The sequence below is a fragment of the Armigeres subalbatus genome, unplaced genomic scaffold (assembly GCF_024139115.2).
Source record: "Armigeres subalbatus isolate Guangzhou_Male unplaced genomic scaffold, GZ_Asu_2 Contig1748, whole genome shotgun sequence".
Classification (NCBI taxonomy): domain Eukaryota; kingdom Metazoa; phylum Arthropoda; class Insecta; order Diptera; family Culicidae; genus Armigeres; species Armigeres subalbatus.
In genome coordinates this window covers 92,429-164,517 of record NW_026942559.1, presented here as the reverse complement: position 1 = coordinate 164,517, position 72,089 = coordinate 92,429, and the positions used below count along the sequence as shown (strand labels likewise).

The following is a 72,089-nucleotide window of genomic DNA, read 5'->3' as shown; positions in this document are numbered from 1 at the left end:
GGTGCTTTCGGATGTTATAACGAAACGGTCTCTCTCACTCATGGGAGGCATAAATGGCCTATATGGTCAATGCAAAAGATCCCCAATCCTGGGAGGCTGCATGCTTTAGCCTTGAGCTAGGCCCAAATCAGACTCCGATCAAGTTCCATTATTTTCATTTGTTATTAATTAGATCCGAACCGATGTCACGGTGTCATTTCTTCGAATAACTGGTGGAAACATGATCTGAGACCAGCATAAGTTTGCAAATAAATGTTTAGAGAAAGCATAAATATTAATGAAACGCCATAAGCAGGGATTGAACTTATCATTTCATTATCATTAGTATTCAGCCAATAACTCATTCCATAGGCGGGATTCGAAAAAGCTTTGTATGGCGGATTCCTAGCGCTATTTTTCCTCTACAACATTGTCTAAGGGTACATTGCTCTTTATCTAATATTTACAGCGTGAAACCAAATATTATATATTAACAATATAGTCCACTCTTGCTCAAAACAGGCGAACACGACTCCAGCGCTACGACGGATGGCGGTCGAACTATTTCATCAAAGCAACGCGTGGCGCCGCATCGTTGCCTTCAATTCGACGCTTTGAGGCGCACCGTTGCGAAGTTCATCGTTGCTTCCGAAACAATCAAAACAAAATTAAATGCTAAACGTCATTATCTTTTCAATTTATTAGAAAGAGCTAACCTACCCTTCGAAAAATTAAATTTTTTTGCCGTTTTTTATTTGGGATAAAAATTCTGATGGATATACTCGTTTTTACGCACAGCCCATATAACAATTCAAAACTTATGAAAAATTAGTGCTTCTGGTGGCTACCTTCCCGAAAACCTTAAATGGCTGTACATGTTGTACAACTTTGACTCCGCCCTAGCAAATTTGGTTCGTTTCGAGTAAAGTTGGACCGTCTGTGGGCAAGCTGTACTGTTCAATAGTCATACAACTTTCCCACAGACTAGACGGTCTGACTCTACTCCGTCCGAACTGGATTTCCTGGGGGTGTCAAAGTTGTACAACATCATGTCGGAGCGTGTATGGGGCCCAAAAACCTAATGTTTTTCATATTTACTTTGTTGGGTCGTGATCGTTGTTGTTCTTAGTTTTAACACTTTATTTTTCAAAAACGTTGAGCTATCGCTATCTATTTTCTAACAAAAAAGATGCCTCCATTATCACCCAGTAGCCCTTCACCGAAATTATGTACTACATAAACAAGTTCATGAACATAATTTCATACGGAATATGCTATGAAGATTTGGTCAGCTCATGCAGCAACTTCTCAAAGGTCAGCTCTCACTTGCTTCTGGTGAACACACAACGGACCAAACCAATAAAAAATGGGATTATTACAATACAGTACTGAAAGCGGTACAAACCTAAGTACGAACACAGAAAAAGATTAAGTATTTATGAAATATTAATGTATTTGTACTTTTCAACAAATAGAAAAGCATGTGTCCTTTAGTTCTAAGGACGCCTCCCCATTAGTCCTTCCGGGGTTTTCAGAGCCGATCTTTGTCTGGGAATCCTCCTCGGGTAGCACTTGCCGAAATCGTTGCAAGGGGTCCAAAGCAATCAAATGGCGCCTGAGGTCCTGGCATCTGTTCCAGTTTCTCTATTTATAAGCTCGTGACCGAAATACTTCCATGAGTCAGAACCTTTCACAAATAATATTCTGACGAGTTCTGTCAACAATCAACATGTTTGTTGTTGTTCTTCAAAATAGGACAGCGAAAATTCAAGATTACTTTGATCGTTTTTACTAAAATAGTTAGACTTCTAATCATCAGTTGGCGCTGCACTACAGAAAAGTTGTTCGCTTGCGCATTGTATGGGATAATGAAGAGTGGGCTATCTTGTACTTGAAAATCTTTGGTGAAACGCTAGTATCACTTAATATACTAAATGATAAAAAGTGTTATTACATAGTAATAATATAAGAACCTGGTAACTGAGCGTCTATGTGAATTTCAGAAATTTAGTTATTATTTTTTACTGCCATTTCCTAAGTTAACTAAGTTATCGCAGAAAAACATATTGTAGAAACTCAAACAACGCAGCAAAGCTGAAAAAATAAAAATGACAGTTGTGCGTTGCTTCCGTATCGAATGGTGTGCTCTTGAAAACGCGAGTACTTTGAAAATTGGATTCCGTCAGGAGTGACCTTAAGGCTTTTGGGTATGAGATATGGTTTCTAACGTTGCGTGTGGTGACGACGATCAACAAGAGGAAAAACTAAGCATACCATTGACCATCATGACCAATGCCAAGCCTGATCCCCACCCACCCCCATCTGTGACGCATAACGTCTTACTAAAATTTCACAAAAATGATAAATTGGTATTTTTAGTGAACTCTTACTTAACTTCCTTCATAGTACATAATAATACTGTCCAATTTGAATTTATTTAGAAATTTTGTTTTTTATATTATTTTATTATCATAAATGTTACCCGTAACAGAACTAAGAAAACCCACCCACCCCATAGACAAACCGTAACATTTTGTAACGCAATATTGTGTACCAACCCACCCCTTGATGCGTTATGTAATTTGTGAATAAGCTAGTTTTTTAGCTGGACAAGCCAAATTGTGACGAAATAAGCTCTTTATCAGCCTCCAATACTCAGCTCATATGTCTTTCTAATCGCATAAAGTTTTTTTTTCTGGAATCTCATCTGCAAATGAAATTCGCATTTCCATTCCCATTCAACCTCCTGTGAAATGATGGTTCAGAGACGAACCGACAATGTGCCTGTCCAGTCATAGGCAAAATCAGAATTTTGAAAGAAAATTTCTTTTGTCTACTCTGAAATCAACGTCAGATGGTTTGCCATCCATGGAGAAAAAACTTCTGCAGCGTCGCCAAGCGATTATGATTTGCCCTTTGAAGTATGTTCGTCTCGGCTCAACCTCCTCTAGTGTATCTGAGAAATACCGATTTTTCTCAATAATGTTCCTTTCCAATTAGAAACAGAAATAAAATCTGAATTTTGAAAGAAAATATCACTTGACTGCTACTGACGCCAACGTTTCTTCAGCGTTGCTCTCCGACGAGCGTTTGTGATTCTGATACTGACGGAAACCCAGCAAGCATTGGAGGCTGATAAAGAGTTTATTTCGCCACAATTTGGCTTGTTCAGCTAAAAAACTAGCTTATTCAACTTAAATTGTTTGTTGGGAACTTTCTTCAGTTCCGCGGGAATGCAACCGACGCCATTGTTTGCTGACAACCCTTTCTTTTCATAAAATGCTGGTCCTGAAAAGAGTCGATTTTCAATCCACAATGCGTTTTTCGAATCACTCACAGGTTAAGGTTAATCCGAACCTTGGGTTAAAAATTCACTGCTGCTGCTGTCCGACGGCCACTCGATGATTTTCCGCTAGAACCCTAAGAATAAAAGTTCAGCACCACCACTGATATGCGGTCGTACACTTATTACGTAAGCAATTTTTCTGGGTTTTTCGACCTCCACTCCCCCCATGTATGATTTTTCCCATACAAATGATTTTTTATTTATATGGCGCGTAAGAAAACAGCAGACCCCCCTACCCCCAAAAGTGCTTACGTAATATGTGTCCGGCCGCTATCCCGAGACCACAATCGACGCCTAAGAAGAACAGATTTTCTTTTCACAAAGCGCTTTTATAATCACTGATAGAAGCGAAACGATAGAGTTCGTCGATCGATTGATACCAAAATGTCGAAAATCGGTACTTTTCGAGAAGGTCTCAAATTTTAATATGCAGAATTACCTCCCTATCTTCCTCCTAACCTCCTTCTAAGTGCCTCGAAAGCCTACTACTATGCAGCTCGAAAGTTCCAAGAGACTCTGAAATCTCCTTTGAAAAGGCTTCGAAGACTTCTTTCAAAAGGCTCCAAAGCCGTTCTTCAAGATGCTCCGAGTCCGCCTTTCTAGATGCTCTGAATCCACCTTTCAAGATGCTTCGAGTCCACCTTCTAAGATGCTCCGAATCCACCTTTCAGGATGCTCCGAATCCGCCTTTCTAGAGGCTCGGAAGCCTCCTTTCAAGAGGCTCGGAAGCCTCCTTTCAAGAGGCTCGGAAGCCTCCTTTCAAGAGGCTCGGAAGCCTCCTTTCAAGAGGCTCGGAAGCCTCTTCAAGAGGCTCAGGCCTCCTTCAAGAGGCTCCGGAAGCCTCCTTTCAAGAGGCTGGGAAGCCTCCTTTCAAGAGGGCCTGGAAGCCTCCTTCAAGAGGCCTGGAAGCCTCCTTTCAAGAGGCTCAGAAGCCTCCTTTCAAGAGGCTCGAAGCCTCCTTCAAGAGGCTCAGCCTCCTTTCAAGAGGCCTGGAAGCCTCGTTTCAAGAGGCTCAGGAAGCCTCCCAAGAGGCTCGGAAGCCTCCCTTTCAAGAGGCTCAGAAGCCTCCTTTCAAGAGGCCTGGAGGCCCTCCTTCAAGAGGCTCAGAAGCCTCCTTCAAGAGGCCTGGAAGCCTCCTTTCAAGAGGCTCAGCCTCCTTTCAAGAGGCTCGGAAGCCTCCTTCAAGAGGCTCAGGCCTCCCTTTCAAGAGGCCTCAAGCCTCCTTTCAAGAGGCCTGGAAGCCTCCTTCAAGAGGCCCAGCCTCCTTCAAGAAGGCTCAGAGCCTCCTTTCAAGAGGCTCAGAAGCCTCCTTCAAGAGGCTCAGCCTCCTTCAAGAGGCTCAAGCCCTCCTTTCAAGAGGCCCGGAAGCCTCCTTCAAGAGGCCTCAGGCCTCCTTCAAGAGGCCTCAAGCCTCCTTCAAGAGGCCTGGAAGCCTCCTTTCAAGAGGCCTCAAGCCTCCTTTCAAGAGGCTCAAGCCTCCTTCAAGAGGCCTGGAAGCCTCCTTCAAGAGGCCCAGCCTCCTTCAAGAGGCCTGGAAGCCTCCTTTCAAGAGGCTCAAGCCTTTTTCAAGAGGCTCAGAGCCTCCTTCAAGAGGCCTGGAAGCCTCCTTTCAAAGAGGGCTCAGCCTCCTTTCAAGAGGCCTGGAAGCCTCCTTTCAAGAGGCTGGGGAAGCCTCCTTTCAGGAGGCTGGGAAGCCTCCTTTCAAGAGGCCAGCCTTCAAGAGGCCTCCTCCTTCAAGAGGCTGGGAAGCCTCCTTTCAAGAGGCTGCCTTCAAGAGGCTAGGAAGCCTCCTTTCAAGAGGCTGGGAAGCCTCCTTTCAAGAGGCTGGGAAACCTCCTTTCACGAGGCTGGGAAGCCTCCTTTCAAGAGGCTCGGAAGCCTCCTTTCATGAGGCTCAAGCCCTCCTTTCAAGAGGCGCCGAAGCCTCCTTTCAAGAGGCTCCGACCCCCCCTTTCAAGACGCTTCGAAGCCTCCTTTCAAGAGGCTCGGAAGCCTCCTTTCAAGAGGCTCGGAAGCCTCCTTTCAAGAGGCTCGGAAGCCTCCTTTCAAGAGGCTCGGAAGTCTCCTTTCAAGAGGCTCGGAAGCCTCCTTTCAAGAGGCTCGGAAGTCTCCTTTCAAGAGGCTCGGTAACAGTACTAGCAACCAACATGGAACTAATCCGATCTACACACAATCGGATCTGATTTCAAATAACGTTTTGAATATGATATTTTTTTAAGTTGTTTTCTATTCAAAACTTTTGGTACCGGTTGCGTGATTTTTTGAGACCGAAATAAATCTAGACCTGGACATTTGAAAAGGGCGTAAACGAAATTTGTTGTTGCCAGCTGTTTGTGTAGATTGTATATAGCTAATAAAGCCGATACAAATTTTTAAAATCTATTTTGTCTCCCTCCACCTCGAATTTTTTTCCAAAAAATAATATAGAGGGCAACAAAATAAAATTCGGATATTTTGGAGGATCTTCAAAACAATCTGGCCATCCGCACTCGACGAGGCTGATTTTATGAATTTATTCAAAATACTCCACTATACTACACGTACACTTAATTGCATATCCGAATAGTAACTTATTTGTAAAATGATTGGAGTTGAAATTTTCGTCATCTTAACGCCAAGCAGCAAAAGGGCCTCCCCAGAAATTCTTAGATAGTTGTATCTAACATCATCATCCAGTTATTTCGGAAAACTAATCCCGTTAATCGCTGACAAAGCGTGCGCATCAGCCTGTGAGAGCATCATGTCAAATGTTAAACAAAATCATTTGGAACAGATGATGATTTATGTTTCTTCCCTTTGCCTATATGTAACATGTACCTTCAACGGCTGTAGCCGTAATAACAAATGTTGCTTTCCGTTCGTTATATCTAGGCGGCAAATGAGCAGAAGGCATGGCGTTTGTTGTAAAACGTTTAAAATTTTACGACTTTCTTGTCTTTGTGATGTCTAGTATGTTTGTTTATGATGTTTTAATACCCTTCATGGCACTGCTTACTTATGATAGAAAAAGAAATTTGGGTTTCCTCATCCTCGGAATAAAGTCAGAGGAAGCGATTTTTAGTCGGCAACATCAACATCTGCGCTACACCGTTGGTGGCCATTTCGCGCTCAACATGCACCCTTTAATTTCCCTCACGTTCTCTCGTTGTTAATAACTTTTTAATCAAACAAAATCAGCACTCACAGCAGGGCACATAATGCATAGATTTGATTCCGATTGAAACGCGATGGGAATGTCAAACGGTGCCGATTCCTGCTGATAATTTGTTCAATGTGATCAGCAGGAATTTTCCGTCAGGATCACGAGGCCTATAATTACGAATGTAACGATTTTTGTTTCGAATTCTATGAAGCAGTATACATTTAGAATCAGACCGTGAGTTCATGGAGGAAATTGTTGAGGTGTACGCCCCAGAAGGAACGCCTTTACGTGATGCCTGTAAAGACATGTTGCAGATTACAGGGATCCTGAAATTGATGGCAAAGTAGCAGTATGTTTGGCTTGTAGGTTGTAATGTGCTGACCAGAGGTCATACTGGACTGCGAAGTTATTGGTAAGGCTAATTGAATGCGCAGCGTGACGAAGGTGTTGTAAGCATATTAATTAAAATAATGATTATTATTTCCAAAATGGACTTCGTATATTCGACCAGGATATTTGACCTGATGTTGTTTGTAGGACAAATTTAAATGCTCACATAGCGTTACAAATGCTTCTGGACTTCATCTCATAGCTCCAATGGTTATCTTATCAAAAGCAAAACAATGAAAAGAAATTTGATTATTTTTTTCATTTGTGTGATTGTAAGGCTAAAATTAATTTAAAACTGAAACAACAGTTTTCTATGTCCTTTACCTTTCATGATCAGTACCACAACTAAATACATCTGGAACTTTCCAAATCATTGCAAATCTATACACATGCCCTAATTGAGTTTCATGTGCATTTCACGCTACATTTGGTTCTTGCAAAACTGTTTTTTAGAAGTATTTGAAAGAAACTATTAGGAAAACCTAAGCAGTGAAGGAATCTACCTGAACTTGCAATAATTGTGCTTTTGTTAGCTAGCAAAAGTCCGTTTGTAAAACATCATTCTTAACACCGACACATACTGATTGATGTTGTGCCGCTGTGATCCCGAACGATATCGGACCCCGGGGTTGCTATTTTCTCCGTTCGTAACAAGTAATAATCCGATTTGCCATCCTTCGCAATTGTACGGCCCTTCTCACTCTCGAATGTCTTCGTTACGGAATCAAGATCGATCTGAGTGAAGCGTTGCTGCAACAATATGCTCAAGTAAACAATGTGCAGGATTAGTTTGTTTTTTTTCCTCGTCCGTCACGCTTCTCTGGTAATTTATTCATGCGTTTATACAGGCCACTGTTTCGTATAGATTTCTATTAGAGCTTCGATGCGTCGTTATTTTGTGTAGTTTTGAAAGCGGAAGTTTTTTGAACATTGGAACCCCAGGACAGCCTCAAGCATTTTTGTCATTTGACTCCAAAACATGCCTGATGTACTTATTACAATAAACGTATCAGTCCCCTTCGTTTTGAAATAAAACACTAGAGACGAGGGCCTATTCAGTAGCTTTTCGAGAGATCCAGTTACATCAAAATATTTAGAGAAAATAAATTCGACACCTCTCAACGCTATTGCCCACCAAGAAAAGGCATCTGTTGATCAGTTGGCGCTGGCCCAGTCAGTATTACAGTTCCATCGACATGCACTCGATAACAGCGGGCAATCACAGTAGCGTAACCTTTCAGCGACGATTCCATTTATTAAGGGGTGAATTGCAATGGTTCCATTCAGCAACTCTTTCCTGTCGGACAAGGGAAAACAATTCAATTGAAATTTAAAGTAACAAAAACAAACCCAGCATGAGTCTGCCAGCTTCAATATAATGGCTTCACTAACAGAGTTGAGTCCTAATCTGATGAACCCTAGTGCTAAATCTGATTATTTTATGAGAAATTGAATTACATTTTGTAGTTGAAGGACGCGATTTTTTACGAGCGTCAGAAAGAGATTTCTCCATGGGAGTTGTCTTGGGAGTTGTAATCAGTGCTGTTTCAAAGCGGTAAGAGGTCTACCGCCGAATCGTAGGACGAAATGAAGTCTTTTTGTACATATCTGCTGATATCTTTATAGAAGTAAAATATCGTAGTGTGTCATGCGTATGTCATGATGCAAATAAATTTTCCTCAGTATTTTTATTAAAAAATTTCAACTTTTTTGGTATTAATGTTTGTTTTTTTCTGCTTTAGGGGAACTGGGGTAGGACGCCCACGTTAAGGAAAATGCCATTTTATCAATGAAAACCACCATTTCAGCCAGTTTTCATCAGCGCATACTGAAGAACAGCATATCTGCGACTGACTACCGATAACAGATATCTAATTGTCCATTTTATTGCACAGAAATTTGATTTTTAAGGGTGAGATGCGCCAGTGGATGGGTTAAAACGCGCATGTGCTTATCGTACTGATTTTCATTTTAATTGCCTACATTAAGGCAATTAACCGAATGTTTCAGCTGTTTCGGTCATACGAAATGAGCATGGGCGTAATGCCCCACACCGACCTCAGAAGTTTGAAGGCCCATAAAATCGTTTTAAAACCATTTTTGACGACGATTTCGTGTGGAACATAAAGAACACGAGTAAGCAGCATGGCTCATAGCTCAATTATTAATTTATCAATGTATAACAGCGACAGAAAGACTAAATTCCACCGAGCTAGAATTGCATCAAAACACGCAAAAATCGTTTTTTCGAGTTTTTCATGTATAACTAGAGAAAAATCATGAAATCTTGCTTAACTTTTCAAAAGGTCCTAAGTAACATTTTTTTCATGAATTAATTTGAGTAGTGCAATCAACAGATAAACATGAAATACGTTGATTGCATTATTCAGATTAAATCATGAAAAAATGTTACTTAGGACCTTTGAAAAGTTAAGCGAGAAATAGATGTATCCAATGGCAATATTTTTCATTGCTTTATCGTATATACTATTGAAAATAATCAAAATGGGGATATTTAACCTTATTCAGTTGTGGCGCGCTTCAACCCCTATGGGCGTGCTACCCCCACTTCCCTAGTTCATGTATTGCGGATCTTTTCAAAATTTTCCATTTTGCGGATTCCACAAAGTTCTTCCGCAGCTTTCAATGTTCTACTGCAAGCCTGCAAATCCTCTATACACTGAAACAAAAGCCTGATATTTGGCGTTGTCATCGTAGAATGTCATGCCAAACAGCAGAGAAAAATATGAAGTGACAGCTGCGGTAGTTTGGAAATTCAACCGGAAAGAGGAAAGTTTTCTCTGGAACAGCAATATTTGGGTGCGAAACATACCATTATTGCATTGTACCGCGTAGATCCAACTGGTGTTGAGGCCGAATACAAGGTTTTTCGCCAGAATCGGGTGTTCTTCCACCCTCTGTGAAAAAAAAAAACATGCACCTGAAGCAGAAAGCAATGACAGACGTTACGTGACCCAGCGAAATTTCTTTCCGAGAATTCGAAGATCGAAACACTTCGCGTAGGGTTTTTTGGTAACCCACGGCCCCGCTCAGAGTTATGATAGAGCCCGCGATTCCGAACTCCAACGCGAACCAAGGGGATCAACACCAGTAACTACGAACGTTTCACTTGGTGCTAGCAACTGCCATCCACGCCCAAATGAAACTGACCCTCACTTCCTTCCTTACTACCAAAATGCTCGAGGAATACGCACAATAACCAATGAACTCTTCCTAAAACTGAGCACTTGCGAATATGATATCATAGTGTTTACTGAAACATGGCTACGTTCGGATGTGGCAACTTCCGAATTTGCTGCCAACTATTCCGTTTTTCGTTGCGAATGTGACTCAGTTGAGCTGATCGATTGTGACAACTTGGAACAAACAGCTGTTCGGGTTAACCTGCAGAAAACGACGATATATGTATGCGGTATCTAGCTCCGACCTAACTCACAAACAATCCTTTACTCACAAATAACAGAGGACAGTTTCGATTTTATGCAGCCTGGCTAAAATTTTCGAGGAATTAGTACAGAAGTCTCTGTATGCGGCGTCTCAACAGTTCATCTCTGAATCTCAACATGGTTTCGTCAAGCAAAGATCGACCACAACAAACCAAGTTGATGCCATAAACTTCGATTTTTCGAAAGCGTTTGACAAGGTTCCGCCCGATCTTACGATTGACAAGCTTAAGTACCTCGGCTTCCCCGATTGGATAACTGGATGGCTACATTCTTATTTATCAGGAAGAACAACATCTGTGAAAGTCAACGGAGCAAGCTCCCGCAACTTTAGCATCATGTCAGGTGTCCCACAAGGTAGTGTGCTGGGACCACTGTGCTTTCGTTTGAAATCATGTCACCTGCTATATGCCGATGATCTAAAAATGTATAAGCTAATATCCTCACATCTGGCTCACCAGAACGATATCGAAGAACTTCAAACATGGTACACGGAAAACGGAATGGAGCTCAATGCAAAAAAGTTCAAATATAATTCTCCCGTCGTCAATCCAGGATAGAGTTTAAATATTTTATCAACTTAGCTTCTCTTGATCGCGTTGAATCGATTCGGGACCTAGGTGTAATTATAGATAGCAAGCTTAGGTTTAACGAGCACATCGGTAAGACAACAGCAAAGGCTTTCGCTGCTCTAGGATTTATTCGTCATAACACTTCATACAAGCTTCATACAAGACTTTAGGGTCTCTTGGGGACTTCTGGCCTCTTAAAAGAAGGCTTCCGATCCTCTTGAAAGAAGGCTTCCGAGCCTCTTGAAAGGAGACTTCCGAACTTCTTGAAAGGAGGATTCCGAGCCTCTTGAAATGAGGCTTCCGAGCCTCTTGAAAGGAGGCTTCCAGCCTCTTGAAAGGAGGCCCGAGCCTCTTGAAAGGAGGCTTCCTAGCCTCTTGAAAGGAGGCTTCCGAGCCTCTTGAAAGAAGGCTTCCGAGCCTCTTGAAAGGAGGCTTCCGAGCCTCTTGAAAGGAGGCTTCCGAGCCTCTTGAAAGGAGGCTTCCGAGCCTCTTGAAAGGAGGCTTCCGAGCCTCTTGAAAGGAGGCTTCCGAGCCTCTTGAAAGGAGGCTTCCGAGCCTCTTGAAAGGAGGCTTCCGAGCCTCTTGAAATGAGTTTGCTTTTAGCCAGTTGAAAGAATGCTTCCGAACCTCTTGGAAGAAGGCTTCCGAACCTCTTGAAAGGACGCTTCCGAGCCTCTTGGAAGGAGGCTCTGGAGCCTCTGTTGGAAAGGAGGCTCTGAGCCTCTGAAAGGAGGCTTCCTGAGCTCTTGAAAGGAGGCTCTGAGCCCTGGAAAGGAGGCTTCTGAGCTCTTGAAAGGAGGCTTCCTGAGCCTCTTGAAAGGAGGCTTCCAGGCCTCTTGAAAGGAGGCTTCCGAGCCTCTTGAAAGGAGGCTTCCAGCCTCTTGAAAGGAGGCTCCTGAGCCTTCTTGAAAGGAGGCTTCCTGAGCCTCTTGAAAGGAGGCCTGAGCCTTCTGAAAGGAGGCTTCTGAGCCTCTTGAAAGGAGGCCTCTTGAAAGGAGGCTGGGCCTCTTGAAAGGAGGCTTGAGCCTCTTGAAAGGAGGCTTCTGAGCCTCTTGAAGGAGGCTTCCTGAGCCTCTTGAAAGGAGGCTTCCGAGCCTCTTGAAAGGAGGCTTCTGAGCCTCTTGAAAGGAGGCTTCCTGAGCCTCTTGAAAGGAGGCTTCCTGAGCTCTTGAAAGGAGGCTCTGAGCCTCTTGAAAGGAGGCTTCCAGGCCTGCCTCTTGAAAGGAGGCTTCTGAGCCTCTTGAAGGAGGCTTCGAGCCTCTTGAAAGGAGGCTTGAGCCTCTTGAAAGGAGGCTTCTGAGGCCTCTTGAAAGGAGGCTTCCTGAGCCTCTTGAAAGGAGGCTTCTGAGCTCTTGAAAGGAGGCTTCTGGAGCCTCTTGAAAGGAGGCTCTGAGCCTCTTGAAAGGAGGCTTCCGAGTCTTGAAAGGAGGCTGGAGGCCTCTTGAAAGGAGGCTTCTGAGCCTCTTGAAAGGAGGCTTCCTGAGCCTCTTGAAAGGAGGCCTGAGCCTCTTGAAAGGAGGCTTCCTGAGCCTCTTGAAAGGAGGCTTCTGAGCCTCTTGAAAGGAGGCTTCTGAGCCTCTTGAAAGGAGGCTTCTGAGGCCTCTTGAAAGGAGGCTTCTGAGCCTCTTGAAAGGAGGCTTCTGAGCCTCTTGAAAGGAGGCTCTGAGCCTCTTGAAAGGAGGCTTCCTGAGCCTCTTGAAAGGAGGCTTCCTGAGCTCTTGAAAGGAGGCTTCTGAGCCTCTTGAAAGGAGGCTTGAGCCTCTGAAAGGAGGCTTCTGAGCCTCTTGAAAGGAGGCTTCCGGGCCTCTTGAAAGGAGGCTTCCTGAGCCTCTTGAAAGGAGGCCTGAGCCTCTTGAAAGGAGGCTTCTGAGCCTTTTGAAAGGAGGCTTCTGAGCCTCTTGAAAGGAGGCTCTGAGGCCTCTTGAAAGGAGGCTTCCGAGCCTCTTGAAAGGAGGCCTGAGCCTCTTGAAGGGAGGCTTCCGAGCCTCTTGAAAGGAGGCTCTTGAGGCCTCTTGAAAGGAGGCTTCCGAGCCTCTTGAAAGGAGGCTTCCAGAGCCTCTTGAAAGGAGGCCTGAGCCTCTTGAAAGGAGGCTTTCGAGCCTCTTGAAAGGAGGCTTCCTGAGCCTCTTGAAAGGAGGCTTCCGAGCCTCTTGAAAGGAGGCTTCCGAGCCTCTTGGAACGGAGGCTTCCTGAGCCTCTTGATAGGAGGCTTCCTGAGCCTCTTGAACGGAAACTCTGAGCTCTTTGAAAGGAGGCTTCCGAGCCTCTTGAAAGGAGGCTCTGAGCTCTTGAAAGGAGGCTTCCAGGCCTCTTGAAAGGAGGCTTCTGAGCCTCTTGAAAGGAGGCCTGAGCCTCCCAAGCCTCTTGAAAGGAGGCTCACAAGCCTCTAGAAAGGAGGCTCTGAGCCTCTTGAAAGGAGACATCCGAGGCCTCTTGAAAGGAGGCTTCCGAGCCTCAGGGAAAGGAGGCTTCTGAGCTCTCAGGAAAGGAGGCTTCTGAGCCTCAGGAAAGGAGGCTTTGAGCTCTCTTGAAAGGAGGCTTCTGAGCCTGTGCTTTGAAAAGAGGGCTTCCAGCCCTGTTGGAAGGAGGCTTCCGAGCCTTTTGAAAGGAGGCTTCCGAATCTCTTGAAAGGAGGCTTATGAGCCTCTTGAAAGGAGGCTTCCTGAGCCTCTTGAAAGGAGGCTTGAGCTCTTGAAAGGAGGCTTCCTGAGCCTCTTGAAAGGAGGCTTCTGAGCCTCTTGAAAGGAGGCTCTGGGGCCTCTTGAAGGGATTCTGATGTGCCTCTTGAAAGGAGGCTTCCGAGCCTCTTGAAAGGAGGCTCTGAGGCCTCTTGAAAGGAGGCTTGAGCCTCTTGAAAGGAGGCTTCCGAGCTCTTGAAAGGAGGCTCTGAGCCTCTTGAAAGGAGGCTTCCTGAGCCTCTTGAAAGGAGGCTTCCGAGCCTCTTGAAAGGAGGCTTCTGAGCTCTGGAAAGGAGGCCTGAGCCTCTTGAAAGGAGGCTTGAGCTCTTTTTGAAAGGAGGCCTGAGCTCTTGAAAGGAGGCTTCCTGAGCTCTTGAAAGGAGGCTTCAGGCCTCTTGAAAGGAGGCTTCCGAGCCTTGAAAGGAGGCTTTGAGCCTCTTGAAAGGAGGCTTCCGAGGCCTCTTGAAAGGAGGCTTCCAGGCCTCTTGAAGGAGGCTTCCAGGCCTCTTGAAAGGAGGCTTCCGAGCCTCTTGAAAGGAGGCTTGAGCCTCTTGAAAGGAGGCTTCCAGGCCTCTTGAAAGGAGGCCTTCTGAGCCTCTTGAAGGAGGCTTGAGCCTCTTGAAAGGAGGCTCTGAGCCTCTTGAAAGGAGGCTTCTGAGCTCTTGAAAGGGAGGCTTGAGCCTCTTGAAAGGAGGCTTCCAGGCCTCTTGAAAGGAGGCTCTGAGCCTCTGAAAGGGAGGCTTGAGCTCTTGAAAGGAGGCTTCCGAGCCTCTTGGATAGGAGGCTTCTGAGCCTCTTGAAAGGAGGCTTCCTGAGCCTCTTGAAAGGAGGCTTCCTGAGCCTCTTGAAAGGAGGCTTCCAGGCCTCTTGAAAGGAGGCTTCCGAGCCTCTTGAAGGAGGCTTCCTGGAGCCTCTTGAAAGGAGGCTTCTGAGCCTCTTGAAAGGAGGCTTCTGAGCCTCTTGAAAGGAGGCTTGAGCCTCTTGAAAGGAGGCTTCCGAGCCTCTTGAAGGAGGCTTCTGAGCCTCTTGAAAGGAGGCTTCCTGAGCCTCTTGAAAGGAGGATTCTGAGCCTCTTGAAAGGAGGCTTCCGGGCCTCTTGAAAGGAGGCTTCCGGGCCTCTTGGAAAGGAGGCCTGAGCCTCTTGAAAGGAGGCTTCCTGAGCCTCTTGAAAGGAGGCCTTGAGCCTCTTGAAAGGAGGCTTCCGAGCCTCTTGAAAGGAGGCTTCCGAGCCTCTTGAAAGGAGGCTTCCGAGCCTCTTGAAAGGAGGCTTCCGAGCTCTTGAAAGGAGGCTTCCGAGCGTCTTGAAAGGAGGCTTCCGAGCCTCTTGAAAGGAGGCTTCCGAGCCTCTTGAAAGGAGGGTTCCGAGCCTCTTGAAAGGAGGCTTCCGAGCCTCTTGAACGGAAACTTCTGAGCATATTGGAAGGATGCTTCCGAGCCTCTTGAAAGGAGGCTTCCGAGCCTCTTGAACGGAAACTTCCGAGCCTCTTGAAAGGAGGCTTCCGAGCCTCTTGAAAAGGAGGCTTCCGCGCCTCTTGAACGGAAACTTCCGAGCATATTGGAAGGAGGCTTCAGAGTTTTTCGAAACGAGGCTTACGGGCATCTCGGAAGGAGGCTTTCGAGACACTTAGAAGGAGGCTTGAGTGCATTTCGAAACGAGGCTTCCGACGCATTAGAAGAAGGCCTATTGCAACGAAGATATTGAGCTTTACGGACAAAGGTCTCTCAAATGGAGGCTTTAGTTCAGAAGCATATTCTTAACATCTTATTCAATATTTCGTCTCGATTAAATAGATTACATTGATGTTTTTTTAAATTGTCATCACTTGACGTTTTGTGTTTTTGATCTTTTGTCCCACAGCCCTTTTTACACTGTGCTGGCAGGATTCAAATGTCTTTGATTTACTGATCGCCATGCATATTATTAACAATGCCAAGTTTTAGAATAAAAAATTATCAAAACTTTATCAATAAGTTTTTATTGAATTAGTTCTACATCTACCATTACACTTTTTTGTGCGAGGTACCCCCTGGGGCCAGCGAAGGTACCCCCAAGGGGTACATGTACCCCAGGTTGAGAACCGCTGATGTAGAATAAACTGTATGACCCGGTCGTACGCTCCCAATCATCAACGTCAACAAAACTAAATCGTTAGATGCGAACAACTTTATCTTTTCGGTAGCCGGGCAAATCGTGAAGAAGCTCAAAAACAAAAGCCAGCCAACAACGGGCGGTAGCCAAGATCCACATAGAACATGGAGATCCAATCGGTTTAGGCAATGCACCAAACCCCGAATACTCAACTTTAACCTGAAATCTGTGATACTTACTGTCCGACATTCTGGCTACGTGCCCGGCACACCGCAGTCGTCCGATTTTCGCGGTGTGAACGATGGATGGTTCTCCCAAAAGCTGATGCAACTCGTGGTTCATTCGCCTCCTTCACGTACTGTCCGCCATCTGCACCCCACCACAGATGGTACGCAGCACTTTCCTTTCGAAAACTCTCAGTGTGCGTTGGTCCTCCACGAGCATCGTCTAAGTCCCGTGTCCGTAGAGAATTACCGGTCTAATAAGCGTTTTGTAGATAGTCAGTTTGGTCTGAAACTCGAACTACGCACATCACCCGATCCATCGTCGCCTTGATCAACCGTATCAGATTATCCGGAAATCCGTTTTCGTGCATTAGCTGCCATTGCTGGTCCGGATGGATAGTATCATATGCAGCTTAGAAGTCGATAAATAGATGATGTGTGAGCACGTTGTATTCGCGGCATTTCTGCAATACCTGACGTACGGCGAACACCTGATCTGTGGTAGAGCGTTCATCCATAAATCCCACCTGGTACTGCCCCACGAACTGTTCTCTCAATTTGTGTTAGTCGACGGCATAAAATTTGGGAGACTACCTTGTAGGCGGCGTTCAGCAATGTGATTGCACGGTAGTTGTTACAATCCAGCTTATCGCCCTTTTTGTAGATGGGACACACGACACCTTCCATCCACTCCTGTGGCAGAACCTCATCCTCCCAAACCTTGGTAATGACCCAGTGCAGCGCTATAGCCAGTGCCTCACCACCGTGTTTAAACAGCTCTCCTGGTAGTTGGTCAACCCCAGGGGCTTTGTTGTTTTTCATCTGGCCGTTCTCCTCCTGGATTTCGTGGAGATTCGGAGCCGGAAGTCGTATGTCCTGCGCGCGTGCTCGTAGGTTCATTTGCATACCGCCACCGTTGTCTGCCACATCGCCATTCAGGTGCTCTTCGTAGTGCTGCCACCACCTTTGGATCACCTCACGTTTGTTTGTGTGAAGGTTCCCGTTTATGTCCTTACACATATCGGGCTGTGGCACGTAGCCCTTACGTGAACGGTTTAACTTCTCATAGAACTTTCGTGCGTTATTAGCGCGGTATAGTTGCTCCGTCTCTTCACGGTCTCGATCTTTCTGCTATCGCTTTTTCCTCCGAAAAATAGTTTTTTGTCTGTTCCGCGCCCATTTGTATCGTGCCTCGTTCGCCCTCGTGCGGTATTGCAGCAAACTCGCCCATTCTGCATTCTTCTCCTTAACTAAGTGCTCACATTTGCGGTCATACCGGTCGTTTCACTGATATCTCTCCAGCCATCTTCAAGAGACGCTGCGCCTAGCTGCTCTTCCGTTGGGAGTGCCACCTCCAGCTGCTGCGCTGGCTAGTCAACCGTCTTGTAGCCTTTCAATGTTTAGCCGCGGCTGACGACTCCGACGCGTGGTGTACACCGTCGAGAGTTTTGAGCGCAGACATACTGCAACGAGGTAGTGGTCGGATTGCTCGTCTACATTTGAAGTCACATCAGGGGTTCCACAAGGAAGTCACCTTGAGCCGTTTATATTCCTACTGTATCTCAACGACGTAAACTGTCTTCTAAGCTGGTGCAAGCTGTCATTCGCAGATGATTTTTAATTGTATTTCACCATGGAATGTGCTGCCGATGCAATAGGTACATTGACCAACAAGACCAACTAAACATTTTTGTAGGCTGGTGCGAAACGAACAGAATGGTGTTCAATCCTTCAAAATGTTCGGTAATAACTTTTACACGCAAGCACCAACCTGTTCTTTACGACTTCCATCTGAAAGGTTCAATACTGAAGCGAGATCCGTTATTAAAGACTTGAGCATTCTTTCGTTCAAGGACCACATTCCATACGTAACATCGAAAGCATCGGCTCAACTAGGCTTTTTTTTCCGTGTGGCTAAAGGATTTATGGCCGATTTCTTCACCTCCGCTTAGTGCTTAAACCAAGTTTAAGCGTATGGGTAAGCACCGCATACTCTTCACTCTCCGCCACTAAAAACTAGACTGAGAAAAAATCCGTGGACCAGATGACCAGGCTATCTTAACTATTAAAAATCCCCAGCCTTTTTAAAAAATCTACAATAGTTGAGTTGATATAACTAATAAAATATGCTCAGAAGATAGGCGCCGTCCACCCACGAGGTCTAGAGTGTAAATCATTTCTTATTTTAAATATATTTGAAAAAAAAAAACAAAGATTTTGGGGAATTTGTTTCTATGAAATCGAGCGATTAGCATCATACTGGATGTCGTAGGTTGATAGGAGGAAAATCTCATTGACGATTTGATACGCTTTCAAAATATATAATGCATATGGTGTCCCGGATTGGCCCAAGAAAAATCTGGTCACTTTATCTTAAAGGATCATGCCAGATGCTTATAATTTATACTTTCAAACGCTGTTTTCTCACTACGATATTTTTGCAAATGGGCTTGATATGCGGCTCACGACAGTGTAGTTGGAACGGAACATCTCAATGATTTAAAATTTTGCTTCCACGCACCCGTTAAGTAAATAAAACCTCCACATACAGACTAAGCCAATCACATCTGTACTTTACTCGCCCTGAGAACTTTATCTCTTTAAAATAATTAGATGTCAACAACCCTTGTTTAATCTACCTACCCTTTGTAATAAATACAGCATCCAACGCATAATATCTGCATTTGTCTAGCATGATGGATTTTGCAGTCATCATCGTATCTTATCTAAATAAAAACCCTCTTTCATAGAAAAGCATATACAAATTTCCCCACCATCACGTAACTAGGTACATGAAGGCGTGGCCAAGCACGTTCTACTTCCCCCGCGGCCTCGTTCCCTTTATTACATCAACAACAGTATGAGCTCGCCGCATTGCTACCGCCTGATGGGTGGAGTTTCTCACCCTCCTTTTTTAAATTTCCGAGTCTGGTTGTGATATACATAGCACTTGATCGCTCCGGTTGAGTGGAGGGGAAAACGAAGAGGGAACACCCAGGCAAGCACATAAACTATCCGATTCGCCTGGTGTATGCTTGAATAGCGCTGCAACAATTTAGCCGTCAGTCTCCGCTGAGCATTCGTTCGTGACGGGTCTTGTTGATCTTTGACCGGGTAGATATTCACGATATAAGTTAAAAACGAAAAAATCGTTATCGATTTGTGTGGCGTAGTGGAAGAAAACTTTACATAAGAAGTTGTGGGGGTGTGTTGACGAGACGATATCATATCGCGTATCGTGCCAAGTACTTCCGGGTTATTTACGCTTCGTTGCTGTTCGTTATTTTTAAGAAGTTTGAAGTGACTAAAAAGGAAAAAGGAGAATAATAAATTGCGTTCATTTAGTTAAAAAAAATCGATTTCAAAATGATGAACGATCCTGCCGCATTGGGAATGATTCCCTTCGATACAATTGGATTATATGAACAGCCGAAGCCACGATTCATCTTTAAAATGCCACGAGTGGTACCAGATCAGAAAAACAAATTCGAGAGTGATGACCTATTCAAAAAACTAAGCCGAGATAGTGAAGTGAGTATCCACAGAAACTGATACACATGCCCATATAAATGCTTTCCGCTTTCAGTGATCAGTGGATCGCTATTGTTTCCACCGATATGTGTATTATTATTTGGGTTATAATTGTTATTAATAAATCGGGACCGATTTGCGATTAGGGCGTACATGATTTTGTAGACAAGGAAGGAAGGCGAATCTATATACATAAATATGAATTTCTGTCTGTCTGAACCTTATAGACTCGGAAACTACTGAACCGATCAGCCTAAAAAATTGTATGAAGAGGTTTTTGGGGCCGGGGAAGGTTTATAAGATGGTTTGAGACCCCTCCCCTCTTTAAAAAGGGGGGCTCACATACAAACGAAACACAAATTTCTTCACAACTCGAGATCTAATCAGAGAATATATATTTTTTTGGCGAAGCGAAGTTCGTCGGGTCTGCTAGTTACTAATAAGCTTTACTCTATCAGATAAGGAACTGGTTTTGGTGAAAAACGCTTGCAATCTATATGGAATCCAAAAAAAAACAGTGATTGCTTGCAAAATAAGTTACGCCCTGATCGCAAATTGGTCCCAAAATTAAATAAGAGATAAAATAATATCCTTCGTTCCTTTAATGGAATCGCATTGTCCTTTGCCTCGCAACGCACTTAAACACAGTTTTTTAACTGCGAGACTTCCGAGCAATGATATAGGGGGAATGACGGCTTTGGCAGGTTTTGTTCTATTATTGTCAGGGGGGTTTTTTATGACTGATTTTGCACAAATTTGGCCGAAACATTCTTTGCATATCAAAGAATATTGTGGCTAAATTTCGTGAAATTCGGTCGACAAAAACCCCCCTGCCAATAATAGAACAAAACCTGTCAAAGCCGTCTGCTCCCCTAGGTACTATTTTTGTGTAACGGATAGCGAATACTTTTATAGTTTTATACTGGTTTTATAACATTCTTGTAGGGTAAATTATGGTCTTCGAGAGCGGTATAAAACTTAAAATGTTATATAGGCGGGACACTTTCTCATTAAGAAATATTCCAGACCGAGCTGGATTTGAATCCATAATTTATTGGATTTATCTTTTCGACCAAAGTAATCTTTATATAATAAGTAATAATTATGGCGTGAAATGATAGCCTTTCGGTACAATTTTGCGTACGAAAAGGGCAAAAATATTGAATATAGGTTGAAAGCTTATCTGAAAAAATCAGGTCAAATAAAGATTGTATCGTTCAAGCGCTGGTAAATTTTGCAACAAATTTAGTCAAGATTAAGATACCTAACTTGAAGGTGAATTCTACTAGTAACGGAGTTATAGCTATAGTTACAGTAGCTCAGACTAAATGATAATAAAAAATCAATTAGTTTAAGTTACCTCAACTAGCGTTTTAACTCCGTTATTAATTGAATTCTAACGACGAACCATTAGGCAGAGTTGTAGAAAAACCTTCGCACTAGAAGTCCACCACACAACACTTTTTGAAATTCAGCTTCTGAAATGAGTTATTGAAAAACTATTAAATGATCGAACGCAAATTACTAAATGATCGATAACATCCTTGCTTGTAATAACTGAAAATAATATTTTATTCGTTTCTTGAAAATGGTCAAATGGTGATCAATGATACCCCGGGAATCAAAATTCCCCCGGTACATAGTTACTCCTGGCTCCTAATAAATAGATTTGTTTTGGTCTGATACGTTACGGAGTGATACATTACTTACACTTAGTGTAAGAGATAGGAAAAATCCTTTTGTAGCCCGTCGTATACAACACAACACAATACAAAAAACAATAGCATCTTGCTATCCGCAAATAATAATTAATTTTGGACAATTTATTAGTAAGAAAATGATTTTGAGCTAGTTAAACAGATAATATAGTCCATTTTTTATCAGCCCTTTCAATACTTCCAATGACACTCAGTCGATTTTGTATGATTGAATATTCGGTTAAAGATAACTTTTCAAAGATCTATTCATCTATTTATACAAAACTGATTCATAATGATGACAAGATTCAAAATAACACACAACCGTGGTTAAACATTGACTATACAACTTTCTTGTCATATTATTGTTCAATGGTCTGCTTTTTAATTTAGTATTCTATGAATTTCCTTAGTTATGCATTGAAAGCTTTTCTATGCCCGCCATTGCATGGATTGAGTATGTCTTTTGTGTGATAACTAATATCAATGAAACCATAACAAGTAATGGGTATAGTCTCAGGGAGTGGAGGATGTTTCTCATCTGAAAACACCTGTACCGAGAATCGCACTCGCTATCTACGGGTTGGCAGTCCTAGGCTTTTGCTCGCAAGGCTAACTGAAACCTTGTCATATGCAAAGGAAGAAAAGACAGTTGGAATAGTATTATACTAGAATAATAGAGAAAGCTTGAATATAGCTTAATTTAGGAAATCCAAAGTTTACGTATTTTGTCGTCCTCATCTTATCGAATAGAATTAACGAATATGTGAACGGGCCATATCGGTGTCATCCAAAACCAGTCACCGTGTTAATTCAACACGGAACGATCAGCATGGAACGCTTTTACATCAAGCCGGAGCATGGTCGGCATAACCAGGTGTTCGCCATACTTCAGGTATTGCAGAAATGCCGCGAATACAACATCATCTATTTAACGACTTCAAAGCCGCATATGATACAATCGATCGGGACCAGCTATGGCAGCTAATGCACGAAAACGGATTTCCGAATAAACTGATACGGTTGATCAAGGCGACGATGGATCGAGTGATGTGCGTAGTTCGAGTTTCAGGGGCATTCTTGAGTCCCTTCGAAACGCGTAGATGGTTACGGCAAGGTGATGGTCTTTCGTGTCTGCTATTCAACATCGCTTTGGAGGGAGTAATACGAAGGGCAGGGATTGACACGAGTGGTACGATTTTCACGAAGTCCGTCCAGTTATTTGGTTTCGCCGACGACATTGATATCATGACACGTAACTTTGAGAGGATGGAGGAAGCCTACATCAGACTGAAAAGCGAAGTTAAACGAATTGGACTAGTCATCAACACGTCGAAGACGAAGTATATGATAGGAAGAGGCTCAAGAGAGGTCAATGTAAGCCACCCACCATGAGTTTCTATCGGTGGTGACGAAATCGAGGTGATTGAAGAATTCGTGTACTTGGGCTCACTGGTGACCGCCGATAACGATACCAGCAGAGAAATTCGGAGGCGCATAGTGGCTGGAAATCGTACGTACTTTGGACTCCGTAAGACGCTCCGATCGAATAGAGTTCGCCGCCGTACCAAACTGACTATCTACAAAACGCTTATAAGACCGGTAGCTCTCTACGGACACGAGACCTGGACGATGCTCGTGAAGGACCAACGCGCACTGGGAGTTTTCGAAAGGAAAGTGTTGCGTACCATCTATGGTGGGGTGCAGATGGCGTACGGTACGTGGAGGAGGCGAATGAATCACGAGTTGCATCAGCTGTTGGGAGAACCATCCATCGTTCACACCGCGAAAATCGGAGACTGCGGTGGGCCGGGCACGTAGCCAGAATGTCGGCCAGTAATCCGGTAAAAATGGTTCTCGACAACGATCCGACGGGAACAAAAAGGCGAGGTGCACAGCGGGCAAGGTGGATGGATCAGGTGGAGGACGATTTGCGGACCCTCCGCAGACTGCGTGGTTGGCGAAGTGCAGCCATGGACCGAGCTGAATGGAGAAGACTTTTATGTGCAGCACAGGCCACTCCGGCCTTAGTCTGATAATAAATAAAAATGGTCGGCATAATTCCAACGTTTCGAGAGCGAGGGCAGAAAATGCGAGCGCGCTTTACAAGTTTGTATTTCTTCCCTTTCTGCACATCACAAAACAAAGTGATCGCCGATTGCCGAGCGCTTTACAAATGAAACGCTTTGCATGTACTTTTGAGCTTTTGGCTAGCGCCAATTGTAGTAACCATCTTCACCGATGTGATTTACTACAGGTGAGGGCCATACCCGATGTGCTTCAGTAGAGGTGTGCGCCAAAGTCCTCTATGTCTGTATCTGGGACGGGACTTGCAAAGAGGAAAAAATGTAACTTCATCTGCAACCAGCAAGCGCTGTCACGAATTGTCAGATGCAACCAGCACCTTTTTGTGTGAAAGTATTGGTATCCCTCAAAAAGTATTTCGAATGATTTTGTTTTACGAGTACTTTTTCACTTTGAAAAGTATTCTAGAATAGCCGGACAGATTATTATTGAACAATTAATAAATACAGTTTTTATTTCCGATAGGAAAATCTTTATAAAATAAGTTCACAAATTCGTAAACTGCCAACACTTTTATTGTGCTCAGAAGATTCTACCCAGGATTTAGGTGAAACACTCAAGGAAACAGTTGAGAATCGATGATCAACTGTGATGAAAAGAAGAACAAGTGTCAAAACAAGGAAAAAGAAAACCGTCTTTGCAGGTCTCGTCTCAGGTCTGTATTAGTCGAAAAAAAAAATATTTCCCGGGATTCCAGATTCCCGGGATTTATGTATCAGTTTCCCGAATTTCCCGGGAAATGAACATAGAATTTTTTTTTTGTAATAATTGTCTTATTTTTTTAAATTTGATTATAACCTGAGACGAGACCTGGAAAGAGGAAAAATGTAACTTCACCTGCTGCCAGTCAACTTGTGTCACGAACTGTCAGAAGCAGCCATCAGCTTTTTGAGTGAAAGTATTGGTATCCCAAATAAAATATTCCACATCATTTTTCTTTTACCAAGACTTTTTTACTTTAACGAGTATTCCAAACCTTCCGTTTAGCTTGTTAATAATCAGTAATAAACCTGTGCTTTGTTCCCGGTGTAAAAATCCTTATGAAAATGAATTAACTATTTCGTGAATTGGATACACTTTTATTGTGCTCAGAAGGGTCCACCTGGGGCTTAGGTGAAACAGTCAAGTAAACAGTTGAAACTCGATGGTCAACTGTGATGAAAAGAAGAACAAGTGTCAAAACAAGAGAAAAGAAGCAGCGTCTTTGCAGGTCTCGTCTCAGATTATAACGGATTTTGGGGTATCAATTACATTTTGTACTAGACAACTTGTTCTTCTCGGAGGCATTCCTCCAACGTACTCGGATAAAAACGGCAACCAAACAATAATGCAACGATCATTGAATGCACGACATGGACAAACGGACACAATGGACTCACGATTAGATGGACTGGCAACGACAACAATAATGATAATGGAAATCTAAAAATAGACTCTGTGTGGATTCTGCACAGCAGAATACCACAGTAGATCTCGGCACAGTAGCGGTTAAGTAACACAGAGTGCCTAAACAAATAAATAAAGGAATAAAAAAAGCATCATCTCACTATTTATGTCACTTTTGAAGTCTAAGAATTCAAGTTATAACTGCAAATGTTACAGAATCATGCATTCCAACACGTGTTGAAGAGAGGAGAGACAAAGAACCAGTTTGTATCTATCGTTCGTTTATTCAGTAGGTTCAAACGTCGGTAAGCGTTCTGAAGTCAAATTAAACATTTAGTGTCTGTGGTGAAACAGCACAGCTACCGATGTTCGCAGATACATATTCAGACAATAGCAGTGACCGCTTTGGCAGGTTTGTCCTATTATTGTCAAAGGTTTTTGAGACCTTCAATCCTTTTTGATTCATTTCCCGAACAGACTCATATTCCGAAGACTCGTTTGTATTTTGCGATATTTCTGAAATATTTCTTTTGAATATTTTATAATATTGGTGGGCTAACAGATCTTGATGAAAAACAGATTTTGGGTCTTTAGTATGTGATCATTACAACTGTCTTTCAACAAATACTCGCGAAACTTTTGCAATTTGATGCGTTTTAGGTGCTGTTCGGCATTTAAGGTGAATCGCGTTGGAGCCCAATTTCAAATCTACATAGCACTTTTGAGGGCACATAACTTGAAAAGTAAACGACAGACAAAAGCAAAAAGTAGTTTTTCACTTTTGCTCACTTGCAGCATACATGAAAAAATGGTTTCCAGATGTGCTAACCGCCTAAATATTCACATTTGTGCGAGCAAAAACGCGAGGTGAGAGATAGCACGGCCATTGTGGCTGCCATTTTTGGACGCCGCCGTAACTCACCTTAAAGCAAAGTTTGACTTTAAAAAATGTTATAGTCAGGATCATTAAAGTACGACAATCAAGCACTCGCCTGAAATCTTTTTTTTTATTTCGAATGGAAGAATTCTCATTTCAAATATTTCATTCATCAGCTTTAAATATAAAATGTGTTCAAGTGGACGTACATGAATAAAAATGGTTTATCCTTCAAAGTTGACCAGAAGATTTTATGCACTAAAAAAACGTCGTCAAGTATAAGAATAGTTCATGTTAGGAATATTTTGGCGATAATAGAAGAGTCTCGAAGCCGTCGTTGCCCAAAAACTGGTGTCGTTGTCCAAAAAAAAATGCGGATACAACCTGAAAAAGTTTTTGAAAAATTATGGAAAAGTAGCACATAGTGGAGCTCATCAGGACACTGCAGATCTTACTCTTGAGCCAGAGCAGATGCTGCTACTTATGACATGGCGAACATTTTGTTGAAGGAGTTAACGCTTTTCAAACAACTCTTTCATCATTTGAGGACAAAATGTCGAATGTATATTTTTAAAATAATATTTAACGACAAAATTAAAACTACGATTTTGAATTAGTTTCGAGATTTTTTTTATTTTTTCATTTTCCGTTTCATTTCAATTATTATTTCATTTCCCGTTTCCCGGGAAGTTGATTCCCGGAAAAAATGGAAGCCCTAATAAGGAGATCAAGTTATGCTGTTTATAAGAAGTGATCAATATCATGTGCCATTAATTTGTTCTTATCCATAGCATATCTTGATATTTAAATGATATTTCGGTGCAAATTTTTGATATTGTTGCCTATTATTTTATCTCTTATATCAATCAAGTCCATATCATGTTTTGTTATTCTGTTCATGGCTTCTGCCCGGGTACTGAAACACATCGCATCTTCATCTTCACCTGAAAGCTCCGCGTTAATGAAGCAACGCAAGGCGATAAAGATTGAATGAGCCGTGGGTCGACTCGTCAAAATGATGGTTTTGTAACATGCGGATTACAATAACTCCGTGCATATTTTTCGTCTATGTTAGGGTATTATGTATTATCATTATCGTAAAATTCACACGTCCACACTGTGGACTCCACAAGTTGTACACGCAGTGCACAGGTTGTACATGTGGACGCGATGCCGCTTAATTTGTGGAACTTTTAACATCCTCAACGTCTAATAAACAATGACCCGAAATTGAGCGATACCAACGCCGGTCGTGTTCAATTGCAGGTCAATTACGATATGGTTCGTAAATTACAGCTCTCATATGTTCATCAGTCTTTTTATTATGTAGGAGTTCTGGCAGAATTTCAAGATTTTTTTTGTTTATATGGGATTAACATTTTGTCAAGCTCTCCTAGAACTATAAAATCGTGATGAATTCAAATGTATATATGTACAGTAGACGTTCGATAACTGCAAGTCATTTAACTGCAATGCTTTTTAACTGAAATTCGATAGTTGCAACAGTTTTGCAGTTATCGGACCGCTAAACTTCAAACTGGTGTCAATCTCAATGACAGCTGCATTGCGCTGCACATTTAGATGCACTTTTATTGCATCTGACGTCGATTGACAACCGTTTGGCGTCTAGAATGCGTTGCAGTTATCGAACGGCTACTGTATATGTAATCGTGATGAATTCAAATGTATTCAAATTCATCATGTTGTAAGAGAACTTAAATAAATTTTAAGTTGTTTTTCATATAAAATTCCATATGAAAATAAATTACCTTTGCGCCACCCCTAAATAATCACCAAGTTGCCTGAAATTTTGCATGGACTCCTATATTTTTGAAAAGAAGATAATAAGCATATGGAAGTTGGAATTTTCAAACATTTCTGAAATGTTGACTACTCTACTGAACATGCTTTGGAGTTTCTTTTAATTCACAGTTATTTTAGGATCAGGAGAGGAAAGTTATTGCTATAAGAGACCAAGCAAACCTCTGCATCTCCATGAGCGTGTCTGGAAAGGAATAATGAGAAAGTATTTTTTTTTTAAGTAACCTTGGTAAGCAGGGTTTGCAGAAATCGCTCTAAATAGAAAACGAACAACGATAAAAGAGAGGCTAAAACCTCTTCGAATCATAACAAGCCATGAAAACAAAACTATCGCACTTGTATACAATTTGAAAAAAAAACTAATTCGGATGATGCATGATGATGCATTTCAACTTGTTTCACTTAGCTGTGCGAAAAAATTATGGTCCCCAACATAGAATGAGCGAGAACAACGCGTTTTATTAAACTCTCTCGGTGAGGGGCCGCCTATCTGAATCAGTTTTTTTTTTCAACTTGTATACAAGTGCGATAGTTTTGTTTTCATGGCTTGTTATAATTCAACGAGGTTTTTGCCTCTCTTTTATCGTTGTTCGTTATCTATTGAGAGCGATTTCTGCAAACCCTGCTAATCAAGTTACCAAGAAAGTTAATTAATTTCAACAGCAACAATGAGCATTTTATTTTGCCAGTGGCGGCAGAATAAGGACACTCCGCACGGAATCCAAACTCAAATACTCGCGTTTAATATTCCACGTATGCTGATAATAAAAATGACAGTTGTGTGTTGCTTCCGTATTTCGTGGTGTGTCCTTGAAAACGCGAGCACTTCTAAATGTAATTATTTGAGGATTGTCCTTAAGAGGCATACCACTTCCTGGATCGACCCAACCCATAAAGGATCAGCCGATAGTCTCGCTGGGGATCGTTTCCGGATTTCTTACGAAGTATGCGGGGTCCTCAACATGGTAGAACATTTTCTGTGTCAGTTCCCCAAGTTCCAGATCACTAGGGATACTTACGGGATTCCTCCTACCAACATCAGGGATGCTCTTGCGGTTGACGTCGCCAGTCTCACGGCCATCATCTCCTTTTTGAAAGATGGGGGGCTGCGCTGCCTTGTATGAAGAATGAAGGATTATTTGCCATCATGGACGTAATGAGCTCTTCAATCCGGTTTCAGGTCTAATACTCAGAGGCGATCAGACTTTTCATGGTTTGTCCTGGGTTGTTGATCCCCTTCCCAGCTGGGGTGGACTTCAGCTCTCCTGCTCGTTTACATTTTTTTAATCCACCCCTTTAATCCAACCCCCACGACTACAGCGATCAATGTCATTAATTGATATTTGTATTCGTATTTGAGATAGTCTATCTGACAAATAGTCTTAATAGAAATAAAAACTTATGACTAGTTTAACAAACATTGAATACGATTTACAAAACGTTTGGTTCGTTGAACTTGAATACATCTTCGACAGTCGTTAATGCGCAAATACATGCCGAGATCGGTTTATTGTATCCAGACACCGTTCGATGGAAGCGTGGTTGTAGTAAAGTAGTATTCCGCAGTGATCTATTCGGTACACGAAAATTAAAATTTTTCATGGATAGTAGATGGGGGGCATCAGTTTCGTAGACACATCAGTACATCAGATTGAAAAATTCACCAAGACCCAAAGCAGCAACGTTGAAGAATAGGACGCACAGGGGGGCTCATTTGAGCACTACAATTTCGTAATATCACAAGTTCTTGGAAAATTATATAAATTAATGGCAATATTATTCTACATTTGACATTTTAATGAGTAGAATCGATTTTGCAACAAAATGGGGAATTTTCCATGGTGGGACTAATATCAAAAATAAAACAGTATCTGTTAATGGGTAAAATCAGCTACTGAGAAGGTTTGCTTGTCGAAATTGCTTGTCATTACCATTACCGTATGTAAAAATGATGCCAAAATTGATAAGTTCACATGTTTTTACATAGGTAATTTATCAAAGTGGCAACATATGAAAACCTTGTTGTAAATGGTGTCGGGAGAATATCTATTTGGGAAGCTTCTAGTCTTTTCAGATTACGCTATTTATTATAATGATTATCGTGTGAAATTGGAAAAAATGGACGTATGAGGATTGGCATCAATTTATTCTTTATAATGGTTTTCATTATGGAAAGTAATTTCCATTACTGTTTTTTATAAACCATAAGAAAGACACTGCATATTTCCGCTGGATTGGTTACTCAAGTTGATCTTTTTATGCAGCACTGAAAATCCACAGTTGCTAACCATTCACCATTCACCATTCACTATCAAGAAAATCGGTTGAAATGCACCTGAGTAATGAAGTTAACAAACGTTATTGACAAGCATGTCTAAATAGATCTTCTTCTGTCTTGGCATCGACGACCCGACAAGCTGTTAAGTATGACCAACACCAACCTTCATATATTCGATAGTAATCAATAGACTTTACACCTTGCTTTACACTTAACTTATTTACCAATGACTTATATTTTCTTTTTTCCATTTTCTGTTATCCTAGGTCCGGTATACTGGTTTTCGCGATCGCCCAATCGAGGAGAGACGTGGTCGCTTCCGTGCCGGTTGCTGCGAAGGTCATACCGAAATCTCGTTCGCCACCACCGGTATCAACGTTCAGTTAGTATTCAACATCAACCACGGCCTCTATCATCACCCACATCACCACCATCATCACCATCCGGCCCATCTGGGCCTGGAGAAAGAGTGCGACTTTGACAAAGAACACGGAAAGGTAGGTACTCGACGACAACGAATCTAAACCTATTAGTGCGGACCATGGATGGATATGTTCCATTATTCGGATGCAGCGATTGACAACTCAATTAGGCGCGTATAATTGGGGGCGCAATTTGGAAACGGTGCGACGAATCGGATTTGCTAGGGCGGGTATTTTTTTTGTTCACTTCTGCGTTAGCTATTGACCGCTGCCACTATCATCGCCGGTGTTGGAAATTTTCAGTTCTTGAAAACTGACAAACAGCACGAAACCGGAATGATTTATGGGCCGTTTGTTCAGGAACGTGTTTCGAATTGAGAAGGGACAAATCATGTCAGTAGAGAAACATCGTATCGATTTTTCCTACAGTCGCAACAGTACTGACGTCTCACATCGGGGGTGATGTGCGTAACAGTAACAACAGTATGAACTGTTAGAATGGCGAAATATCGTTATCAACATACATTTGTAAAGTGAATACTGAAAATTACCGTCATCAGGGGTGACATTGACTCAATGCAATGCTACTATGGGATGGGATTGGATCATCGCTTACCCGGATAGTCTTTCTAGAATAAATCTAGCCTTTTATTTGGGAAAGCTTGAAGCTGTTCCTTCTTCTATTATTTACAGCATGCAATGGTATTCGATTCCCTCAATGTCTCTTTCGGTCACTAAAAAAATTACCTAATCATGTATCGATTAAATTGAAAAGTTTGAACTACTTACGTTCATAAGAAACAATAATTATATTGAAAAAATAAATAAAAAATTTGACAATGCGTTTATCCCACACTGTAGTCAGAGGTTGACAAGCAAAAGAATCACACATGATGATCATTAGTTCGTTTTTTGTGTGCGTTTTGGTAGAAAAATGTATATGTACTTCGGACCAGAGGGATGAGTTTTGCACAAATCTCTGCTGCGTATAAATAGCTGCGCACTCGACGGGGAGCCATCTTTGTCGTTTGGATGTTATTCGAAACCGTAGACATGCGCATTGTGCCTCATCCATTTTACCCAGAGGGTGGTTGCCACTTTCCGAAGAATACAGCTTTAATATGTCGAACAAATGGAATGATGTACCAAAAATGTATCAACTTTAGAAAAGTTGCTTATACAGTGGGTGGCCCGGAAGCGACTACAAATTTCTAAAGCGACAGTATGTGCAGTACAAAATATACGGTGAGATTTCCCTCACTAGGCATCTATAAAAATTAAGATGCTTAGGAGATTCCAAGATGCGGCTCAAGGGTTTATTTGTTTGCCCACATGCTTAGGTGATTCATTGAAATCGAACGTGAGTCCAACAACGTCGAACACGGCAGTGAGCCAAATGCAAATTAGGCTATCCCATTATTGTAGTCTCGCGTGTCGTTCGTTTGGTTCGGGGGATTCCGTCCTATGATTCATTCATTATCGACGTTGAAAGCAATATTTCTGATACGGTAATGTACCTTGAAGATGGAATCTCACGAACAACTTTACATTGTGTGAATAAGTTCGTAAAGCGTATATTGTTATTGGGCTTCTATGAAATTATATTTTTCTGAATTAAGTTATGTGGAACTCTACATACCAATTTTCTAAATTTTGTTTCAGCAAAATGAAATGCTGAACTGGAAGCAGGCAAACAAATTTTGCTAGTCGAACAACATCGTTCTGATGTTTTTTTTCTAGCCGCCTAGCGCGAAAAAGAATTGACAAAAATTACAGCGACTTTTCTTGTACATATTTATTTATAAAGAAGATGATCCAAGTTCTAAAAGAAAATAATTCTTTTGAAAATGTTAAACGTTGGACGCTCCTTTGCAATTGTAAGTAAAACATTTACATCGATATAAAGGTTTTATTGAACAAAGTAATACTTTTCTGTAAAACAGAATGAACCCGGACTCCTGAAACATAGAGCGAAGGTTCCCTAAAAACCCTGATTAATCCACCTAGCGGTGATGGTGCCTTTCTCGTGCATTATAAAAAATAGTATTTTGACTATAACTTCCGAGCCCATAGTCCGATTTGGCCAATTTTCAATAGGAAACAATGAAACAGTACTCTGCATCGAATCCAACTTATTGCGAGCAAATCGGTTGAGGGTAAGTGCCCAAAAAAATGAGCGACACTTTTTTACGCGATTATTCCGTAAAAATAAATTAGGAACATGGCCAAAACCGGTTTAGTTCCCCTATTACAAACAAAATTCTTGAATGTATTACAAATCATTAGTAATATGACTGCCAATGTCAGTCAATCATATCAGAAGCTGAACATTTGTCATAAATTTGCACATTTGGATTTCTTCAAACAAGTTTTTCGAACATGACCGGTTCAGTTTTTGATACTTTTTGAAAACAGTCTAATAAACAACTTCAGAATGACAATAGCTGATGACAGAAACGTTCAGTCTTATCAGAGGTGAACCAGCCAAGGGCTGAAAGCTTATTTAATAAAGAAGAAAAAAATTCAGCGCCATGGTCATTCCGAATGGATTGGAGGGTAGGAGATATTAATATTTATTATTAAGACTGTTCGGTTTTGATAAGTTGAACAGTTTCCTTAGGGAAAAATCTAGGGGAAGGGGGGTTATGGCGAATGTCCACGGTTCGTATTTTTTTTTAATTTATATGAGCAATTGTCCACGCTGGAGGGGTGGAGGTGGGGGGTGTCGGAAACTGACCAATTCAAAAATTCAAAATTTTGATAACAAGATTTTGAGCACCACTAAATCATGTCCAATTGACCTCAAATTTTGCATAGGGGCATATTTGAGGGCTAAGAAAATGTTTGCGTAACGTCCGGTTTTTAAATTCGATGAAAAATTATTTTCGCCATAAGACATTTTTTCGAAGTCCCAAAACAGTTGATTTTTTTCAAAAAATAATTCTCAAAGTTTCATGCGTTTTGAGTCCTTTGGCATCAAAAAACAAAACAAAATATTTATCGCCCGTGAGAAATTTTTTTTTTTTTTTTGTTATTTTTGAGCACCCCTAAATCATGTTCGATTTAGCTCAATTTTGCATAGGGGGAAACTTTTGACTACGAAAACGTTTGCGTATCGTCCGGCATCAAAAATAAAAATTAGGTTTTCGACTTTTTCTTTGGTCCCTTGGCAAAATTTTCATGGGTAAAAATTTCAAAGCTTTGATGAATTTTAGGCACCCCTAAATCATGTCCGATTGAGCTCAAATTTTGCATGGGGTCATATTTTGGAGTAATGAAACTTGTGAGCAATGTCATTTTTTGAAATTCGAAAATGTCATTTTCATTGGCACCCTAATAGACTCTACTCACTATGCATTCCCGGCGGCATATGCAAACTGTGGAGGAACGCGTTTTGGTTTTGGACGACCGAACCGACACGCAGCATTCTGTACTTACTCGCGACGAATAGCACACACACTGTACTTACTTTCCCGATGGCTACTGAAAACTATTGAAGATCGCGCTTGTTTCGACCGGAGCAAAGCGCAATACATGCGCAAAAGCCACCAAATACCAAATAGATATTTTATTATTTTCGCTAAGACTAAAATACGCACTGCACTTACTCGCTCGATGGCTACTGCAAACCATTGAAGATCGCGTTTGTTTCGACCGGAGCGAAGCGCAATACATGTACATTAAGGTAGACCACACTTACATGAAAAAAAAATCAAAACCATTTTTTGAGACGTATACTCTGGGGAAAATGAAGTTTTTTGCTCCCAGAAGCTACTGTAAAAATTACAGCCAGATCCGTCAAGTCTAAGTGGATGCTCAACGAGCATGAAAAATCGGAAAAATCGACTAAATGGGAAAATTCACACTTTCCACGTTTTTATCTCTAGGTGGCGCTGTGGTCATTCAATCCCGCTCATTAGTGTTATTTACTATCTTTACATTATTACGAAAAGGCTCCCGAAAACCGCTTTATATTCAGGGGGTATACGACACGAAAAAATGATTTTGAATTTTTCCATATAAGTGTGGTCCACCCTAATGCGCATAAGCCGTCGAAAACAAGATAGATATTAACTCAAGACAAAATTTTCAAAACGACTTATCTGCTTTTGTAAACAAAGATTCAAACATCGATTTGACGAATCTGATAGCACTCCCACGCAAACCAACACCACCATTAGGTAGGTGAAGGTTTCCGCTACCTGTTGATGGTGTTAGTTTGCGTGGGAGAGCTATCAGATTCGTCAAACCGTCGTTTCAATCTTTGTTTACAAAAAGCAGATAAGTCGTTTTGAAAATTTTGTCTTGAACTACTACTACAACTACTAAAACACGCACTGCACTTGCTTGCTTGACGGCTACTCTAAAAATCCATTCTATACTTCACACAAACTGGTGATCCCATCTCTTGTTACGGTTTTTGTATTGAGCTTATATTTTTTCGTTGATCATCATGCTTTTTGAAAGACTTTCAATCCTTTTAGTCCGAAATGCATAATATATTCTATGGACGACTTCTTACCATGATGAGGAGTGATGAAGAGGACAGAATTATTATACGTTGGTATATAATGAATGAATTTTGCATAGTAATGCAAGTTTGGTGCGTTATTGAATGGGATCGTCCACAAATAACGAAACGCAAAATTTGGCAATTTTGCAACCTTATCCTTCCCTTCGTAGCATATTTTGTAAATAGGACTTTATTTGTTTTTATGGAACGTAAGGCATGGCCTGATTCCCTCCTCTTCCAACAGCGTTACATAATTTGTGAACAGCCCCTAATAATATTGGTCCTTGCAAAATGTTCAAAGGAAGCATATAATACTATAATAGGGGGTATGCGAAAGTTGAAAGTTTCGAAGTTCTATAATGAACTGTTACTGAGTCAGTGTTGGACACGAGAGACTACCTTACACGCGTCCCGTCCCGCTGCCCGACCTTAAGAAATGGACGAAGAGTGTCGTCGGCGAGGACTGGGCTCGGGAGCAATAGCAGAGGATTTCTTCGAGGAAAGTCAAAGGATCCATCGGTCCCTGGAATGATCCTGTTATTAAAAAAGAACATCAGGTTATTCCGAACCGGCCACACAAGGGTCTCCCAAATCTTCGGTGAAGGACACTTCCGGTCTCACTGTAAACTCTGCGAAACCGAAAACAGTGTGGAGCACTTTATCTGCAGATGTCCCAAGTATGACCACCCCCAAAAACTTGGGATGGGATGGGATCCAGGGTAGTATTTCGGATTCCGAACATCGCCCTAAACTAAAAGAGGCGTTCTGGTCGCGAAAGGTCGAAAAATCACAGGATTTTCTATTTTTGTCTTTCTCATATACAAAGTATTCGGAAAGGCTATATTTTCGCTTCAAAACAAACTTTTATAGAGACCCGGAGACCCATAGTATTATGCAACGTACACACCAAGCAGTTTGACGAACATTGACTCCGCCCCCAAGAAAACGCTTCGTTTGCTGCTTTGTTTGAACGTGTGTGAAGTTGTTCGAACAACCATTTGACAGTTGGCGGCTCGGTTGGAAAAAATTAAAACGGTTTGATTTTGGTTTGAGTTGTCGGGGGTGGAGTCAAGGTTCGCCGAACATGTTTGAGCATTTGTAGTGAAGTTGCACAAACCCCATACATTTTTGATGGTTGGTGGTCAAGTTGGCGGTCGTTCGTATGTGATGCTGTTGGTCGAATAAAATGATTGGTCGTGCCGTTGTTGGTAAAACTTGATGGATGTTTGAATAAACGAGAGGTGGAGTCAATGTTGGGCAAACTGCTTGACAGTGTGTACGTTCCATTACCTTGTGTGCGTGCGTGCCCAAAAAAATCACTCATTTTTCAGGCCTCATCCTTAACCTTTGTTGCATTCTATGGGGAGTTCCCATTGTTTCTTATTGAAAATCAGCCCGATTTTACTATGGGCTCAAAAGTTATGGCCAAATCCAACACCCGATTCTGTTTTTTACACGGATTTTTTTTACACGGCCGAGTAAAAAACATCCCATACAAATTTTTTGCAAAGTTGCTCCATTTTGCATGATTCGTCGAGAAATAATAAAACTTTTTTACACGGATTTTCAAATTTTGAACGGAACGCATCCCCCGTGTAAAAAAAGAATCGGCTGTATTTTTATAAGCGAAACCCGTGTAAAAAACTCTCTTATTTTTCAGGCATTCATGCCTATCCGATTTACTTGCAACAAGTTGCTGCAGGAAATTTTACAATATGAACAAATGTGGAAAATAAGACCTATCATATTAGTGTTATGTGAGACTTTTCTTATATATTCTCAACCCTTTCGAACTATTACAAGAGTTCTAGAAACAATGCCTTCCACTAAAAACCGTGATATACCTACACTACCAAACAAAACCCCGTCGACGTCTTTTTGGGTTCATTTTATTATTGCTTAGTTTTTTTTAAATTTTGATTATTACGGTTATTTTAAAGTATCTAGGTTGAGTTACAATAAATGGCGATACCCTTGGTTGGCACGCGAGGTTGATACCTCTGGCCTACCATTCCCCTTAAATACGTTGTTTTCACTGTATCTGCCGAAATCCTAGGTTGGCCGCAAAGGAGACTCGGACTCTAGTCTCCTTTCATCCTAGTGTTGATCTTAATCTAGAATAAAAAAAAACACGTTAATAAAGATTAAAATAAAAATCTTCTGAATACATAAAAATAAATTTCTGTCTGTCTGACCCTATTGGTTACGCATATAGATTTAAAGGCCTTACTTCGGAATTTTTTTGGATGACTAGGAACTTAGGCTTTGAACACAATCTACTATATGGGTCACACAGAGCCAGGGTAGAAAAAAGTCAAACTCATTTTAGTGAAATCGCAGAAAATCGAGACAACATTGAATTCAGTCACCAATGAATCAAATGCCATGGAAAATGAATTGTTACTACCTCATGTGAGGTTACACTCCGTCAATCGCATTGTTGTTGTACCCACATTCTTCTTTACACTCATTCGTAAACTGTTGAACTGAGAATGAACACCTAAATAATTCATATTCGTTTTGTCCCGATGATAATGACAGTAAAGTAAAAATGGAAAACCATTCTGTTTTATCTATGTTCATAAATGTCCAAATTTGAATTTAATTCGAAAATTTAATCAAAGCCTTACAAATTGTTACCTCACTTTACTCTTCAATACATTTTTCGAAATAAATCTTGTTGTGCATTCGACCCTACAGTGCATACAAATTATTAATTGACTGCATTTTTATGATCATGTAACAAAAGAATATGAAATCCAAAAATATGTTCAACAATATCCGAATAAGTCATTAACGAATGTATGGCTAGATTAAAATATGTCAACATTGTCATTTCATATGGGACTAAGACATTGTTTTGTTTAGAATTTTGTTCTGACAATTATAACCGCCGCCTGCAACCTATCAATGTGATTTAGTAGAACTCCGCATCTTATGGACGTACAAAATATTGTGAGTTAACGAATACTACAAAGTTAGTCGTCACAGTCGTTATTTGTGCTTGTGATTTACGCTCCTATAAAACAACAGTGTCGATGTAGCTGAAACTGACTATGAAACCCGAGCAACCCGCTTGAGTCTTGACAGATAAGTTTTCATGAAGGAAGAAGTATTCCGTGAATTATTTTGTGAAAAAGGAAGGATATTTTTCAAGCAAAGCCGAAACAAAAGCAGCTGTGAGTTTTTGGAATTTGAAGCTATACTCTAGCACGGTAAGTGACAGCTGATTTCAAAAATCAACTTAGAATCTAGTTCTTACTAAATAATATCTATTGTATGTTTTGTCATATTCCAGGAAGATGATAAAGAAACGAATTTGTGCGAATGTGTGTCGGTGCCGCTCATTAGGACAAGCCCAGTTATCATGTATTCCTGGAATTCTGAATGAATTGCAACACAACCCTCACGACGGCGAAATAGGATAGCCAGTTCAATGGATATGAAACATCCGCGACTGAGATGCATACATTGAGAGGACCGTATACGATCTCATTGGAATTTCCCATGTTATACTTATTCACATCTGATTTACTGTTGTGATAATCCCTTATCAGCAAACGATAATACACGGTATGATAAAATTAGTAATTTTGCTCCTATGATTGAATAATACTACTGCACGATAAATCTGAGCCATGGAAATAATATAGATAATAAAAAGGATTAATTTCGAAAACTTTTATTTCTTTTATTACATTATATTGTGTTCGAGAGTCGGAATCAATTTATTCGTTAGCCATCCGCTTCACCCTATCTTTTAGTTCAATTTCCTTCCAATTGTAAGCTGTTGAAATCGCTTGTGGGAATAAAGCCTTGTTCAACTTGACTAGAAGAATATTCGTCAAGGTTTCTTCTGACAGCTGCGTGCGGAAATTAGATAATACTAACCCAAGAGCACTGAAGGCTCTTTCAACGGAAACTTGGTTTGAAGGAGTGGCCAGCACAATCATGGATACGGCATGCAACTCCGGATGTGTTGTTTTCCGGCGCAACCAGTGGTCCCAGACATTATAGTTATGGTTTTGACGAGGTTCGAGATCGATAGACTGTAGCTGTTGTAGAAATCTGGTTTCGCTTAGTTCGTGATCCATATTCACGGATCCACCATACATCTCGGTGAGATATTCATCAAAGTCGTCGTTGTGTTCGGAGCTGTTCAGGGATACGTTTGGCATGTGAGAAGCAGATGAAGGCGTTTGCAGTTGGTGAATTCGCTGCCACGTTTCGTTGATGAAACCCTTGAGAAGGGATGATGAGAAAGAAAGTAAATTGGAGCATGTTCGCAGGAAGTTCTATAAAATATAAATTATAGTGTTCTTGTGTGATTCATGGAAATTTTATTGAAAAATGGGAGCATTAAGGTTCCCCCAAACATACGCGACGCGATAGTGTTATCGCTTGACGACTGTCGCCGTTGGTATGGAAGCTTTCGCAGCGATGAAATCGCTTGGGTTTGGGAGAGCCTTTAAGCAATAGTTCTCCCCATGTGTGTTGTTCGTGATTGTATGTGTGACAGAAGACTGATTCAGATGAAAAGAAAGAGAGTGCGAAAGAATAAGAATCAATCACTTGAATGATTCTTATAACATTTTGTAAATGAATATATGTACCTGTATTTCCATTTTTTCCTCAGGTGAAAAAAACTTCGATCCTCGATAGTTAAACCTCGGATCGATAAAAAGAGCCATTTTAAAAGCTCTAGATCCACGCAAAGCTTTTAATCGCGTAGTCAACGAGTTCATCAGCTCAGGAGTAAACGGGTTTTCATTGAGCTTGCGCACTTCACTGATTGCCATTAGCCAGGCCATGTAGAAATCGGGTAAACATACATGCTCCGCCTGCATTTTCTTTGTACAAATGTACAGCGGTTTGAATGCCTCATAATAATTGTCAACGAAATTCCAGTGGTCGGTAAGATCTATGATGACCAAATATATATAAGTAAGTAATGTGAATCTGAGATATGTGAATTATTTCAATTCACGTATGATTTATCAAAAAGGCTATATGCAAAATTGCATATTTACTTTTTGATAAATCATACGTGAATGCGAGCGTCAATGGTAGATTTTTTGAAGCACAATTGTGGCAGTTGATGAAATCGCCTTGTTGGTGTGTATACATACATACCGAGTTCAGGAAATTGAGTCGCTAGTTGTTCGAAGAATGATTTTTGCGTTTTGAAAGATTGCACCATCTCAAAAATACCACCCCATCTGGTTTGGCTCCAAATAGGGGGGTGCGAGGCACCATGATGGTCGAAATTCGTTTGGTACTTCACGTTTTTTGATTTTTTAGCCAGCTCGGTCAGACTCTTCACACCTGCATGGGATTTATTCACCACGTCTAAGATCGCCAGCTGCAGAGTGTGAACAGCACATCGTACAAGATTGATTCGCTCTTGGAACTCTTCATACAATTCAGAAGGTATATCTCGTGGTGATTCTTGTTCGCCTGTGCAGTCAACATCCTCAAGGTTCTCTAGCAATGTCATTTGTAGTTCATTTCGCATTTTCTTCACTGCCGCCACCATATTAGCCCCGTTATCGACAGTAATTGAGAAAATGTTCCCAATGGGCACATTGTACTCTGCAAGCGTATCCAATATTTTTAATTTTAGGACTGCGGCAGTTTGGCTTTCTTTAACCTCTACCATTCCTATATAACAAGAAAGAAATAATCAAAAATACATTATTAGCAAAAAAAAATAGCCTTACTGCAAATTGGATTCAAATGTTTGTAAATTACGTCAAGCTTCTAGGTAGAAAGAACTTAATAAGGATCTTCTGCAGGTCAGTGATAAGTCGCACGGCTATAAAGAAGACCTTGCATAGGGCTAGGCTCAAATCCGTAACCGGTCAATGAAATTGTGAGATGGGAAATTGTCTCGGTTTGCTTGGGCATAAGAATATTCGTGATAACCACATTCTATTACGATACCTGAAAGGTAACTGTCTTAAGTACCTCGCAGTTATCAAATGTGAATGTGAATAATGAAAACTAAGCTGCGAGGTGGGAATGTACCAGTTGTGTGACGCGATGTAGGAAACTGTCTGTAATTGCCTAACTGTCCCATATGAACAGGAAACCCAACAAAGATGGGACGACTATGCGGTTACAGTGAATGCGAAAGAAATTCAGTGGACTGGAGGATAACTTACCAAGAGTTCGAACCACGACCTTTTCCCCAAGAGTATATTGAACGTTTATTCCGAGAATATGTCTGTTATGACATGATGCAGAATCGACCTTTAAGCATATTAATTTATCCTTCATCTCATCTTTGAGGATCTGTTTGACACGCTGAGAAATAACACGTAAGTGTTCTCTGATGGTTTCTCGATTCAAAGTACATCCCACCGCTTGACAAATTGGCTCTAGTAGCAGTCGAAAACCGTCCCACTCGAAGCATGACAGTGGCAGCCCATGTTCAGTGACCAGCTTCGCGACAGCTTCGATCAAAAGCTGTAAGTCAATGGCGATTGGCCGTTTTGCCACGAATCGCGGCTTTTCTCTGATTGAACATAATCTTTCAGGAGACCTTTAGCGTTTGCTAGCTCGCTGTGGCGTAAACGGAAATGCCGAATAAAATTTCCCGAGTCATATTTGTTCTGTACGTATGAGCATTCCCCATTGGGATCTATGTTGCAACCAGCCTTTTCACCATCACGTATTACGAAATCCGCCGCGATGTCAATCATCGAACGTTTTTTGGTTTTAGAGCAACTCGAATCCATTTTTACAGCTTTTTGCGTTCCTTTAAAACCGGCTTAGGTATATGACAATTTCACTACGCTGTGATGAATGTGAGATTTATGGTTTCATATATTCAATGAATCTGAGCATGAACAGGAAGCCGAGTAGGTGAACACGGAACGCAGAAACACTTGTATGATATTCATTAATGAATTCTGTACCTTTCCTCATTTTGATAATGACAACACTTATGAAAGAAGCAAATGAAGTCATCGTTGACATAGGTGTCAAATCTTTGAAGGCATGGGGATAAAATAAAATGAATCATGCACTGGGCATATTTTGCACTGATATTTTATTTAATTCAAACTCAAATTTGTCTTCTGATATTTTACACCCCTGCACAGAGCTTGCACCATATTTGAAACAGGCGGACAGCTCTTTATTTACGCGTGTAGATCTAAAGGCCTTATTTCAGGAAATTCTTGGATGGGTTTGAGCATAGATCGGAACACATTCCTGGTTTCATATCACAAAAACCATGTACCATATCACGATCCATACTAAGCGTACTATGACCTACGAACAACACCTAGCGAACAAATCGGGGCGTTCATTATAAGTACCAATTTAAAAAAATTTAAGTCCCCAGTAGGCACCAACATATAAAATTTTCTAAGTCCCCCAATAGGTTTTTTTTTTACGTCGTTTTTTTATACTAGCCAGGTTTTTTTACGTCGTTTTTTTTTACGCGGTACATGGAGCGACGTAAAAAAAACCTTAGTGTAATTCGAGAACTAATCAAGAAAATGGAACCAAATTTGGCATGTGGAGAGTTTTGAAGGCAAGAAATGTTTATGTGGTGGTTCGACATCCGTCCTCCTTCTGTCGTAGCAAAGTGGGCCGTTTGTTGCATAAAAATAAGGGGTTTGGCAAAATGTTGTCTAAATTGATGTCAACATGACCTTGCGTAAAATATTCAATTTTGATAAAACCATCGGACGCAGAAACTCTTTAAGCATTTTGTGACGTTTTTCATATACTTTTATCATGTTTTATAGGGGAAACCCGATCTAATATAGGGGAAGCCGACCAAAATGTTGATGCAAATAGACAATCCGTCAGGAATACGCAGATATATGAACGTGAAAACGGTCCGGGATTTGGGCATACACTCTGAACCGATGTCACTTTCCTCATTCACTCTCACTCATTGTCTTGAGCACCCTTAGGAGTATATAGCAGCCGCTCGATCGCTTTAGCCTTGATCTGGGCCCAAATCAGATTACTCCCTTTATTTCTTTATTAAGGCTACGTTGCCACGAGCACCTAGGTCTGCCTCCGCTGCGATGTCCTTGCGAATTGCAGTCCAGCGCTTACTTGATTTCGTCTCCGCTCTTTCCTCATGTGTGGCCGACCCACATCCATTTACGCTCAGGAATTTCTGTTGATATTGTCTTTTGGTGGCATTGTCAATGGAGCTCAACATTCGCGATCCAGTTAAAAGCCACTAGGCCCGAATTATAAAACGCAGACATCGATTGATGAATACTTGCAGTTTTTGCTCGATCTCTGCTGATACACACCAAGTCTTACTGGCGCCTAACAAGACAGATTTCACGTATATCCTGAATTTAAAGCGTTGACTAATCTGATTGGATCTCCATATATTTCGTAAACTTGCAAATCAGCCCTAGCCTTCTTGATCCGTGCTCCTATGTCGATATTGGTTCCACCTTCCGAGACTAACTGGCTGCCAAGATATTGAAAGTTTTCGACCATCTCCACTGCGGCTACCGTAAAGTTGTAAGGGTTGTTCGTGTTGATATCCAACGATTTGGTCTTGTTGACATTGATGGTGAAACCCGTCATTGAGCAGCGTTCGGTTTTGTACACAGTCAATCTACCATGAATCTCGTCAATTACGACGAGGAATAGTAGTGGAGATAGAATACATCCTTGCCTCACTCCAGCGACTACCCGGATAGGGTCAGACAAAGCTCCATTATGCAGGATTCGGCATGTGAAAGTTTCGAACTACGCTTCGATGAGGCCTACTATTTTGACTGAAACTCCCTTATGTTTTAGGGCGACCCATACACACATAGTATGCATGAAAAACCAAGTCCTCCGCATAGGGCAATTGTTTTTTTTGTAATGAATAGGCTAAATGTACCAGTTGTGACTAAAGCACCAGTTGTTGCACTAGTATTAAGTATGGCTAAATGGCCAATCAAATCACCGAAAACCAAGTTCATATCGATAAAGCATATTCATATTATACGATAACACCTTTGATTTCTTCCCAGGGTGTCTGCAAATTATCCGTACAACAAGACAGGTTTTTAAATATTTTTTGGAATACATTAAAGAACCAGCATGCATTGCATGTTATTATAATAGGACTTCATAAACCAAACTGAATTTGTTCACATTAAAATGACCCCTGTGTCCTGAGTTGTACGCCTTCGATCGTGTTGAAAAAAAAACACGATGGCCGCACGTTTCTATACAGATACTTTTCACACATTTTTGACGATTGTGACATGATTTCAAATGTCTCGACAATATGTTCGGTGTTTTAATGGCTGTTGATTTTAAGATACCGAGTGATAAATTCAATCCAAATCGGGTGAGTAGGAAGGCAAGTCCTTTTTGTTCGGAAATCCGGAAAAAAAGCATTCACAAAGATTTTTTTTCTTTATACATGAAATGACGCTCAGTGTATACATCTGTTACAGCCTGCTGAGTTGTTATGCCCATATAGCTACCGATTCAGTCCATTATTGTCTGTTTTTGATTTGTAGAAGCAAACTACCAAAATCTGTACGGATAATTTACAGACACCCGATTGTAAAAATTGATTTTGCTTAATTTTTGACGTCCTTTGCACCAGTTGTCGCACTAGTGGTCCCAATTTGGCCAGTCCCATAAGAAAAAAATGGGATTTGCCAAATAAGGAACCAAAATTAAGAATAGCGCCACAACTGGTGCATGCGTTCCTATTATAGATTATTCAATTTTGAGGATAATAACAAATTGTATTGTGGTTTTCACAGCTGTTCTAAGGAGCAGGAAGTAAAACCTTTCGCTTGATATACACGCAGAAAAATCTCTCGTAAATACAATAATATTTGATCTATATTCAATAAGAATTTCACATTGTTTTGGCGGTAATAAGAAATATTATTATTTCAATAATACATTATTGTTGTTTTACAGTAGCTTTGACAGCAAACATTGTCGTATTTCATGGTTCGGATATTAGCTGAAACGTATAACGCAGTAACGTTCGTAATTTGAATAATAATAATATTGTTGTTTCAACAATATTTTTTTCATTGTTTTAATCATCATTGTAATTAAAAATAGCGTCAAAATATTTTTGTTTCAATCATCACTTTTATAATTTTTATGATTTATTCTTATTAAACTTTTTCTTTCAAATTAGTTTGTTTAAAACAGTTTACACCTAATAATGTTCTTATAATCAATTTCTCTATTATTCATTCACATGCATACATTTTTTTGCCATAAATCTCCAGTCAATATGAAATCCAATGTGAAACATATCTCAAGAATCGCCACGTATACATCGGATACAACTCATCCTACGCTTCCCAGAAGTTTCCCACGTAGACTCATCTTGTTTCTTCAGAACTGCGCAATTTTGAATCTTGGATGAGTGAAATCATCTTCAAACCGAATGTTTAGCACATTATTGTTGCCAATCATCGATGGGACCAACTCAGGGTTGAAAAGTAGTACTTACATTTCACTATATACCTGCGTGAAAAACTTCTATCAAAAAGATATTTTAAATTGTCAAGACTATAGCTTACCTAGTGAATAGCCAGGAACTTTTTTCCCAGAATTAGTAGCAGAATTACATTTCCGAATGGAATTTCATTACATGGAAAAGAATCCGAAGGTCAGATCAACCTCCCCATAACCAGCAGGGTAAACTCTCCGATGATGTTTTTGGCGGATGCTTACCGCTGCCTGTAGTAGAAAATAAAACAAGAGTCGTGTCTAATCATTTTTTCACTACAAATATCTACTACAAAATTTCAAATAATTGAAAGTTTACTTACCTTATTATTAAAATATTATAGAATATTTCACTAGGAACTAATGGGAGCAAAAATGCCTTCGTGTTGTTGTTTTGGTTTTCGATGTGAAGATAGTGTCAGACTAGCATTACCCTATGTTACATAGGTTATTGTCTAGGATAAAGAAAAGTAACTTCGAGTAAAAACAAACATAACTCTTATTGGAATAAATATAGTTCTTATTGTTTCTACAATATTTATTTTTGAAGTTAGCTTATTGGAACAGATTGAATCAAACATAATTTCATTTTGGATTTAAATTAACGTTTATTATAGAAACAATAATAATTGACATAAATTCAAATGATTTCATTCATTTGAATGTAACAATCATTATTATTGGTTCAATAGTAACAAATTTCTGTCCGTGTATAAAGTCCACCCACATGCCTTTTACTAATTTAAAAAAAATAGTTGTTTCTATGTATGGCGACAATTGGTACACCCACCATATACATATACAAATACTCAATCAAATAAAGAAAAATGAAATGCTGCAAAACATATCAACGGAAGAACAGCTTTACAAAAACTATCAACTTTTGTATGTGGAAACATATTTCCTCAGAAGTTCTACGAATATAAATTACAAATGTAAATTTACGTAATTTCCGGAATCCTACGCTTATGCTTACAAAGTTAACTGGAGACCCCAGTGCACGAGTGCATCTAAATGTTAGTTTACAAATCATTACCCCTAGCACCATCAAATAATTCTAGATTTGTACCGTGTGTCTCACCTTAGCACCTTCAAGTACTCAGTAATAATATTATGTTGAACAATACAACATGCTCTCAATGAACAACCATTAGCCCAGAATAAAAGACTCATTTCCGGGAATAAACACAACAACAATAAACTGCTTCAACCGTTAAAGCATTGTAGAAAGGGTCCCTCTTCAGTTCCACTCATTTAGCATCAAACAATAACACCAAATGACAGCCTTTGACTCGGCTGACCGATATCAACAACACCGTACAATTAACCATTCCGTTCAATTGGAACCTTAGTTCACCTTCGACCCAATCCTCAAATTATCTCAAAACTCTTCCATATACAAGCATGAACCTTGCAGTAACATAAGTGATGATGTGCCTGTGACAGCTTCCTCCTCGTGGTAGCATAGAATGCACAAGGGGGTATGTTATTAGTTGCCCTCCTTCGCCAAATTGGTTTGATGCGCTTCTTGGGCCGAGTTCCGTGCACATCGCCAGATGACTATACAACCATCAGAATGCAACTTGCAAATGAACTTATGTTTGTCTGCCTGGGGATCGCTACAAAAGTGAGCATCAGCCGGGAAGCCTCACGAAAAAGGGTCGCGTGCCTCTAATTGGCACACGAAGTAGACCCAATACACTTGAGAACTTGAGTTCTTGTTCGCTACATTTGGTCGCAAAACTACGAATGTAGCCTTAAAAACTACAACTGACGCGTTTCATGCTTGGTCATCGATCTTGATCCGTTCCGAAATCGTGTGCGCAGGATCATAACAAACTTGCGAAGGGGAACGGCAAGTCAAGTGATGCTGAAAAGTATCAGATTACGTCGGTCCGGCCGGATGGTACCCTAAAGGTCGTCGCCGTCGACATCGATCGGCGATGACTTTCAAATAATATTTTGAGCAGAAGTAGGCCTACACCATGCTGGCTTCTGCGTTCTCGAATTCAAATGTTGCCTTCACAGTCAGCTTCGTTCATCCTAATTGGGTCAATTTACAGTGAGCATCCCGTCGCCTACTATGCAGCAGTCAGCGGGACATGTCAAGGGAAGATGTAAGTAGAGAGTGACTCGTGCACGACACGAGATCAACTACCGACAACAATCCGTGATGGAAATATTTTACGCTAGCTACCGTGGAGGTCTCGGGAATCTACATCATGCATGACAGCCGACCTACACGCTACACAAAGTGGGGGAAGAACGTTCACGCGGGGAAATGTGTGTTGAGACTGGAAAACACTTCAACTAGAATTATTGTTGTTGTGACTCACAGTTGCCGAGATTGGAACACAGCGGTACGGTACAACTAAACCTAGAATCAAATTCAAATATGTGAGATATATAATATAACATTATATGATAGTAAAAAACAAATTATAATATTTTCTTTTGTCAATGAGTTTGGCGGGTTTAAATTCGAGCTTGAGATGGATCGTGCTTGAGCTTTGAGTTCTTACCAACATTGCCCATAATCATCGTCATATCCAAAATCAAATGTTCCTATCATGCTACTTTCTACATTTTAACCTTCCTTTGTATGGTGACCGACCACCGTGCGGCACTGATCGTTTTTCAATGAATCGTTTAACACTCTTCAATGGAAAAAAGAAGTTGGATAGAACGCAATGACAAATGTTTCGAAAATGTCAAACAGATAACTATTAAAGCATGCATAGATAGATTTAGAATGTGATCCCTTTTAAGCGGGCTACAAGGGTTAATTGCTTGGCACAGCTCTGATTGAGTATCACTTCAAATATTTGAAAACTATTTCGAGCAACGATTGTGACAGCTGATTTTTTTTTGTGTTTTTTTCTACCTCTCAGGTCCACATCAAGTCGCACTTCATCATGAATGGCGTATGCGTACGGTTCCGTGGTTGGTTAGACATGGAAAGACTGGACGGTATCGGGTGTCTGGAGTTGGATGAAAAGCGTGCCGCTCAGGAAGACGCCATCCTGCGCGAACAACTGGACCGCTACAATCAACGACTGAGGGACTTCGAAGACAAGCAGCGAACCTATCAACGCACAACGCAAGATGAGTTCGAACAGATGCGCCGCAATAGCTCCGGAATTGGAGTTGGGGTTGGTACGGGAGCAGCTGGCATGTGGAGGAGATAAATCTGCCCGTTCATTTAATGAGCAGGCAAAACTAGTGGCAACTGTGTGATTTTAATACTCTTCTTAACCTTTACATATGTATAATAACATAGGTGTATGAATGTGCTACGCAACAGTAGATAGAAATTATCAATTTGACACGTGATTATATAGATGAGATCCTAACGACACATCACAGAGTTTTAAAGCTTACATGAAGCATGCGCTTTGAATAGATCTTATTTACTACTGAAACAATCACGTGATTTATTGATAATTTGAAATCTGAAACGATTTTAAACTCCTTCTAAATTTACTTTGCAATATAAACCGTAATATTTTTGCCAATATGCTATCCACAATAGGATTGGTACTGATATGCGGTTATAGGCAGTAGAAAGCCATGGAAATGTTTTTCAATATGCGAGAAAATGTGTTCTTATTCGACATCAACAATTTGAAAAATAAAATAAAAATACATTTGATTTTTGTATTTCACGTAATGTACATTTATTGTCAACATGATTCAACAATCAAAAACAGTTCTTGTTATCAGCTATCGTCGAATAATGTTGAATCATTTTTTTTTATTTAACGTTAAGTTAAAGGTTTAGTGAAGAAAACAAAACAATGATATCTATGATATTTCTTTCTTTCGATTTCACTATTTAAAATACAAAATAATAACAATTTAGTATTTCGCCTCCTACCTTAAGTTTTCTGTAGCGAGGAAATGCGATGATATTTTGTCAAAGAAATATCAGTTTCACTGATTTATTTTTATTGATGAATTGGCGAATCGCGTTGTCAATCAGAATTTTACCGACTCTTACAGCTAACTTCTGTAAAAGTCGGTGAAATCTGATAAACAACATATTGCAACTCTGCAACAGTTTTATTATCACATTTGTTGATTTTATATTATATTTTAAATAATGAAGTTAGAAGTAATTAGTTCATCACTTTAGATCTCATACAATTTTGATTTTATTCATTTTTATAAACTGCAAGCAAGATTTTTTTTTTGTTATATAAGCAACCAAATCTCAAACTACCAAATATTGATGAAAAAAGAAGATTGATTTTTTTATTGCAAAAGCGAGATCAATAAATATGAGCAAATTTTGTTATAATAATCCTAAAATTCGATAATATTTTTCATTCCGAAAGAAACAATCATCACGTCCATCTGTTACCAGCCTGATCAGCACACCCTGTTCTGTTTCCTCATCCCAATCTCGAACCCTTTATAATGAAGCATCGCTCAAAGGATGCGCACCGGTGTATCGAATTTATTAAATATTAACTGGGTAATAACCACCCAGAATGCATGGCATGAAATGAAATCATCATCGTTGTGTGCCTCTCTGTTGGTGAGTCAGCGTGAAAACACTTATCTAATAAATCGCCAAGAAGCATCACCGACACCAGCCTTCACAGTGTTCCCCTTGTTACGATTCGTTTTCTTTTTTTCAGTCCTCATTTTCAACCCATTTATTACACCCGTCAGCGTACCATGACAGATTAACTCTTTTTTCGGGACTTGCGCCTCCCGTGTTTATGACATTGTTAGAACGAGAATTAGTCCGCACCGATGTTACGTAAGCTTTTTTATGCTTTTATGCTCATACGATCAAGAGGGAACAGGGGATGTTTTTTTACTCGAATACAAGAGGATCTTAGATAAGTAATGGTATTGAAGTTCTTTTGTCGGTCTTTTGATTTTAGAGTAGATAGGATTTTTTGCTTGGGAAACGAACCAATTAACCAAATCGTTTAACTTTTTTATATTTGACTGTTCAATAATGATTTTGATTAAAAAGTTTAGACAGCGCAAACGTTATTCACAGTAACACTTAATTTTCAGCACCAATGAGATGGATATCTGAAAAAATATATTATAATCAACTATACACACGCTCGTAAGTATATGCATTCATTTATTTAGCTTAGGTTCAAACGGATAACAATGAATCAACAATTTGACTTCTAATTGCATTTAAGCATGCATTGAAGTTTATATTATTGAACGAGCTTAGTTAAGCTTAACTTTGCTTAGCTTAGACTGACTGACATGTCAATGGTTGCTACTCCATGATTGGTCAGAGCTGGTGTTGATTGCACTACGATCCAAGGGATCGTAGAGGTTGGGATTTACCTAGAATGAAATCGATTAATAACAGATTAAATAATCGATTTGGAACGACCAATCCGCATATTGATTATCCCTGTTGAGTGAAAGCTTCTGAATAGGTTACCCCTAGTTATATAAATAACTCAAAAATGCCTTAAAAACACTAGCCATATCGGCTCTGCCCTTAATTTTTTAGAGTATTTTTCGTGCAAAAATTCGCGAATATTATTAGGCCTTCCATAAAACAAATGACTAATTAAAAAAATGAAGTTTTGTAATCGTTTCTGCTCAAATTTTGAAATAAATCTAAAGTTAAAAGCCAATTTTATATCCTTCCACGATTTGCTGGGTTTATTACTGCACATCACTTCGTCTCGCAGCCCTATTGAAATCAAAGTTTTCAAATATTTTCCGCTCCGCAACCAGAGCAGCCGGAAACATTGATTAACGTTATGGAACATACCATTCTAATTCTATTTGGTATTCATTGACTTCGAAAAAGCTTTCCATTGTCTTACCCACAGAAATCTGTGGGACGCAAGGAAATTCTGATTACGCTATTCTGTCTCGTCAAAGTGCGAAGTTTTTGCGTACAGAGTCCTGCTTAACGGAGCTTTGTCTGACCTGAGAATTAGAGACACAAACATGAAAACCTATTACCTAATAACTATAAAGCTGCGAGACGGCAATGTCCCGGAGTGCAATGTAATGCCATTAACGCAAGGAGAAGAAGTATAGCAATTATCAATGATATCTATACTTACTCCGTTCAGTCATTATTTGCATTGAATCACTTTAACATCCTCTTTAGTCCATACTTATTGCAAACGTGCTCAATTGCTCGTCCTCATCAACCCAGAACGCAGGCAGAGGTGACAATCCATGACGTTCGCGGTGGGCTGCACAGTTATACGCACACGCGCCACCTTGTCTCAGCGTTACATCTTATTTGTTCAACTAATAATTCTGAAGAATCACTTGAACCGTCATGAGTCGCAGCGAGCTGCCGCTCACGTTCGCAATTGGAAATCAATGACATCATAGAGCACTATAACCTAGTTGCTTTCACTTAGCAATGATGCAAATGATCTCGGACACGTGTCGCCTCTTCCTTCCGAATTCATCTAATGGGACGGTATCAGCTGGGTGAGCACAAGCGTCTACGTGGCTCGCAACAGCACTTTGATTTGTTTGCAGGTCACACCAGAGCAATGAGAATCGTACTATTTTCCGTATTATTTAGATATCAAGTGCCTCACAGTGCGTCTCCATACCAAGCAATATTGAAATTTCCCCTCACCGATCGTTGCTGATAATTTACAGTAATGATCCGATTTTACTAGCCAGCTGCAATTCCTACTTCCTTCAGACATTTATTGCGATCCCAGTATGTTTCGCCGCCTTCCTGTATTCGTTGGTTCCAGGTTCTCTATTCGCTGAAAATATGTGAATTGAGCTTTGTTCGAAAAATTCATGGAACCATTTGTCTGTAAGTCGATCTGTTAACTTTCTTAGTACCGTGCAAACTCAAACTTCGGACGCTTAAGCACTTTCTGATATACAATCATCCTGTTAAGTCGCATTTTAAATCACATCGTTTAAATCACCATTGCAATCACTGAGTACAGTATTCATCTTTGAACTACGTATTTAATACGTGCAGAATATTGCAAAAAATGTTTGCAATTTATGAAAATGTCCGGCTTCTGTTTGATTCAAACCTCGGACATCGACGGGGTTGGATTCATATTTCGGACACAAATATTCAAACTTCGGACACCTGATTACACAGTAACGGGAAGAATTATTGAAAACTATTCTCACTGCACAGCTCCGACTGTCTTTTAATCATTTCGTCGCATTGTTTTAACATGTCTTAATAAAATGTAACTATACTAAAACAAGCAAAAACTATTAGTCCTTCCGTTCCATCTTTACGAAACATTTCAATGAAACATTTCAGAAAATTTCCTATACGAATTGAAGCGTCCGAATTTTGATTATCCACGGTATATTTGTCTCGCAATATATTAGGAAATTCATCATTACTGTAGAATTTGTTGTTTAAGACAATGAAGCTTATTTACAACTCGAAAAATTGTCATCCTTAGCACTGAGTTAATGTTCTTTAATACAACTGTTTCAACTATGACCATAGGCTTAACTAGAGTCCCGGTCTAGGGGGACATGACCCCAGCTGATGTAATATATTTTTATCAGTCGAAATCACTTTATTATTTATATTTGTATTATACAAACGATTTTTATATGCTTTACATTACAAAATAAGCGAAGAATCAACTGACTTCCAATAATAGTGTGATCAAAACCACATAAATCCGTGTAAACACGAGATCATCGAAAATCTATTTTTCGCGGTTTTCACGTATCCCTCGTACTCAAAAAACCGCATTAAACGTTTAAGGAAATCCACTTAAAAACGCATAAAGTCTAGAAATCCGCCAAAAAAAAAGGCTTGTTAAAAAAATCGACTGCGGTGGAAATGTGTTGATATTTTTTTTTCTTGTTTGTTTGTACACATTCACAAGATTTTCAATATTAGGTTTGCAGTATTTGAAAATCTTATAATCTATATTAGACCTCTTCATGTTTTCAAAAAGTATCAAAAATTCAACCAGTCAGCCCAGAATCACAATTCCTGTGGTAAAATAAGCCTCCAGTAAAATTTTCAGCTAATTCGGATAAAATTTCGAGGTGGCTCAAGTCGATTTAGTGTTTTGGGGTATTTTCAATTTTGAAAAATCTAACAAGAAATATAAAATCAAAAACCATCGCAACAACCTCTATACGAATTTTGTGGAACAAGGAATTTTAGGGAAACAGTGTTTTATGCACTTTAAAGCCCGAAAATCACTTAAACATGGTCAAAACTTTTAGAGCACACCAAAAGCTTCCGTATAGAGGTTGTTGCGATAGTTTTTGGATTTTATATTTCTAGTTAGATTTTTTCAAATTTAAAATAGCCTAAAACACTAAATCGACCTGAACCACCTCGAAATTTTATCCGAATTAGCTGAAAATTTGACAGGAGGCTCATTTTAGCATAAGAATTGTGATTCTGAGCTGACCGGTTGAATTTTTGATACTTTTTGAAAACATGAAGAGGTCTAATCTATATACATAAAAAACAATTCTATCTGTCTGAACCTTATAGATTCCGAAACTACTGAACCGATCGGCGTGAAAATTTATATGCAGAGGTTTTTGGGGCCGGAGAAGGTTCTTAAGATGATTTGAGATCCCTCCCTCTATTACAAATGAAACAGAAATTTCTGCATAACTAAGCAGCAGAGAATAAATTCATTTTAGGTGAAACAAAGTTCGTTGAGTCTGCTTGTGTGAAATAAATTTCATACATTTTCATCATAATCAAAACAAGTATTCATTAATTTCTTGGCATTTATAAAAGCTACCTGATATAATGTCATCTACACTAGGATTCTCGACTTTTAAAGATATAAATTTGAATCGTAAATCGTAAATTCGATAGGACTTTCAGTTGTTGTAGAATGTTAAAATTAAGATTCCTTTCTAAAACACTGTATACGTTATTTTGATTGAAATATTTATTATATTCCGGAAGAGATTTCTCTACAAAAATACAATTCTCGGATACTTATTCAAAAGGACGTATGTGATTTTGTAAACAATGATTCAAATGTCGATTTGTCCAATCTGATGGCATTCCCACGCAAACCAACACAACGAACAGGTAGCCGAAGCCTCCCCCTTCCTGTCTGTGTTAATGGTTTGCATGGGAGTACTATCAGATTGGAGAAATCAACGTTTGAATATTTGTTTGCAAAATCACATACGTCCTTTTGAATAAGTACCCGAGAATTGTTACAATGTTGTCCGATTTGAAGTTGCAGAAGATTTCTTCTTCTCCTGACTGGCTTTACATCCTGTAACGGACCACCTTACTGTACTATATTTATTTATTTATTTCTTTGTATAATTTTTTATCTGCCTTAGTAGTCTACATGAAGACTTAAAACTAAAGATTTGTCATTCGATGTAAAATCGCAGCAAACGTCGCCGAAATCCTGAAGCGCTGATGTCGAAATCGAATTGAACGGAACCTTCGTTGAAACGACGAATCATGACGACTAAGCAACTGATGGCAGCGTAGTTTGTGCTTTGAACTTGCTCATATAGTATAGCTCTTGGTCGGAGTGTTTGAGAAGGTGCGTAAAGTTGAATCCTGGCTAGTAAATCGGGTACATCGTACTCCGATAGCAAAATTTTGGCGATTAAAACTGCTTGCGCCACATTTCTCCGTTTGCTAAAGGGTATCCAGTCCCAACAGGCGACAGCGATCTGCGTATGGCGGCAAATTGGTCAGGTCCCTCCAAGGAAGATAGCGCAGTGCGTTGCGAATTTATGTTGAACAGCTTCTAAACGAGCTGTCCAAACAGCCTGATAAGGATATCAAACAACAGAAGCAAATTCCATATGAGAGCGCACCAACGAGCAGTAAAGTGCTTTGAAGCACAAAGGATCATCAAAGGAAGGGGTAATACGGAGAGCAGGGATTAACACGAATGGTACAATTTTCAATAAGTCCGTCCAGCTATTTGGCTTCGTCGAAGACAGATATTACCGCACGTAACTTTGAGAAGATGGAGGAAGCCTACATCAGACTGAAGAGGGAAGCCAAGCAGATCGGACTAGTCATCAACACGTCGAAGACGAAGTACATGATAGGAAGAGGTTCAAGAGAAGACAATGTGAGCCATTCACCGCGAGTTTGCTTCGGTGGTGACGAAATCGAGGTGGTAGAAGAATTTGTGGGACGACTGCGGTGGGCCGGGCACGTAGCCAGAATGTCGGACAGTAACCCGGTGAAAATGGTTCTCGTCAAAGATCCGACGGGCACAAGAAGGCGAGGTGCGCAGCGGGCAAGGGGGATCGATCAGGTGGAAGATAACTTGCGGATCCTTCGTAGACTGCGTGGTTAGCGACGTGTAGCCATGGACCTAGCCGAGACTCTTATATACCGCACAGGCCACTTCGGCTTTAGTATGAATAAATAAATAAATAAATGCAATTAAAATTGAACAAATAAATCTCGTAAATATACTGCGGACCGCTTCAACTGCTCAAAACTTCTCTGCGGCTCTTGATAGTGAGCATACAGAGGATCACACGAGTGAATAAATCGGCCCTAAGTGGCTTAAAATAAAGTCATATTGCACTTATCGATAAAATAATATTTCGTATATGTGAAAAAAATAGGAAATTTGTTTTTTATAAATTGAAATATTCTTCTTATTGGCATTACATCTCCTACTGGGACATTGCCGCCTCGCTGCTTAGTGTTCATTCAGCACTTCCGTAGCTATTAACCGCGAGGTTTCTAAGCCATGTTACCATTTTTGCATTCGTATATACCTATCATGAGGCTAACGCTATGATAATTTTATGCCCAAAGAGGCCGAGACAATTTCCAAACCGAAAATTGCCTAGACCGGCACCGGGAATCGAACCCAGCCACCCTCAGGATGGTCTAGCTTTATAGCCGCGCATCTAAGGAGGGCCCCATGAATATTATAATTGAAATATCTGCTGTTATAAGATGTCGCAACTCATTTATGGCCGATCTCCACGTAGTGTTTTTTCAACGCTGTGTACACACGGCTTTAAAAAGACGCAGGTGTGCATCGAGAAAAGGGGGAAACGCAACGTTGCCGTGCCGATGCACAATTGCGTTATTTGAATGCTGCGTGCGCGTGGGCATCGGGCTTTAAATTAGTGTGCATTAGACTGGCCCAGGAAACAAAGAGTTGTCGAATTCCACGGGGCACCCCCCAGAATTGTGTCTTTGGGTGAGAAAATCAATCTATCAAAATTTCAGTTCAATCGCTTGTTTCATAAGCTGGCGCAATTGATTTGAAGTTTGTAAGGGGATTTCAGCCAAACTGTATAGGAAAATACACCTCCGTCACTCATTCGATCTGTAAATTTGTTCTTATTGCTCGATTGAGCTCAGAATTGCAAAAACGGCAGTTGGTATCCTACAATTTCACATAACATTGTATGATATTTAAATGAACTTTTATATAGGTTTCGGCTGATGCGATTCGATCAAAAACCCAAAAATACACAAATCAGCTCCTAATAAATATATAAATATTTAATATTGTTTTAATTTGGTTTTGAATAAAAGACGACTATTTATGTTTTTTAAATATTCTGGAAGAGAATTATATGATGATGGACCGTGGAAAGAAATACGCATTTGACCTGACAAGTAGTTGCCCTTGTACGTAATAAATTACTAGCGGAACGAGTATTATGCCCGTGACTCATAGTAGTAAGAGTGAGATTATGATGCAAATTTGGATGTTTTAGCATATCATACACGAATAAACAAGTACACGCAAAAAAATGTAGCGGTCGAAACTACCATTCCGAGGGTTAATTTAAGAATACGCACCGACGATTTTCAGCAGACAACAAACCCGTTTGATTTGACCATGCGCAATCAACTGTGGTCCTGTTGGAATGTTGTTACATGAACTGAATCAGTGGTGAATTTGTCCGAATGCATGATTAATTTAACTGAAAATTTGTGGTTGTTTTTAAAGCAGCGTGTAGTCTACAAAATAGTAATTGTTACCATGGAATTTCTTTCTGTGTATGTAGCTTGCATAGTCCGCGAAGTGGAAGGATACTGTGATAATCGTTTGTATAAAGCTGATTGGTAGGGTATCTGTTCCTATATCAATAACAATAAGGCAATGCGCATGTGAAATGCATTGATTTCTCACCCAATAATCAAGAAACATGAGAATAATTATGCTCAGCTCACGTAATTTTTGATTGAGAACAATTTGGCAACTTCAAAAATGAAATTATTATCACATTCTAGAAGTAATTAGTTAAAAAACATCACCGCCATGTACCTATTTCAATAACATTCAAAACAGTTAATCCTATATCAATAATACTGTTTCCAACATAAAATACGCACACTATTACTTGTGTGTATACGTAACAATATGATTGCAGTGATGCCGTATTCGTCAATGTTTTATATTTGAGTTGAAATATAATTACAAAATTGCAGTTTTTGATGTAGTTTTTCAACTTATTAGTTTAATTTTATGTTTGTAATAGATTATCATGTTTGTATCATTTGGTTGTGAACTGTTGATATAAAAAATAGAGGTTTTATGCCTACGGGAGAAGGAGCGTAACATTGCCTAAACTCCACTCCCGCCGGCTTTTCCCTCTCAATAAAAGATAAAAAGATAATTTTTTCGATATACCTTTTTTACAAACATAAGAGTTGAATTTCACAGTGAAAGTTCATTCAAGCATTTTTGAAATAAAATTCCAGGTCGGCAACCCTTGAGTACTCGCAAGCCATGTAAACAGTTTGGAATACGGACAAGGATAATTAAGACGTTGTTCGAACCTATATAGGAAATCGCGTTGGTATTTCAAGTATAATTATATTTATAGTGAAAATGTGATGTGCTTTATGTGTCGTGAAGTGAATTTTGAAAGAATACATTTGTATTGACTTGAAATTGAGTGGAAAACAACGGCGTGAAAACAGATGAATCTGCTAGTAGCCATCGAGCAGTGCAAGCTTTATAATTTTATCTTTTAATAATTTGATTCTATCCGTTGACACTATCCGTTTTATTAGTTACATACTTGAATATATCTCTCAAGTAATTATTGCTGGGATTATTTTTAACTTTTTTTATATTTATTTTTCAGTTTTATCCACTGCCATACATAATAATTTAACCATGGACAATGCTTTACTTTAACTTTTACTTTTCACGTTTAATTTTAGTACATTCGGCAACCATTCTATTATAAGTAGATGTTATTGTGTTTATTGTTTTGTCTACATCTTCAAAGCACAAAAAAAAAATTAAAAAAGTTTTTGAACAGATCATTTAGTTCAGTTTTGAATTGCTAATTTTTATTGATGAGACTATTATTAGGTGATCACTAATATCCGAATAAATGGTATCATTGCTAACATTTACACAATTCTCTTCCCTAATAATAAAGTGATCCAAAACATTATTACAGCTAGGGCGAGTTACATGTGAGTTTGAACAAATACAATCATAGGAGTCTAAAAGACTTTTGTAACGTAGAACTATATTATTATTCACCATATTTATTGGAATATTTACGTCGCCTGCTACGAACATTTGTTGTGAACGTTAAGCTAATAAAAGCGTTTCTATTTCATCATGGAATCTCGTAAAATCAAACGATGGAGGCCTGTATATGCCTACCACATCATACACAATATTATTGATATTTATTTCAATTTGAATTAGGGTGGGTGTACCAATTGTCGCCATACATAAGAACAACTGCTTTTTAATAAATAAGTAAAAGGCATGCGGGTCGACTTTATATATCAAGCGAAAGGTTTTACTTCCTGCTTCTTAGAACTGCTGTGAAAACCACAATAAAATTTGTTATAATCCTCAAAATTAATTAATCCATAATAGGAACGCATGCACCAGTTGTGGCACTATTCTTAATTTTGGTTCCTTATTTGGCAAATCCCATTGTTTTCTTATGGGATTGGCCAAATAGGGACCACTAGTGCGACAACTGGTGCAAAGGACGTCAAAAATTAAGCAAAATCAATTTTTACAATTATGCTTTGCTTGTTTTGGAGGAGATCAAAGGTGTTATCGTATCATATGAATAAGCTTTATCGATCTGAACTTGTTTTGTGGTGATTTGATTGGCCATTTCGCATATAAAGCACTAGTGCGACAACTGGTGCTATAGCCACAACTGGTACATCTAGCCTATATGCAGTTCATCTAAAGTTATGTTTTTTACTGATTTGAAATTTAATCCATTCCTGACATATATTGCAAAACCACCAGACGATGTATCACGGCAAGCGAAAACTGATTTGTAGTTGGGAATTCTAAACAAGGGACAGTTTACAGATTTTAACCACGTTCACCAACAACAAAAATATCTATTGGGACTTTCATACAATCTAAAAACTCAAGTAAATTATCAAACTTTTGCATATTATTCAAGCCTCGCACATTCCATTGTGCAATACGAAGACAACTTGGCTTCCTACTAAGCGCTCAGGCACACTCTGCGCTTATGAAGTGGAAACCTATAAGTGAAAGGATAATGTTGCCAGATTTAGAACACGGTTGCGAAACCTTACTATAATCCAATGTTATGCGCCAACCGTTGCTGCCGATCTGCAAGGCAAAAAGAACTTCTACAGTCAACTCAATGCCGTCGTAGATAGAATTCCGAAGGGTGATATCAAGATCTGTTTGGGCGACTTCAATGCGAAGATCGGATCCGACAACTCGAACCATGAGCGCATTATGAGACGCCATGGTCTCGGCGAAATGAGCGAAAACGGCTGGCTGTTCGCAGGATTTTGTGGTAATAACAACATGGTGATCGGGGGATCGCTCTTCCCTCATCGACCGGTTCACAAGGTCACGTGGGTCCCCCGTGACGGCTTTAGGGGAAGGTGGGTAGACTTGATCCCCGGGGAGACTTGATCACCCCCTGTTTTATCGAGAACTAAAGTAGTTTTGTTCTAGCGTATTTTTTAATATAGATCCTCTAAACAAATGACCTTTATGTGGTGAGTTATTTTTTGGATTGACAACTTTATTTATTCTACAGGGCGATTGGTATTTTTTGACCTTCCCAAAGATTTTTTTATTGCCCACGCAAAATTTGAATAACTTTTCATAACAATGACCGAATGCTTTCGTTTTTTCACAGCACAAAGCCATAAATATGCTTAATGATCTGTACTGAATAAAATGTCAAAATTCCATCAAAGTTTTAGGATATTTGGATTTGAAGTTATTCCCTCAATATGGGGACACTTGATCCCCCATTAGTCACCCATACAAAAATTTGTCGAAAAAATTCAAACAATTTAAATCTGTATTCAGGCTTCTAATTTTTTGTAGATTTGACAGATGTGATGAAGTTTTGGCAGGAAAAAATATTTATTGCGTAGATATCATAAAAAAAGGGGATCAAGTCTCCCCAAATTTTAAAATTGCATATGCTGTCGAATTCAATAAAAAAAATCGTTCATGTATACGCACAGCTATTCGAAAATTCTGTATATTTTGAAGGAAAAATATTTAAAAAATCTGAGGGCACCTTTCTAATTTTATCAAAGCATTTTTTTGGAGAGGGATCAATTTCCCCCGAAAATTCAAAAAGTCGATTTTTGACAGCACTCCAAAAAATCGATTGTGTATCAATAACAACAATAATTTAAGGACTGACATACATCAGTAAAGTTAAATACTATATTTCTTAGAGAGTCTGTGTGGAAATCGCGTATGTTTATTTATTTTTGGCTGTGGTACATCGGAAATCAGAAAAGCGGATCAAGTCTACCCAGTCTCCCCTACAGAAAATAAAATCGACCACATCTGCATCAGCCGAAAATGGAAACGGAGCCTTCTTGATGTACGGAATAAACGTAGTGCCGATATCGCGTCTGATCATCAGCTCCTCATCGGCGAAATACGCCTGCGCATTGCGCGGATTCGTCGGCAGGAGGAAAGAGTTGGACGACGGTTCAACACACGCCGACTGGAAGATGCCACGGTGAATCGGTCCGTCGTTGAAGAACTGGAGACGAGTGCTGCAGACCGCCATAAAGGCATTCTGCCTTTATCGCCACCAGCGAGAACAATCTGGGTGAACTGCGCACCCAGAGAAAACAGTGGATCACCGATGAGACCTGGAGGAAGACAGAGGAGCGAAGAGAAGCCAAAGCCGCGATAGAGCGATCAAAAACCAGAGGAGTCAAAGTCTTAGCCCGTCAACGATACGCGGCTCTTGAGAAGGAAGTAAAACGCTCATGTCGACGGGACAATCGAGCGTGGGCACTTGAGCAGACTCTCTGGCCGACGATGGAGAGAGAGCCGCCGCAACTGGGGACAATGGGACATTCGCCTCCTCTACGATATCTCACGACGCTTAAGCGGGGCGAAGATGAATGCAACGATGCCTGTGAAAGACGCGAATGACCAGTTATTGACCGACCCAACTGACCAGCTGAAACGCTGGTTCGAGCATTTCGAACAACTTTTTCAAGTGCCATCCAGGCCATCACCACCTCGGCATGATCTGTCTAGGATCCGACGTATAACACGCGTCAATACCGAAGCTCCATCACTGCTAGAGATTCAAACAGCCATCCAAAGCATGAAATCGAATAAAGCCCCAGGAGTCGATCGCATATCAGCCGAGATGCTCAAAGCTGACCCCATGACATCCGCTAAAATACCGCATCGTTTATTTCGTAATATCTGGGACATCGCAACTTTCCCGGTCGACTGGATGCAAGGTATCTTAGTGAAGGTGCCCAAAAAGGGTGAGCTGGCGAGTCATTATGTTGCTGTGTACCGTTCTCAAAGTTCTATGCAAAATTATCCTAGCCCGGATTCAGGAGAAGATTGATGCGACTCTCCGACGGCAGCAGGCCGGATTCCGTGCCGGAAGATCCTGTGTGGACCATATTGTCACGCTCCGCATCATTTTGGAGCAGGTCAACGAATTCCAAGAGTCCCTTTACTTGGTAGTCATTGACTACGAAAAAGCTTTCGACCGTCTCAATCACGAGAATATGTGGGGTCCCCTGAGACGCAAGGAAGTTCCTGAGAAAATCATCGGCCTCATCGAGGCACAGTACGAGGCCTTCTCGTGTAGAGTGCTGCACAATGGAGTCTTGTCCGACCCTATCCGGGTCGTAGCTGGTGTGAGGCAAGGATGTATTCTATCACCGTTACTGTTCCTCATCGTAATCGACGAGATTCTGGTAGATGCGATTGACCGTGAACCAAACCGCGGGCTGTTATGGCAGCCAATAACCATGGAGCACCTAAACGACTTCGAATTGGCTGATGACGTTGCACTCCTCGCACAACGGCGCTCTGATATGCAGAGTAAGCTCAACGACCTTGCCGAGTGCTCCTCTTCGGCAGGTTTAGTCATCAACGTCAACAAAACCAAATCGTTGGATGTAAACACGGTGACTCCTTCCAGTTTCACAGTAGCCGGGCAACCAGTGGAGAATGTTGAAAGCTTCCAATATCTTGGTAGCCAAATGGCGTCAGACGGCGGTACACGGATCAAGAAAGCAAGGGCTGCCTTTGCGAGTTTAAGAAAATCAGGCAGATAAGTGAACGCACCAAAATACGAATTTTCAACTATAACGTGAAATCTGTGCTGTTATACGCTAGCGAAACATGGTGTGTATCAGTGGAGAACACTCAACGGCTGCAGGTGTTCATTAACAGATGCCTGCGGTATATATTTATTATTACTATTATCTTTATTAAAGAGGTTTTCGGCCCTAGGCCGGTTCACATCATATAGCCTGCGGTATATAATTCGGGCCTGTTGGCCTCACGATTGGATCTCAAACAACGAGCTCCATCGTCGTTGTCACCAGAGGCCGATAGCAACAGAAATTCGGGATCGAAAGTGGGGCTGGGTCGGCCACACTCTACGTAGTGGCGGAATCGAAATATGTAAGTAAGCATTAGACTGGAACCCAGCGAGACATCGCAGCAGAGGTAGACTCAGAGGCTCTTGGCGGCGAAGCCTCAATAAAGAAATAAAAGAAGTCGACCGAAATCTAACCTGGCAACAGGTTAAAGCGATAGCTGGGCAATGCTCAGGATGGAGATCTTTCAAGTCGGCCCTTTGCACCACCGGAGGTGTACAGGATTCATAAGTAAGTAAGTAAGTATAAGCCAAGACTCTTGTATGCGAGTAGCATCACTTTCATCCGTTACCACAGATATTGATTTGGGAATAATTACTATCTCTTAGATGGAAGTAGTGCATTCTCCAATAGTCGAGAATTGTCCTGGCCACGTCCTTGCGAATGCTGAGGAAGGGGAAGGATGCTCAGAAAGATGCAGAGAACTATACGACATCTCATAGGTGCCACGAGAGGTTTTGGGATTGTGTGGAAGGTTATAACAGTATGTAGGAATCGTTTTGGTGGAACGTGAAACATAGAAAGAACTAAGATAGTAATACATAGTACGAAAGGGACGAGCCTGAAATTGAACCCACGTCCTCCTGCTTATAAGTCAGCAGCGGTAGACTTTCTTTTATCCCTGTGTTGAACTTAATCCTAGAATTAAAAACACATTTATAAAGATTTAAAAAAGCAGCGGTAGCCACTAGACCACCGAGATGCGTTCTCAATGTCGTATTGTGCAATATAGCAAAAATGTTTGAGAATTTGGTGAAGCCAGTTCTTGCTTTTTGAAACAAAGTAGTCGATGGATCTATATGTAAATGTCTCATAAGCCATTTTAATAAAAATGAAGAATTCTCTCTTTTCTATATCAAAAATATGCAGAACGATAAAGATGCACATCATAAAATCCAGTCATTACTGTATTGCAAAAGCAGGCGCTCGAAATAGTCAGTACACTACAACGCCAGCAACGAAGGGTGTTCAGCATGGATTGAAATAATAATAAACATTCCTTTTGTGTTTCGGTGCCCTCCGTCTAGTGTCGGCAAATGGGCTCGGAGTTCAAATTTGTTCCGAAACGAGCCGGAACCATTAGTACCCAACATCGACGACGGCGACTCACGGTACACACCGTCCGCAACCTTTTCGATGCTGTTCTTCAACCAAACATTACAGCGCTTTCCGGAAGGGATAAGAGCGAAGCGTGCAGTAAGCTCGGCGACGTGCCTTCGAATGACGGTGGGGGACTTGCAGTGCTGTGTTTAAATATTTCTTTTAATTTAAATTCTGCTCGAGCTTGAAAATGCGGGTGAAATTCCAAAGGGGTGCAATAAATCCCTTTAATTGCTGCTAATACAAAGTAAATAAACAACAGGAATTCTTATCCGTAGTGGGACGCATATTATCCTTTTCTGCTAAAATAATGGTCCTTCCAGGTATCGATTAGATGTGAAGCGACCTTTAGAGGGTGAACGGAATTTTGACAATATTTTTTCATCAATCTCAGGGCAGCTTCAGAAAATTGTGTACCTGTATGTATAAGCTGAACTTATATATAGTAACAAATCGAACAGGTTTGTGGTGTATGACATAACAATAAACCGAATGATACTCGAAGTAAGGATAGAAAGAAAAAGCAAAGTTTGGCCTCCTTCAAAGATCTCATCACATGTATGAGGGAAAGCTAATCCTTATGCAAGGATTAAGCTTTGCATGAATAAAACAAGATACGGATGGACGGATGACTGAAAAAGATATATTCATTAATTTCAGATCATCTGGTACAAGGCTTGTGACAACATCGGTCGAGCGGGAGATTTTTCTCTTGCACGTGTAGAGCTGTCTATTATTGCTGCCGGTATAGCTACCGACGGGCGAGTGGAAATCAACCGTAGATGTAACCTGAGATTAGGATTTCATGTACTTGTTTAGCATGCGTGTATTTAAATTCCAGAAGGGCTAACCTACAGTTTAAATTGACACGTGCCGAATTTGATATCTAGCCGATAACACGTTGTGAACGTTTTGTTCAGTCGGATTAGTATAATCAGAATGGCGGATGCGTTCAAGGAAAAATGCTCTTTGATCCAACGCAACGCAACGATTTAATAACCTGCATAATTGTGGATCTTACACAGACAGCATATATGTCATGATTGACAAAAATCAGTTATCGCTGCGATGACTTCCCTTATGATTTTATTTAAATTCTCATAAGGTACCCCGGGGTAAGTGGGTACTATGGCTGCCAATGAATCGATGAACGCTTCTAATGGTAACAATGTTCTAGAAAGATGAAGCAGAACGATCAACGAATTCACCCGACACTAAAATATTCTCAATCAAAACCATTTGAGGCACCATACTAATGCTATTGGTTGATTATGACTTATAACTACTGGGAAAAGCTATTACTTAAGGTACACTGGGGGAAGTGGAAAAAGGGGGTAAGTGTAAAAATCGACTAGAAAAATTGGAATTGTACATACTTTACAGTTTTTACCACATCATAACATTATGCAAGAATAAACTTTGATGCTTACACTAATATTATGTTGAAATTTGTATAATACATACAATAACACGGTTAACGCTTGAACTGTAATTTTAGGTTTCATGAAAAGTTGATTTCTGCATTCATAAAATCAATTCTTATTTGCACCAATTGTCCCCTTTTCCAGCGAATTTATATCATAGGTGACTCTTCTAATACAATTAAACTAATCCCATTCAATTGGTAGTGGTTTGTACCAAGAAAGCAAATAATTAAAAGATTTTACACTTCCCCAGGTATCAAACACTGCGGGGGAAGTGGATAACGTTCTAATCACGGAATTTTTTCTTCCCTCCAGGGTTTATTTCGATAGCTGTGAATCAAAATATATTTCTTCTTTGTTATCATTGTGATTCCAGTGGTAATTGGACTAATATAAATGAGAAAAAGCCTGATAAATCCACCTATCGGTATTGATGCCTTTCAAATGTTTTACATATGAAAAAATGTATAAGAAAGTTAAAAATAGCACTGATAGGTAAATATATTCTATATTTCACATTAATTTTTATTCATAACAAGTTTCGCCGTTGAACGCATTTTTTGCGAATAAATTGGTTAAGGACAAGTACTTAAGAATAACTGATAATTTTCTACGTGCTTTGCGCACACATATACAAACAAATACGCACATACAGACATCATCTCAATTCGTTAAACCAAGTTGATTAGTCTATAACCCTTTAAGTCCCAATTTTCCTTTAAAAAGTTCATCTTTGGAGCGAACATATAGATTTTACGTACACTTAGTGTTCGAAAAGGCAAACCAGCCCTCCCCTAGCTATTACGAGAATTCCTTGAGGATCTATTCCGTTAAAGTAATGAAATTATTCCAAAAAAGATACTCAGAGCAATTATCGTATTGATTTTAGTTATATGTAACTACTCATCACTAGTGAAGGTCAAGGTAACATGGGTTTTCCACTTACCCCATCCCACTAGGGAAAGTGGAAAAACAACTCCTAATTTTAAAATCTATTTCCATAAATTTCAAGCGACCAAAATGGTATGAATTTCCACACAGTTGATGCAAAATTGACTGTTTTTGATAGCCCATTTTGATTGAACGCATTTACATAGATCATTTAAAATGGTTTTACACTCATTCAAACATGCACTATCGATTTTTCCTTTTCCACTTCCCCCAGTGTACCTTATATTTTAATTCAATAGATTTCCAACAAAATAGTCGTTTCCAAATTTATCATTGATGTGGAACGTGAATATTTTGAGCAATTAAATGATTGTGTGACATCGAAAACGATTTAAATGTTTTAATTAAAACCAAAATCTACTATTTTCACTTGTCCTTGAGTTTTAACGTACATGGGGCAAGTGGGACATATCTGAACAATATTTTTGATAGAGACATTTTAACTGTTTTTAGATTGTTGTTTAGTGAAAAAATAACTTCGACACTCATATATCATTTGGATTTCATCGGATGCAGTTGGTATCGTTGATTTCGTTGTTAAAAAGTATTGTACAGTTAATTACCAAATGTCTATTTTACACTCTAAAAATTATCTCCCTAAGAAAAAGAGCAATGGTTATAACTATGCAATATTTTCCGTTTACAGTGCAAATTATCTATTTATTCTACACTAGGTCAAAAGGTCTTATCTTATGTTTTGTTATTTACAAACTTTGCATCAGACAGATTTCTAGATAAAGAAAGTGCTTAGTTCGACGTAATTGACGTTCGCTTATAAATTTACAACATTGTTTCTTCTGGAGTATTACACAAATCTAATAATTTGTATTCTAAACAAAGAAATATTTGCGAAATATATATTTATGCGAAAAGTGAATAAAATATTTGCCTATCCTTTCCACCTAAAAAAATGGTACAAAAGTAAGCTAATGGAAACCAGCACATTAGCCGATTAAGCAGTAAATCGGTTGTTGTCTTGTTTTCGTACCTGCTAACATTGAAATCCCTTTCTTGTTGCAAAAACAAAAGTCGGACAAGCAATAATCTGAAAATACTATGACTCAGAAATAATATGAAGACTATATCTACATTCCTCAAATTAATTTCGTTCAACAGTATAAAACAGAATAGGTCCCACTTGCCCCGTTTGAAGGGGTAAGTAGGTCCTACAGCAGGTAAATTTATTTCTGTCGCTACCAATATTTTTTTGTAATTAACTAAATAACTTCCAACACGTGTACACATCAACAACGGAAGCATATTTTTTTCCAAGTTCGTTTATTTGGTAGGCTCAGGCGTGTATGACACTTTACGGAGCCATGGTTCTTTGTGATATATACAATCAATATCATTTAATTTTTCAGTTAGTAAGAGAGGGTGGAAGCCAGCGTACACGTGATGACTCGAGGTTAGTTTACAATGTTTAAGGATGGACAGGGCTAAGGATTTGGGATCAGGAATTTCAGCTTCTCATCCGGGTATTTGGCGGCAGAGACGATGTGGCGTGTCGGCATGCTTGAGGAATGGTTCGACTGGGTGCATCTTCCGGATGGCAAGAGCAATGGTGCTCTACGGACCAGAAAGTACAGACGAAACACAAAAAAAACTTTGAAGAAAGAAAAACTATTAGATTTTGATATCAGAAGCACAAACAAAACTATAAATGGCCTGCATATAGACCACATCACGATCTCCCAAAACACCTCGAACTTCCCTGAAGGGTTGTTTACCTCGGGCCACTAGGGTATCCAATAATTGCTCTCTGGAGGCGTCATTTTCCGAGCAGGACCAAACTACGTGATGGATGTCATCATAATAAGCTTCGCACCTACATAAGTTGCTATCGACAAGGTTTATTCTGTACAGATGTGCTTTTAGTGAATAGTGATTGAACATAAGCCTCGACATCATACGAATGAAGCCTACTTAATATCTCACCTCTGAACCAGGCTCGCCCAGAAACTTTTGGAACTATAGAAAATAGCCACCGTCCAAGTTCGTCGTGTGTCCAATTATTTTGCCAACTTTGAAGAGTACTCTGACGGACTAATGGGAAAAACTCGTTGCTCGAGAATTGTCTATCATAAACCTCACCTTCCTGTGCGCCCACCTTTGCCAGCGAGTCTGCCTTCTCATTGCCGTAGATTGAGCAGTGAGAAGGGACCCAAACAAAGGTAATCTTGAATGATCTTTCGACCAAAACACGCATCTGCTCTCTTATGTTTGTAAGAAAGTAAGATGCGTGCTTAACGGGTTTCATCGACCGGAGTACCTCGATAGCACTAAGACTATCCGAGAAGATGAAATAATGGTCTACGGGCTGATTGGAAATTATCCCCAAAGCGAAGTTAATTGCAGCCAGCTCAGCAACATAAACCGAACACGGTTCCTGAAGTTTTCGGAAGGTGGTTGAAGTCACATTGAAAACACCGAAGCCAGTGGATCCGTTGATGCGAGAACCATCAGTGAAATATCTGTTGTTGCAATTGACATGTTCATATTTTTCAGAAAAAAGTTAGGGAATAGATATTTGTCGAAGATGATCTGGTATTCCTTGAATAGCATGTTTCATGGACAGATCGTATACAATTGAGGAACTGTCGTTGGTGAAGTGAACTCGAGGTGGATTATAACACGGAAGACAAAGATCTGATGATATGTAGTTGAGATAAACTCTCAGGAATCTTGAACGACAAGTTAGTTCAAGCATATTATCGAAGTTATCTAAGACAAGTTACTTGTCCCACATTTGATGAGTATTCTAAGTGAGAGCTCCCAGTAACGGTGCTTTAAAGGAGTGACTCCAGCAAGCACCTCCAGGCTCATGTTATGCGTTGAATGCATGCAGCCAAGGGCAATACGCAAACAACGATACTGAATTCGTTCCAATTCGATCAGGTGGCAATCAGCTGCTGAGAGGAAGCAGAAGGAGTCATACTCTAAAACAGAGAGAATAGTCGTTCTATAGAGTTTGATGAGGTCTTTCGGTGAGCACCCCACCATGTTCCGGAGATAGAACGTAGAAAATGGATCCTTTTCCGGCATTTTTGTATCAAATACTCAATGTGGAGTTTCCAGGTGCATTTGGAATCAAACACGACCCCAAGGTATTTAGAAGATAAAGATTGGTTGATGTCATCATTCAACAGCTTGAGTTTCAGTTGAGCAGGATACCGCTTCTTAGTAAACACAACCAACTGAGTTTCTTGCGGTGAAAACTCGATCCCTAAATGTCTGGCCCAAACAGTCAGATTATCTAGGGTACTTTGCAAGACAGCTGCACATGGACCTCTTAGAGAGACCACGGCATCATCTGCAAGTAGTCTGAGCGTGCATTGCCCTTCCAAACAATTGTCAATATCTTTAACATAGAAATTGTAAAGCAAGGGACTTAAACATGATCCTTGGGGAAGGCCCATGTAGCTATTTCTGGAAGTTGTCAGAGTGCCGAGTGTGAAGTTCATTTGTTTTTCTGACAACAAATTGTACAAGAAATTATTTAAAAATACGGGTAGCCCATTACTGTGCAGATTGTCTGACAGTACTTCAATGGAAACTGAATCAAAAGCGCCCTTAATATCCAAGAATACTGAAGCCAATTGCTCCTTGTGCGCAAAAGCCAGTTGTATATCTGAAGAAAGCAACGCTAGACAATCGTTTGTTCCTTTACCTTTACGAAATCCAAACTGAGTATTTGACAGTAATGCATTTTGCTCGACCCAATGGTCGATTCTTGAGAGGATCATTTTCTCCAATAATTTTCTCATGCATGATAGCATGGCAATCGGTCGGTATGAATTGTGATTAGACGCTGGTTTCCCAGGATTTTGAATAGCTATTACTTTGACCTGTCGCCATTCAGGTGGCACAATGTTGTACTCCATGAAACAGTTGTACAGGTCAAGTAATCGTCTTTTTGCGATATCTGGGAGGTTTTTCAGAAGATTGAATTTGATGTTATCGCATCCCGGAGCAGAGTTATTCGATGAAAGAAGAGACATAGAAAGTTCCAGCATTGAGAATGGTCCACCCAAAGAACCGGGATCATTGACTGATTCTCGAAATAGCGGTTCTGCTGGTACGGAATCTGGACAGACCTTTTTTTGCGAAGTTGAATATCCATCGATTGGAGTATTCTTCACTCTCGTTGGTGGAAGTGCGGTTCCGCATGTTGCGGGCCGTTTTCCAAAGTGTTGTCATTGAGGTTTCTCGCGATAGTCCCTCGGCAAAACGTCGCCAGTAGCTACGTTTTTTAGCCTTGAGAAGATTTTTGAGCTTTCTTTCAAGCCTCAAATACTCTTCGAAAAGCTCAGACCTTCCATATTTACGGAAAGCCTTGAAGGCATCAGATTTATCAAAATGCAACTTAGTACATTCATCATCCCATCCAGGAGTGGCTGGTCTTCTTATGACGGATGTACTTGGAACGCGTCGTTTCTGAGCTTCTAGTGCGCTTTTTTTTTTAATTATTTCGGTAAGGAATTGATATTCATCCAGCGGTGGAAGAACATCAGTTGATTCAATACCAATATTTACCGCCGATGCAAATTTTTGCCAGTCAATGTTCTTCGTGAGGTCGGAAGAAACATTAACTGGCTCAGATTGTTGATAGCTACTTTTAATTGTGGTAACTATCGGCATACGGTCACTACCGTGGGGATCTTGGATAACCTTCCACGTGCAATCTAACGATAGTGAATTTGAACATAAAGACAGATCAATACGGCTTTGTTGACCATTTGGTCCTATTCGAGTTACTTCACCAGTGTTCAAAATATTCAAATTGAAATCGTCGCACAAATCATAGAAAATTGGTGCTCTATAATCGTCATACGTTTCGCCCCATCCAATACCATGTGCGTTCATATCTCCCAATATCAACACTGGGGATGATAAAAGGGAGACTGCGCTCCAAAGATGTCGACGATTAAGAGAGGCATTTGGAGGAATGTACACTGAAGCTATGCAAAGATCTTTATTCTTCACATTTACTTGGCATGCGACGATTTCTAAGCCGGGAACAGTCGGAATGGGAATTCTGTAGAAGGAGTAGCATTTTTTGATCCCCAAAAGAACGCCACCATAATGATCATCCCGATCTTGGCGAATAATGTTAAAATCGTGGAAGTTGATTTCATCTTCAGAAGAAAGCCATGTTTCACAGAGTGCAAATATGTCGCAATCGGAATTGCGAATAAAAACTTGAACACGTCTAATTTATTTTTAAGACTATGACAGTTCCACTGCAGCACAGTGATTGTATCTTGTGTAATAGCCGTATTATCCATCGAAAGATACAATTCCTGCAAAAAGGGCCATGAAACAGTCAATTGCTTCAGATAACTTTCCACTGTTGGTATAAAGAGGTCAATGATTGGCCTCAATGAATTCGGAATATTGAATAAATTCAAAAACGGTCCACAAGGTCCTTAAAGGAGATCAATCCTCGCTTGGACGGAGTACTTTTTTGGGAAGAACGAATTGAAGTTTTTCTTTCATTGATTCACCTAGCCGGATGTTTCTTGGAAACATCGGTTTTGGGCAATGGCGGGAATGTCTTGCTGCAAGATGGATCCAAAGGAGCAGTGAAACAGGTTGCTTCGGGATTTTAAATAATCCCCCATTGCCTTCAGATTTAAGCAAGCTTTTATGGATGACTTTTGATTTCTTACGGCGCGATCCCGGGGAAGACGGTTGCTTCCTTTTTTCGGGCACGTGTACCTCCGTAGAATCATCCATATCAGCTGCGTCAGAGTCCAATTCGTCAATGCATATGGAATCATAATAATCACTTACTTGAACGGTAG

At 40.2% G+C, this 72,089-nt stretch overlaps 2 protein-coding genes and 1 long non-coding RNA gene across 3 annotated transcripts; 1 reads left to right on the top strand and 2 right to left on the bottom strand.

Moving 5' to 3' along the window:
- The first annotated feature begins 18,951 nt into the window (after window positions 1–18,951).
- Window positions 18,952–48,898, top strand: LOC134203304 (protein big brother-like). The gene is made up of 3 exons (XM_062678182.1): window positions 18,952–19,415; window positions 29,826–30,056; window positions 47,856–48,898. The coding sequence occupies exons 1-3, from the start codon at window positions 19,251–19,253 to the stop codon at window positions 48,150–48,152; spliced, it is 693 nt and encodes a 230-aa protein (XP_062534166.1). The 5' UTR covers window positions 18,952–19,250; the 3' UTR covers window positions 48,153–48,898.
- Window positions 38,152–41,226, bottom strand: LOC134203306 (uncharacterized). The gene is made up of 4 exons (XM_062678184.1): window positions 40,659–41,226; window positions 39,628–40,155; window positions 39,108–39,415; window positions 38,152–38,735 (listed from the first exon to the last, which is right to left on the bottom strand). The coding sequence occupies exons 1-4, from the start codon at window positions 40,771–40,773 to the stop codon at window positions 38,223–38,225; spliced, it is 1,464 nt and encodes a 487-aa protein (XP_062534168.1). The 5' UTR covers window positions 40,774–41,226; the 3' UTR covers window positions 38,152–38,222.
- LOC134203307 (uncharacterized) lies at window positions 44,683–45,359 on the bottom strand. Its single transcript, XR_009977566.1, has 3 exons — window positions 45,288–45,359; window positions 45,036–45,195; window positions 44,683–44,979 (listed from the first exon to the last, which is right to left on the bottom strand). It is a non-coding gene; the product is annotated as an uncharacterized LOC134203307 (long non-coding RNA).
- Window positions 48,899–72,089: the final 23,191 nt, after the last annotated feature.

What these genes read in the sequence shown, in the direction of transcription:
- LOC134203304 (XM_062678182.1), top strand. Translation starts at nt 19,251, where the DNA reads ATGATGAACGATCCTGCCGCATTGGGAATGATTCCCTTCGATACAATT. An exon ending in AACTAAGCCGAGATAGTGAA is followed by an intron (nt 19,416 to 29,825) that starts GTGAGTATCCAC and finishes CTGTTATCCTAG; the next exon opens with GTCCGGTATACTGGTTTTCG. An exon ending in TTGACAAAGAACACGGAAAG is followed by an intron (nt 30,057 to 47,855) that starts GTAGGTACTCGA and finishes TCTACCTCTCAG; the next exon opens with GTCCACATCAAGTCGCACTT.
- LOC134203306 (XM_062678184.1), bottom strand. Translation starts at nt 40,773, where the DNA reads ATGAAGGATAAATTAATATGCTTAAAGGTCGATTCTGCATCATGTCAT. An exon ending in GACTCAATTTCCTGAACTCG is followed by an intron (nt 39,416 to 39,627) that starts GTATGTATGTAT and finishes TGGTCATCATAG; the next exon opens with ATCTTACCGACCACTGGAAT. An exon ending in AGGAAAAAATGGAAATACAG is followed by an intron (nt 38,736 to 39,107) that starts GTACATATATTC and finishes TCCCTTCTCAAG; the next exon opens with GGTTTCATCAACGAAACGTG.